Source organism: Boleophthalmus pectinirostris, unplaced genomic scaffold (assembly GCF_026225935.1).
Source record: "Boleophthalmus pectinirostris isolate CB_2022bp ecotype Guang Dong unplaced genomic scaffold, ASM2622593v1 HiC_scaffold_1, whole genome shotgun sequence".
Lineage (NCBI taxonomy): Eukaryota > Metazoa > Chordata > Actinopteri > Gobiiformes > Gobiidae > Boleophthalmus > Boleophthalmus pectinirostris.
The window spans coordinates 39,524,635-39,596,723 of NW_026570970.1; the positions used below are offsets into that span (position 1 = coordinate 39,524,635).

Consider the following 72,089-nt stretch of genomic DNA (forward strand, 5'->3'; position numbering starts at 1 on the left):
ACTGTTTGTGTCTGCTCCTTCTGAGTGCAGAGAGCTACATGTACAGACCTGTTTGGTCATGCTACACACAGCAACCTACATTCGGTTTGTCGCTTAAAATTAACGTAATCGATGAAATTCTTAATGATCAATTATCGATTAATTGATTAATCATGCCCATCCCTATTCCTAACCCTAGCCCTAACCCTAGCCTAATCTTACCCCTAACCTAACCCGAACCCTACTATTTTTCTCAATTTCTGTATGTGTTGATTTTTTTTTTTTTTTTTTATTCCAAGATGGTGGACTTCCGGTTTGGGAGAGAGCGTGGTCACAATATATTTTATTGTTCCTATTCCCATCTGTGTACTAAATTTGGTTTGAGTACATCAAAGTTTTTGTTGGAACGTCCCCTTGGTGAAGACAGATTTTTAACCAGTTGCCATGGCAACACGATGGGAGATGGAGTGTGGGCGTCATTGACTTTTTTCATTAAGACCAGGCCACGAATGTGTGTACCAAATTTTACATGCCTACGACAAAGTAAAATTTTATTGTTTCATACAACCTCCCTAGGGGGCCAGTTTAGATTTTCTTATATAAATCTGTTCAGGGTCGGAGTGTCCACCAACAATTAAAGTTTGAATGAACTTTAATTGGCCAAAGTTTGTGCAAATTATCACGCGTCGAAATTTGATGGCGAGCTGCAAAAACGAACCCGAAATTTGCACCATTGCCACAGCAACACTGTTTTAAAAAGCTTTAAACAACTTTTAATGTCTCACTCATCTAGATGATACAGAATGATTCTAGTGAGTCTGGGTCAAACGCCTTAGGACGAGTTCGTTCAAATATGAGGACAAGAAAATGCGCCTTTGGCGCCGAGTCGCGTGATCAGTCCAGTATGGCCAACTTCCTGTTAATATACTTTTTTAACTTCTTGGGTTCTTTTTAAAGACTAGCTGCAAGCCATCTTCAGAACTGACAGTTCTGAAGATGGCTTGCAGCTAGCAGCCGAAACATGTCAACAAGGTAAACACACTTTACTGCATTGTCTTTAAAAAGAACCCAAGAAGTTAAAGTATATAAGAAGACAAAATGAACATCTTTTGCTTAATATACTTTTTTGTCCCTATTCCCATGGTGCATCTGTGTACCAAATTTGGTTTGGCTACGCCAAAGTTTTTGTTGGGCGTCCTATAGATGCATCAAGAATCTCAGACTTCCGGTCATTGTGCAATTCATGCTGGGAAGGATTTTCCAAAAGAGTGAGCATCAAACCTCCATGTTTGTTTCCTCAGTGGAATTTATTGTCAAAGTCGATCTTTTCAAGTTTTTTGAACCATATCACTTTTGTTTCTGGTTCTGATATTGTCATATTTTAGTTTTGTGATTCAGATATCGTTAATTGTGTGGTTGTTGGATCCTAACAGCGGAAAACGACTCGAGAAATTTGTTTGCGAACTCCATAAATGCAAAAGTGAATCAGATGTGTGTGACTCAAACCTCTGTTCAAACTGTTTCTCTTCACAACGGAATTGAAAAATAGTGAAAGGTGAAGGTGATGGGCAGGATTGATCCACAGGAAGAACCAAAAAGGAAACATTTGACTTCCTAACTCATCCTGAGTTTACAGAGAACATTTTGTATGTGGAGCAACATCAAAGTAAAATCCTGTTTGTTAAGTGAGAGGTACAGAAGACAAACAGACTGAGCTGCACTTTCTTGTTCTTGTGGTTTTACAGCAACATCACGTCTTGGTCTCTTTGCAGTGGAAGGTGTTTCTTGGTGAACAGCTGGTGCCTTTCACTTTGGCGTTGACTTTTTAAATTCGTGAACAAGGTGGAGCGAGGGACCATGATGTTTAATAATGTGGACATTAACAACCATGCTAAATATCCAGTGTGCCTTATGGAATGTTGAGAGGAGCCTCACATTCTATTGAGGTTCTGGGCCTGTTGATGGTAAAGAAATCATGACAGATCCATTGATTTTGGTTGGATTTTTATATTTTTTTCTGTGGAATGACTATACCGTTTGAAGAAAAGAATGGCATATTGGCTGATGTCAAAACTTGGGGGAATAGTTGATTGCCAATGAGGTAAAAAAAAATGCCTTATTTTTTGGCATTAAATTGAGCCAAAATCATGTAGAAATGTGTTTTATGAATATTTTTTTCACTGAATGTTGTCACCACATGTGTTCTTTACATCTGGAATGTATTTGTAGACAGCTTACCCAATCCACTGAGGATTTGAGGAAATTTTTCATTTTTTAAAATTTTCTATCACAAAATGAAGGTTACCGACACTAAAATGGCCACAATTTTTTTTCGCGATATTTCCGGAAGAGCAGACCCTCCAATTATTGGTCCTCAGGGTCACAGTTAACAAAAAAAACACAAATAAAAAGTATGGCAGGCGATGTCAGGTTCAATCCATTTTCTAGAGTTTTTGAGACTTTGGCTCCCCGACTACTAGTGATTAACGTCAGAAGAAAGAAGACACCAGTGGAGTCCGTCACCATCCAGAGTCATGACGACCTCATAAGGGTCAGATGTTGTACAGTTGTAGGGAGTATTATCTGTCCCTCTGGTACAGTGGGGGAGCAGGAGTGTCCATGATGGAGAGCAGTTTGTCCAGTGTCCTCGTGTCCCTCACTGTGACAAATGTGTCCAGCTCACAGTGGATCACGTGAGCAGTTTACACATCAGTTTGTCTTTTCCTGGAGTTGTTCCTCCAGCAGGGCACAGTGACGTTCAGGGCACTGGCCTCCACAGACTGAGAGAAGATCTCCAGGAACTTGCTGCACACACTGAAACACCTGAACTTTCTCAGGAAGTTGAGTCTCTTCGTTCTCTTCTTATACACAGCTTTACTGTTGTCCCTCCTGTCCAGTCTGTTCACATGGACGCCAAAGGTTCTTGTAGCAGTCACTATTTCCAGAGGAGCTCAGGTACTCAGAGATACAGGACTACAGTCATATCATGCTCTCTACACCTGTACAACACCACCCCCTTATGGAACAGATAATACTCCCTACACCTGTACAACACCACCCCCTTATGGAACAGATAACCCTGTGTCCTGTCAATCATCATATCATGTTTTCTCTGTTTTTCCTCACAGCCTCTTGTATAAAGTTGAGATATATTTTTATTACTTATGTTCTATTTTATTTTACCTTTACATTTATATATTTATGTCTTATTTGTAACCAGTCTCTTGTTATTTTTATTGCTACTTATTTATAATTTATTATTAACATTTATATGTTTTACTCTTTGTTATTATAATAATAATAACATAATGTGATATGTGAGCTGCTTTGTCTTTGTAATTTCCTCCTTTGTTTAAACTAGAAATACAATTTGCTAAGAAATTATTTTATTTTTATATCTTTTTTCCATCTTGTTTTCACATGACTCTGCATTCTCTCCTGTCCAGTCATCTCATTTGATCAACCACACCTGGAGCTGTACCAGACTCACCCCAGACCCCCCCGGGAGCTCGTACCCTGCACAGTCAGACCCCCCGGGAGCTCGTACCCTGCACAGTCAGACCCCCCGGGAGCTCGTACCCTGCACAGTCAGACCCCCTCGTACCCTGCACAGTCAGACCCCCCGGGAGCTCGTACCCTGCACAGTCAGACCCCCCGGGAGCTCGTACCCTGCACAGTCAGACCCCCCGGGAGCTCGTACCCTGCACAGTCAGACCCCTCTGTGTTCTGTGGCCTGTCTCTGAGTCGTATGTTAGCGTACTCGTTCAGGCACTAGTGGCTGATCTCACTCATACTGGAATTGAATTTTCTTGCTATGTATCATACTTGGACAACTGAAGGATTCTACAGACAGATATTATTTTGAAGTAATGGTACTACTACTACTACTACTACCTCTGACCACAACATAAATGCTCAAATTTCAGGATATATTTATTTAAAGAACATACAAATAGCTTGTGTGTGTGTCTGTGTGCTGTTACAGGAGCGGCGGGTGTGGACCCCAAGAAAGCCCTGCTCTCCGGCCCCTCTGCTCTGGAGGGGGGCGGGTTTCAGTCGGTCCTGGAGAGCGCAGTGTCCCCAGCCTTCGGAGCCACCATCATCATCATCGTCACCGTGGTGGTCTCAGGCAGCGCATACCTCTGCTTCCTCCGCTACATCTGCTCCGGCTGCTGCAAGCCCACCCAGGTCGCCCCCATGGTCCACCCCGACGGGAGCAAGGCAGAGGAGCAGGTATAGACACCCCCCCATGGTCCACCCTGACAGGAGCAAGGCAGAGGAGCAGGTATAGACACACAGATGGGAGCATGAGGGCAAAACCCTGAAAATTGTGAAAAGTGCTTATAAACTGGTAATAAATGAGGATGCCTGGAATATGTCTGAAATAACTTTGGGCCACTGCAAACTGTTGAAAATGAACTAGTTCTGTTTCTCACACAACTTTACAAATCAGAACAGTGCCTTTAACAAAGACATTTACACACACCACACACAAATTATAATCATTTGGACATTATGTCCAGTTTTTGTCAGTAAGAATAAACTGGTATTACAGTTGTTATCAGTAAAAACTATTTTTGATTTGAACATGTGCCCCTCATATCTGGAGGCACAGATTTGAAGTTTATGAAATTTAAAATTAAACATAAACATAAAATTGTTAAGGTTTGGCAAGAGGGACCCCAAAGCAGAGCCAGGACTCAGTCAAGTTTTAACAGTTTATTTTACAAACAAAAGGCAGGCTGAGGAGGCAGGAAGCTGGCCGGCTTCTCCAGAGGCAACAGCAGATGACCACGGAGACACCTGGGCGAAAATAGGAGCAGGTAAGTCCAAAAACAAACAATAAGCAAAACAGGTAAATATTCAAGAGCCTGATAGATGCTACCGAACAGGACGGAATTATCTGGCAAAGTGGTGGTGAGAAGACCATGGCTAAATACAGAGGCTGATGAAGGAATTGATTGCAGGTGTGTCTCATCTGCTCTGGAAGAAGCCAGCCACGCCCCCTGCCACACTCAAGCTCTGCAACAGAAAGGAGAGAGCGAACAAAAAAAACAAATCCTAACAAAAATCTCCACAATCACAAGCCACACTCTGCACCAACAAAAGGGAGCATGCACTGCTTTGTGTGGTTCCTGAGTTCACTTGAGTGGCAGTGCAGTGCCTGGGGTTATTCCACAACATGAGGCAGCTCATTGTACTACAGTGTGAACAAAAGTAAAAGACAGAAAGCTCTCTGCAGATGAAAAGTGTATCTGACAAAAGGCACACAAATGCACTATGAGGACTGAATGGCTTTGAAAAGTAGCTGTAATACTATTATTTATGGAGCCAAATGGTCTCCGTCATGGTTCAGTTACACAAAAAACACTTTCCAAAGAGCGGGGAGGAAAGACAAAGAGCGCTGACGTTCACATGATGAGTTTAGAGAAGTTAACACAAAAACACTGCTTTAGAACAGTGTGAGTTTCCTGTAGTATGACAGATTTGATTTTTCCCTCACTCATGATCAGTGTCGCCCCTAGCAACAGGCACACTCCTGATCAAATGTGCATAATCAATTTTTCAGAGCTTCAAAAAGTCCTATATTACATAAAATTGACTTGCTTGAGCTTTAAGTCACGTTATATTGCTGTTACCTCTTCAAAAACAGACATGAAGTTGTGTTTTGTTTCATTCACACATTTGAGTAACTCTTTATTATTAGTCAGTCTACATCTCCAAAGCTCCACCTTGTGATGTCATGAAGGTGTAGTTTTCAAGTTAACAGCTTCTTTTACCTTTTGTTCATCAGAGACTGGCAATTCCAGGGCTGAGATTATCCAAATGCCTCTAGTGAAGGTGTATGGAATGTTTTGTGTTTGAGAGAAGAACTCAGCCTAAATGTGTAGAGTTTTTATGTTAAATCTGTGTGAACAAACACAACTCAGGTCTGTTTGTAATGAGGAAACTACATTAGAATCTAGATCAGAAAATAGCATCATATGGGCCCTTGAACCGTGTTATAGTAGTTTCCTTCTCATCGACCCTCTGAAGTTGTATTTAAAATGATTGCTGATGTTTGAATAATCTGTATTCTTCTCTATTCAAGACGCCATTGCTCTGATCTACCCCTGTTTTCATCACCACTGGTACCGCCTCTTCTCCAATTTCATTTTCTTAATCAGTGATACACATATGATTTTGGCCATTTTGGTACAATTTAAATCTAAAACTTGAAATCTTCTGCTCCAGTGTGATGTGCAGCTAGCCATAGGAGGGGCCCACAGCAGCGGTGCTTTCTTGCTCCCACTGGCACCACAGTTTTCTAACATGTCAGCAGACTTGTTTCTTTTATGAAGTCGTTTTAGATTACTATTGTAATTTCAAATGTTCAAATTATAGATGGATAGACTGTATTGATCCTGAAATTCAATTTCAGTAGTAGGTACAATGAAATAAAACATTTGTAGTCAGGAGTTGTACAGACATATGACGTGTGGAACAAAAGACTCTCTTTTCGTCTGTCCTGTGATGGTGCTGTACAGGGGGTGCTGGGGGTTCTCCAGGATGGACAGGAGCTTGTTTAGGACCCTCTTCTCAGCCACACATGTGAGTGAGTCAAGATCTGCACCCACTACACATCCTGCCTTCCTCACCAGCTTATCCAACCACACAGCGTCCTTCTTCTTGAGGCTTCCTCTTCAGCAGAGCACAGCGATGAAGAGATCACTGATGACTGTCTGGTGTTGAAATGTTAAAGGACTTCAGCCTCATGAGAAAGTACAGCCTGCTCTGTCTCTTTCTGTAGAGAAGGTGTGTATTCTCAGACCAGTCCAGTCTGTGGTCGAGCTGTAAACCCAAATACTTATAACAAATACAACCTCCACAGTGCAGGTTGCAGCTGCCTGCAACCTGAAGTCCACCACCATCTCTTTGGTCTTTACAGTGTGTGTCTCAATGTGCTGGCTGTACTCCCCTTCATCACTGTTCCTGATACACCCCACAATGACATCAGAGTACTTCTGCAGGTGCACAGCTCTGAGATGTATCTAAAGTCTGGTGAGTACAGGGTAAACAGAACTGGTGACAGTACAGTCCCCTGTGGAGCTCTGGTGTTGCAGACAACAGTGTCAGAGGTGCTGTCCCTCAGTTGGACACACTGAGGTCACCCAGTGAGGTCATCTGTAATCCAACTAAACAGAAAAGAATCCACTTCCATCTTGATTAGTTTGTTTTCGAGCAGCAGAGGTTGGATGGTGTTAAATGCACTGGAGAAATAAACAAAAAATCATCCTCACTGCACAACTGCCTTTGTCAAGATGAGAGAGGGACTTATGGAGCAGGTAGAGCACAGTGTTGTCCACTGCAGAAGGTCAACGCTGAACTGGACTCTGAGCTGGTGGTGGAGCATAAGTCTCTCCATTGTCTTCATCACATGTGACATCAGAGGGACTGGCCTGGTGTCATTCAGCTCATTGAGATGCAGCTTTTTGAGGATGTCTACCATTGAGTAGGGACCCTCCCCAGTTGCAGACTCATGTGAAATACATACTGCAGAGGCTCCCCCAGCTCAGCAGCACAATCCTTCAGGAGTCTTGGACATGTTCCATCTGGCCCCACCGCTTTACTGGCACAGACTCTTCTAAGCTGACCAGTCACCTGAGCGGCTGTGACGCTCTCTGCGGGGCTGTCTTGTCAGGATACCAGATCAAAACACTGAGCGGTGTCACTGTTGTTGTGGATATCAGTGAAGTGGCGGCGCTAGTGGAGGATGTGATACAATCAAATTTATTGAAGAAGTGGTTTCATTGATTGGCCTGATTCACACCTCCCTCTGCAACACTCCGCCTTTTGAGCTGCAGCTTCATACCATCCCACACCTTCCTGATGGTGGATTCTGCAGGATTTTTGAGCCTCTCTTAGACTGCCCTTAACTTCCTGCTGTACCTGCTTCAGCTTCACCTGGTCATGATCTCTAAATGTCCTTTTCTTGGCATTCAGAACCCCTTTTATATCACTCATGATCCAGGGCTTGTTGTTGGGGAAGCGACGTACTGTTTTGTTGGGTACAGCTACATGTGTGCAGAAGTGACTGGATTCTGTTCTACAATCTGTGAGCCTTTCAGTGTCCCAGTATAACAAGATGCACAGGTGTCATAGGCAAGGAGATAAACTATAACTATAAAGCAGATACAAGCACTACACTTCTGTTTTAATAATACCTGTAAAAGCAAAATATCAAAAATATATCAAAATCATATTTTTTCATCATGGAATTATCAGTATTTTACATATGAAGAAACTGAGAAATAAAAGCTATTCTGATTTGCACATAGACAGTTGAAATTGCTCTTCAGTAGGTCACATGTGGGGCACATTCACTCACACATAAACACCATGTCAAATTTAGGACTAAACTAAACTAGAGCAAGATCAGAACCAAGACTAGACCAGGACTAAACTGAGCTCAAACCAGGACCTAAATAGAATATGACGTTCAGTCATTCGCAATAATGTATAATAATCAGTGGCTGTACTGTTTTGTGTGTATTCATGTTTTCTACAGAACACTTTTAGATCACAACTTGACATGTTTTCAGCAAAAGACTGGATTGTAAAGTGTTGCTGTTATAGTGTATTGCAGTGTTGTGGTACACGAGCTCTAGCGTTTGCTTCATTTAGAGTCAAGCCTTATTTCTTGGTAAAAACTATTGTATCAATAATGTAATGATATTTTAGACCTGGTTTAGCCCCAGAATAGTCCTGTTATTCAGGTTAGACCTGACCCTGTAGTTAGGGCTGAGATCTGGTGGTATGTGTTCTTTGGGGTACTTGTGTGATAAGTTTGAGGAGCACCAGTGTATTGCATTCTTATGTCATGTTATGTAATATTGCTCAGATATGGAAGAGTATCCAAAATTTGTACTCAAATATCTCAAGAGTAACGATACTTCAAATAATATTACTCGAGTAGAAGCACCACGTAGTGATCCAAGAAAGTATTCAAGTTAGAGTAAAAAGTATTTGGGAAAACTACCACTCAAGTAAACATAATATATGATTTATAATTTGAAGTTCATGTAATTAGAAGGACAAACATTAAATGAAGCAGAAAATGTGGTGTATATACAAACATAGTAATGACACAAACTAAATTATATCTGAGGGAGCAGTGTAAGAAACAAGAAGCACAACTTTTACTCAAGTAAGAGTACTGTTACTTCTATTAAAATATTACTCAAATATGCTGCTATAAAAATTCTCTTAAAAGTAAAAATTGTCTTAAAAGTTACTTTAGTAAATGTAACTGAGTACTACCTATCTCTGACAGTAGTAATGATGTAGTCAAATTTAATTTTGGAATAGTTCCATTATAGACCTGGTTGAGATCTGGTGGTACTCAGAAAACCACTTGTGTTCTTAGGTGGTACTTGAGGTGATACACTTGAGAGCCCTGACCTTTTGCTTTCTTATGTCATGTAATATTGTTTGTATTGGCACATTTAGAAAAAGAATGATTTCTGTATATTGTGTCATGTGGTTCTATTTAAAGTGACAATGAACACCTAAACTCCGCCCACAACCACATTTCAAACAGAGCTGCTAAACGGGGCAGTACCTGGAGGACTGAGGGGAGGGGCGGGGTCTGGAGGAGGGGCGGGGTCTGGAGTTATCAGGAATAGTGTGTTTGTTTTAACAGGTTTCCACACTTCAAACTCCGCCTCTGCAGCCAAGTGTCCCCTGATGTATTCAGGGCAGTCTTATGTGATGTCACGCGGTGCTTGAAACTGTACTGGCCACTGAAGGCAGCACATACATTAGATTTAGTAGTCTTTGAGCATAAACCTGCACATGTACCTAGTTTGCACTGAAGTTCAAAAATGATTAGGAATAGAAGACAGTGTTATTCAAACACCATATACAGTTTAGCAGTGAAAAATGTGGATGTAGTGTTTAGTTCTACTTTAAATCCCATTTCCACCACTTTGACAGACATTTGCATCATTAATGGCAGCAAACTGAAGCTGCTGAGCTCTACCTCTACACAAGCCCCGGAGGACAAAGTGCCCAGAAGAACCAGGCTGTCTGCTGGACCTACAGGCATCATAGTAGTAGTAGTGCAGTACTGCGTGGGGTAAGGCAAGGCAAGTTTATTTGTATAGCACAATTCATTTAAAAAGTAATTCAAAGTGCTTTACAGAATAAGAACTACATTAAACCACAATACAAACACATCCAAACATAAATAATCATCATAATACCGAAAAGAGAGAGAGAGACATTAAATGAGAGAGAAGAGTGTGGAATGAAAACCTTTCAGCCATGTGCACTGTAAAACAGAACTGTTTTGAGCCTGGACAGTCAAGGGGTACTGCATGAAGTACTGTGTGAAGTACTGTGTGAAGTACTGTGTGAAGTACTGCGTGAAGTACTGCGTGAAGTACTGCGTGAAGTACTGCGTGGCCTGTGGGAACTGTTGCAAAGTGTAAAACGTGGTTTGTAAATTTTGTAAAAATTGTTTAACATTTATTTAAATGTTTTGGGGGAAAAAATAAATAAAAAGCAGCAATGATTACTGTAATATCTCATGTGCTTCTTGTCTGAGGAATGATGCTTTCTTTTACTGAGGAAACTGAGAAACATGCCCTGAACTCCACATGAGCATGAATCCTAGCACACACTTCAAGAGCAGGCCTGCTGTGTGCTATTTGAATTGATTTGTTTGGAGGATAAACCTCTTGAGATGTCTTGCCATTTCATTTTCGAGGCGGTCCTCAATTGATACTTTGCTGCTGATGTCATCAACATTTCATCTGTATCTGGAGTTGTGAAGCTAACTGAAAGCACTACTCTGCCTATATATATATATATATATATATATATATATATATATATATATATATATATATATATATATATATATTGTAATGTAGGTTGACCGTGAGCGGCTTGGGGTTCAGTGAGCAAGGTAAAAAAACAAATCAAACACAGACCGGTACTTGTGGTCCACAGTTTACTGTTGTTTTTTCAATGATTACAAAAGTGCAAGTGCAAAAAGTGCAGGGTGCAAAACGGAGGCAGGCAGCAGTTTCCTCTCCAGCAGCAGAACACAGACTGATCTTGAAGGCGCCTTTTATGCTGGTCCTACTGATTGGATAAAACCACTATGCTAAAACAGGGATGGTTAAAATTATCATTAGCGTAAAATTAAAACCTAAACCTCCATAAAACAACCCAAAACACAGATAACTATTAAAACCACCAACTATATACATAAAACCCTAAAACCATTACACCAATTAAATGTTAAAACCCATAAACCAGTAAAATACCTAACCTAAAACCCCTGTACAAAATGTTACACGTGGTCCAGCCCGGAACCATAAAAGAGGGAGCTCGTTTCCGGGGGACTCTTTTCACACCTGGACAGAAGATAAAAAGGGGAGGTAAGTAAAAGCAGATCCACCATTCATTAAAACACAATAAAATACACTAAACACATCAACACTTAAAACATTCTAAAACAGATATTGCACCATATTTATTGCACAAAGTCAATTTAAAATGTAATTTATTATTGTCTCCCTTTTCCTCCAGGGACAAGCAACTTCCAATTAAAGTGCTGTGCCTCAGGAATAAAAAATGGTTAAAGGAAAGCCAATAAATATTTTTTTTAAACCAATTGTGTGCAATTTATTTTGTGATGTGCAAATATGTTAAAAGTGCTGTGTGCTAGGAAAGTGCAGTGTTTTAAAGTGCTTTAGTGAAGGGTGAAGGTGCTAAGTGTGGTTCTGGGGAAACAAACCAGCCTGTTTGTATATATATATATATATATATATATATATATATATATATATATAGTTAGTGAGTAAGTATGTTTTAAGAAAAGATTTAAAAAGAGGGACAGAAGAGGCAGCTCATTCACAGTGTGGCCTGGTCTCCTCTGACCCCTCTGAGCTTCAGGCTGCTTTTGCTCAGGAGGAGCTGACCAGCTCAGAGAGCGCGCAGGAGCTCAGAGGGGTACGTGGGGCAGCACTATTCACTTTAAACACTTCAAAACAAATCAAAGCAAAGTGGGGCTACAGTGGCTCAGTGGTTAGAGCAGTGGTTCTCCAAGGTTGTGTATTAAACATTTATGAATGAAACAAAACACAATTTTAGGTCCAGTCTGTTCGTGATGAGGAAAGTACATTAGAACAGAGATCAGAAAAGTATAATATGGGCCCTTTAATAATTCCCCATTGACTGTCGACAGTGTCCAAAACTCCAAAAGGGAACTGATCTGATGAATCAGATCCAAATGCAAATGGAACAAAAAACTGTAATACTGAATGCTGCTATTATAGCACTGACACAAAGACCCTGCAGCAGCATTATCCCCAAAGTATTCAGAAAACATGAGCTGCACTAAACCAGAGCAGTGAAACACTTGAAGATTAGTTTTCATCTACAGTGAGCCATAAAATCATTTCTTCATTTACTGGTTTATTTCAACAGGGACCAGGTGCAAACACATAATCTCATAAAAGAAGATCTGCTTTACACCAGATTGAGCTAAAGCGTTTTTCCCTCCACAGCTCTAGCAGCTCTATTCAAATACATACACTGAAATATATCACAGCACATTTCCACATCACAAATACTAATTAGACATGACCACATAAGCCAACGTTACAAGTGACCACATGTAAATCCAGCAGAGTGTTGACAGAGATGACTTTTCTGACATTAGAAGAGAAGCCCCTGAACTCAGAGGAGTGTCAGTCTCTCTGGAGCTTGTCCTATTTTACACAAAATGTGAGCTTTAAGCCATGATATTATGTGGTTACATCATTAAAAACATACCGAAAAGACCGAAAGAGGCTGTGATTTTAGAAAAGGAGCCACAGTCACAGTCAGAGGTGAGAGTAGAACAGTGACAGTGCAGGACAGTGTGAGGACAGTGTGAGGACAGGGTGAGGACAGGGTGAGGACAGGGTGAGGACAGGGTGAGGACAGTGTGAGGACAGTGTGAGGACAGTGTGAGGACAAGGTGAGGACAGGGTGAGGACAGTGTGAGGGCAGGGTGAGGGCAGGGTGAGGACAGTGTGAGGGCAGGGTGAGGGCAGGGTGAGGACAGTGTGAGGGCAGTGTGAGGGCAGGGTGAGGGCAGGGTGAGGGCAGGATGAGGACAGTGTGAGGGCAGGGTGAGGACAGTGTGAGGGCAGGGTGAGGACAGTGTGAGGACAGGATGAGGACAGGGTGAGGACAGGGTGAGGGCAGGGTGAGCATCAAACCTGTTGCTGTGAACATTATATTTTTTGATTAAGGTCTTTCACAAATGGAGGTGGCGTAAGTTCAGCCTAGAATGAACTAACTTAGCTCCAGTCATCCATGCATGTTTGAGTAATCTAGGAATCTTTGGCGGGCCCTTTTGGAATCCTCTTTACAGTTAGCAGTATGATCCTGTCCAATGCTCCACCCACAAGCCTACATCACTCATGCTCCCACAGCAATCCTCCAAAAGTAAAAAAAACCTTGATACAAAACGATACACTACAACTTGACAAACCCGATACAATGTGCAGCACTTTCATTATCTCGTTGTACGCTGATTGCGCTCTGAAGGGGGAGTGACATTTGACTCAGAGCCCAAAAGTGAAAACATGTCGTTTGTGCCTTGAAGGTGGCAAGGTGCTGTATAAAAATTTGACCATTTACCATGTTAATACCCCCAGTTAATAGCCCCATAGAAGTAAAATACTCCTCTTTAATGATCAATCAGCAGTTGAATTGTTTTCAGTAAGGGCTACATTTGACACCTGAATGACCTGAATGACAGACACAGGACAGATTTGTGGATGAGGACTTTTATTAGTCACATCAGAGCAGCAGAGTAGTTAGCTCAGAGCTGCCTCGCTCCCGTAGGCCTGAAAAGCAGCTCTTCATTTTCTCTGCTGTCTTCCACAAATCAAACGCAGCTCCCTGATCCCTGAGGAGCAGGGATCAGATTACTGTCAGGAGGAGGTCTTCTGCACCACAGTCCGCTCTGAGCTGCCCATCTGAGGGGAGCCTCTAGCTCCCGGGTCAGAGCTCATCATGCACGACTTCTCTCCTGGAACAGACAGAATAGAGGAATAAGTAGAGTCACAGATGTTAAAGATGCACTTTTCTAGTGGGGCTCAGTCGATGACATCTCCATGACCATAATATCTCCATAGGTAAGAGCAGCAAAGTAGTACAGTACTAATATTTCAAACTTGATTTCCTTTTATTTTGTGAAATATAAAAATGTAGTACTTTCTTTTCTATTCCCATGTGTCTGATATGTGTATAATCCTCAGTGGTCAGTTCAGGTAGGTTCATAGTGTCCATGTGTGTAAACTAGTCTGTGTGCTCTTCTACTTCTGATACAGCTCAACATCATTCTAAAGACAATCAGGAAACTTTCATTTCTGTCCTGTCCATGGGATTTTTTAAGTATCTGCTGAAAGTATCTAGCTTCAATACTAGGTTAAGTATTGATTAGCGGATGATTTTCAATACTTTTCTTACATCCCATTTAAAGAAGGTTTAAAGATATATTCACAAATATACCAGTTTGAAGTCATGCTAGTCTTTATAATGTGCTTTGGTTCATTCCAGTAGAAAGAGCTCCTCGCATTAGGTTGCCAGATCTTATGAGTAAAAAGAGTTTGAGGTAAACCCAAAAGGGCTCTGATATGATGTGCCCTCAGTATGTGGCACATCAGGTTTAGTTGTGGAGGAGTTGTGGTCTGTATGGTGGCCTTTAAATTTAAAAATCAGCTCTGATCTGTACACATTGTTTTTGTAGATTTTTACAGATTGATTTCATGCGCTGCCTCGTGTGCACACAGTAGAGTGAAGTGTGCTTTAGAAAAAAGAGCACTTTTTGATCACAAATGTAAGTACAGGACTAATCAGCCACAAAAACAGAGTCACATTTGCTCTGAACAAAAGCTGACAAACCTGAACCAAAAACTACACTGGAATTTAAACTGGAAGTTCTGGATAATCCAGTATCAGAATGAATGTGGAAAAGTTCAGTATTTGACTTAAGTTAAAAAAAATAACAAATTTTGTATTTGTGTGTTGAGTTTTGTTTCATTCCCACATGTTTAAACGCACAAACCCTACATATTTAGACTGTTCTGCTCTCAAAGTCTGAGTCTACACACATCTCCACTAGAACCATCTGAGCTCCTACACCAGACTTTGAAGTTACAGCTATCGTTTTAGCCTCGTTCAAACTTCTCTGTGCAACAGAACATATTGGAAACTTTCTATTCTCAACTGACCAAAAGGTAAGACAGAAAGACTTACATAAAAAGCAACACATGAAGATGATTCTAGGGTATTGTAGAGGAAATCAGTTCAATTGAGGGTAAATATATGTTAACTTTAAAACTACCACACAATGACATCACAATGTGAAACAGAGCAGCTTTGTAGATGTAGACAGAATTACTGAAACACGTGTGAATGAAACGAACCACAACTCTGGGTGTGTTCTGGTACAGGTACAAGAGTCAAGTTTGCATAATATAGCACTTTGAAAAGTTTGTCATTAGCCTTTAAACTTGCTCTTGAGTGCTTCTGCTTTGACATGTCATGTTTTAGAACTTTAGAACTTTAAATAATGGCCAACACTGGGAAGTGGCTTTAGGATGCCATTTTCTGGCAGCAGAGGAAATTACATTTGAAAAATTTCATAACTACTAAAGATAAACACTTTTTTCACGATTTGAGATTTGGAGTTGTGGACTTAAAAACAGCAGCTTAGAAGGAGTGGCCTTGTTAAACAAGAATTCATCAAACAAGCTGAATACAACTGCAGGTATGTTTTTAATGACACAGCAATGTTATAACTAGGGCTGTTAAAAGTATTGAAAATAAGTTACTAGTCAATATGAAAACTAGTATCAAAACTAGATACTCATCTGAGCAGGTATCGATACCAAAAGTGGTCACATTCACAGACAGAAATGAACCTTTCCTGAATGTCTTTAGAATGATCCTGAGCTGTATGAGAACAAGTAGAAGACACATAGACTAGTACACACACATGGACCAACATGAACCTACTGCACCCCTGAGGATTACACACAGATAACACACATGGAATAGAAAAGAATGTGCTGCCATTTAATGTGGAAAATCACATTCTATTGTCCAAAGAGTGTTTTATATTATTGTGGTAACGGAATTGGTATTGAGTATTGAGTCTATTCACAAGTACCTAAAGTAATCCACCCCACAGAGGACTAAACCAGGCCTAGAGCTGAACATGTGTGTCTCACTGTAGATCTGAGACTCCTTCTGGACCTACACATACCTTTGGCCTGTCGTCAGGAAGGGGCGCTCATGTTCTCTGGCTGCTCCCTGAAGGCAGCACGGATCTTCTGCGCCACATACCTGCAGGCTGGAGACACACACACAGAGTCACTCAAAAGCACCATGGCTTTAGAACATCAAATAGAGTTTGATAGTTGGATAATTCTATGCACTGTTAGAATCATGTTTTTATTCATTCAATCATCCTGCATATCTTTGCTTCAGATGATCTGACACAATAACAGATAAGAGAGTGTAAAGATATCCAATGACGTGTCCACTGCACGCGAAGTCGGAGGAAATGTCAGTGCTCTTTTCATATGGGTGCGTCTCAGAATATGATGATGTCATAATCCCAGATGGATGCTTCCTGTTATTCACATTAGACTACAGCATGTAATCTCCAAAAGGTCAATTCACAAATGTTGAATCGGATCATTTCTATTAGTGATTAGACCCAACACAAATCTGCACCCTCAGTGTCCTCCCCCTGCCCTCGCTCACTGTCCCTCACTGTCCCTCACCTGCTTCCTGTTTGTCTGCATTCATCTGCTCACACGCACTTAATAAAACCACCACTCCCTGAAGGTAAGCAAATGATCTTTGGGATTAGACCAAATGTGGGTTTATTAGAAATGTTTAAGAAATGTAAGAGACATTTCTTATTTTAAAAAAAAGTCACGTTCTGAAGGTGGCCATGAGCTGCATGCGTTCCCTGAAAACAGAAAGTTTAAAACCACACTTTGGAACATTATTCATGGAGACAGAAGAGTCATAGGTGTCATACTGTGGAACATTATAGCGAAAAGAACAATATCTCCATAGAAACAAGCAGGAGGAGGCTCTCCTCCAGGACAAAGAAGATGCGAGTCTACTCACATTAAATAAGAATGTTTTCCTCAGTTTTTTCAGTGCAATAAACACAACCAAAATGAAACTACACTAATGACAAAACCAGGAACTTGCAGACTTGATGCCAAAATCAAGAATCATGACTCTGGGTTTTCTTTAAAGAGCATGCTCTGCTTATTGGAACCTGATCTGACCTCTGACGCTTGGAGCTCCCCGCGTGCACCAGGACTCACCGTTAATGATCAGTCACACCATGGTTCCTCCTTCTGGACTCTTCTTGCACTTCGGGACACACAAGCCGCGCTACAGAGACAAGTTTCGAGACACAACTGGACAAAGCGGCAAGAAACTGAGCACTTCCTGATAAACAACTCTGACCCCGCCCAAACCCGCAGACCACACCCACATGTGTAAGACCACGCCCCCACACGGATTTTACTCGCTTCAATTTTGCTCAACATTAACAACTGACTCCATCTTTTTCCCTAGATGTTTGTATTTGTATATTTTGTGGGTTCAAATTTCCAACCTGTTGAAAATAAACTCTTCAAACTTTTCTGTAGGTCACACACAATAATGAAAAGTGATTTCAAGCCAAGAGTTGAGTATTTGCAAAGCCACTTGGTCCGCTGCACCATATTTTTTAAAATCCTCATGTAGCCTACTGTTGGCTGCATAGACATGATCGAAACCAATGTTGGATGATTCACAGTTACTCATGTGCTTAGGTGAGGAGCCCTTTATTGGCATAAAAACATAAGGTCACCCAGGTTCTCCGCCCAAGCGTCACGATAAAACCCCGACGTCCACACCATGTTTATAACCACGTGGATAAGAGATTTGTTTGTCAAAGTCCTTCATTTGCGGGTGTTGGGATTCTATATCATAAGAAATTGCATGATAAAAAAAAAAATCCCACTTTGGTAATTAGGTCACGTCACCCACCATATCAGCAAAGACAAAACAGTGTATGAGACAAAGACAGCTGAGGACAAACATACTAATATTCTTACACTTAATTCTTGGATTTTGGATTGACACTTATCTCGCCTCAGTTTATGGAAATTTGAATTTATTTGAATTTGAATGTATTTATTTGGAGGATAAGCCCCTTGAGATGTCTTGCCATCTCGTTTTCAAGGGGGTCCTCATAAATACAACAACAAAAGACAGATCCAGTAGACAGTAGGATACATAACTTTAAAAAAAAAAAAAAAAAAAAGCATTAAAACCACAAACACACACTCACACACACACACACACACACACTCACACTTGACTGTTTGACATATAATAAAACAGGTTTGGGGGGGGACAACAACAAATATCTGATCAGTGTGACGTAAACTGTAAGAGAATGGAATTAAATACTGTTTGAGATATTCAGGAAAACTGAGATGAAGCATTTAATGATAAATAATAACAGTGAAGTTGACGTCGGGAGGACAGAGTGAGCAGGACAGTTGGAGTTCTGAAAGGATACTGGAGAATGAATCTGCACAGACTCTTATAGAAAACGTTGAGTGGTTGGAGAATAGAAGTTGTAGTATTTTGATAAATAATATCACAGTAATATAAAATGGGAAGAATTAGTTGTGAGATATTCTTTTTCCTAACAGAAAAGCTAAAACAACTGATGAACAGATAAAGTCATTTTAAGTTTATAATAGTTTGTATGTGGGCGCTGAATGAGAGCGACAGGTCAAGCCATAAACCAAGACATTTACATTTATCAACTGCTATAATTGGTGATGAATCGGTAAATGTCAAATTTATATCATTAACAGAAAAAGGATGGATTCGTTTCTGGAACAACATAAAATATGATTTCGATGTATTAAGCAGTATATTTTGTTAGACTGTAGCCATAATTGAACAATATTAAAATCATGCTGAATTGAGTCTTGAATATCAGTAATATTAGATTTGGATGGATAAATAACTGTATCATTAGTGTTGGGGAGTAACAGATTACATGTAATCAGAGTACAAATTATGAGTAACTGTATTCAGTTACACTTACTGTTTCAATGAGTGGTAATTGGATTACAGTTACATTCTTAAAATAAATTTATTTATTTTTTTATTTATTTTTTGGTAATTTCACTCATTGCCGGACACTAAACCAGGACTAAACCAGGACTAAACCAGGTCTAAACCAGGTCTAAACTAGATCTAAACCAAGACTAAACCAGGTCTAAACCAGGACTAAATCAGGACTAAACCAGGTCTAAACCAGGACTAAACCAGGTCTAAATCAGGACTAAACCAGGACTAAACCAGGGCTAAACCAGGGCTAAAACCAGGTCTAAACCAGAACTATACCAGGGCTAAAACCAGGTCTGAACCAGGACTAAACCAGGTCTAAACTAGATCTAAACTAGGGCTAAAACTAGGTCTAAACTAGATCTAAACCAGGTCTAAACCAGATCTAAACCAGGTCTAAAACAGGACTAAAACAGGATTTAACAGGACTAAATCATGCCGCTTTGGGCTTTTTATTTTTTTTTTAGCAGACAAAACTTCTTATGGGAAGATATCCGAGTATTTGCTTCTCTACAGAAAATCAAGTAATCCAAAGTATTCAGATTACATTACTCACTTTAAGTAATTTAATGGATTACGTTACAAACTACATTTTGGGGTATGTAATCTGTAATCTGTAGGGGAATACATTTTAAAAGTCACCTTCCCAACACTGTTTATCATCGGCGTAGAGGGGAAATGCGATTATCTGTGCGTTTATGCGGCGTGCGTCCTGCAGATGGCGCTGTGTCCTCACAAAGAGACGCGCTTAATGGAAACCGAAACAAACCGAGCCAGATCTGGACCGAATCTGAGCCAAGAGTGTGAGCCATAGACGGACCGGAGCGTGTGTGTGAGCCCAGAGCCGGCGTACGTACCGTCCTGTGTCTGATCCGGGTCCGAGCCTCGGGTCCGAGCCTCGGGTCAGAGCCGCAGATCTAAAGCTCATGTGGACAGCGCGTGTTAGCCTGTTAGCCGTTAGCCTGTTAGCTTCTTCCTGGACTCATTGTACCAGACTGAATCAAGAGCTTAAATATTTAGGATGAACACAAAGCAAACCTAAGATGTTAAGATATGAATTGTGAATATGAAAAGCAGTTTTAATAATGTAGTTCTTAGGAAATAACTTGTTCCCGTTTTGGTTTCGATTTAAATGTTAATCTTCTATCAAGGTGAAGATATTATTAAGAGATTAGTTTACTGGCACATCCATTATTGGTAACAACTCAGCCAAGTCCCAGTTCAGTCCTGGTTTAGACCCTGTTTAATCCTGATTTACACCCTGTTCAATCCTGGATTAGACCATTTTTAATCCTGTTTTAGACCATGTTTAGTCCCATTTTAGACCCTGTTCGGTCCTGGTTTAGACATAGTTTAGTCCTGATTTAGACTCTGTTCAGTCCCGGACTAGACCCTGTTTAGTCCCAGTTTAGTCCCAATTTAGATCCTGTTTAGACCCTGTTCAGGCCTGGTTAGTCTTGGTACAGTCCCAGTTTAGACATAGTTTAGTCCTGGTTTAGACCCTGTTTAATCCTGGTTTAGATCCTGTTTAGTTCTAGTTTAGTCCCGGATTAGACCCTGGTTAGTCCCAGTTTAGATCCTGTTTAGTTCCAGTTTAGACCTTTTTAGTCCCGGTTTAGACCCTGTTTAGTCCCGGTTTAGTCCCGGTTTAGACCCTGTTTTAGACCCTGTTTAGCCCTGGTTCAGTCCTGGTTTAGACCCTCTTTAGTCGCGGTTTAGACCCTGTTTCGTCCCGGTTTAGACCCTGTTTATTACCAGTTTAGATCCTGTTCAGATCTGGTATAGACCATTTTTAGTCCTGTTTTAGATCGTGTTTAGTCCCAGTTTAGACATAGTTTAGATCATGTTTAATCCTGGGTTAGATCATGTTTAATCCTGGTTGTTTAGACAGTGTGTGGCTACATACATTTGGGGGGAAAAATCTCTTATTCTGCATAAAAACGTCTAACCGTGTAAGTTTAGTTCTGTACAAACGTGTTCTGAAATGGGATTGTTATTTGTATTGTATTAGTTTGTCAGTTTATATTGAAGTATTTTTGTACATTTTTCTGGACGTGCTTAAAATGTGAACTTTGAAGAGAAGCATTATTAAAACATAAATCTCAAATCTAATCACTATTTAATATTTTTCCCAAATTGTCATAATCGCCCTAAATGCCCTAATTTCAAATATTGACTTTGGTCTAGAAGTCTAGAAAACTAAAGTGTTGGTGAAGAAAAAGAAATTGTATTAAGTGTGGAGTAACTGTGAGGTAAAAAAAAAAAAAAAGAAGAAAAACAACAACTAAATTTAAAGTATTTCAAACAACAAAACTATGTGACTATGTAACTTTGTGAGTGTGTAACCTGGCTGCTGCCCCTTTTTTTTTTTTTTTTTTTTTTTTTTTTAAAGATTGATTTTATTTAAATTATTAGAAAAAAACAAATACAATACATAGATATTCTGCATTTACATTGTGGCAGGTGTAGTGTAGAAATAACACTGAAAACAAAAGAAGCCAAAGGTTCCACATTCTTGTCCCTTGCATCTCACAGTCAGTGTGTCCGTGTGTTCAGGAGACGTGAGGCTGAGCAGAGGTCCCTGCGATGGCAGGCTTCCTGGATCACTTCCGCTGGCCTGAGTGCGAGTGCATGGACTGGGGCGAGAGGAGGAACACTGTGGCCTCCATCGGAGCAGGGGTCTTGGTAAGGGTTTAGACCGGGTTTACACCTTGTTTACGACAGGTTTAATCCTGGTTTAGACCCTGTTAAATCTGGGTTAAGTTCTGGTTTAGACCCAGTGTAGTCCAGGTTTACACCGGATTTAGTCCTGGTTTTGACTCTGTTAAATCCGAGTTAAGTCCTGGTTTATCCCAATTTTAATCTTGGTTTAGACACAGTTAAATCCTGGTTTAGACCAGGTTATTCCTGGTTTAGTCTTGGTTTAGGACTGATTTAGAACACTGATCTGGTCCTGGTCCGGTCTTGGTTAAACCCTGCTCTGTGTCCTCAGTTCTTCAGTGGTTGGTGGATCATGATTGACGCAGCGGTCACGTACCCGAATCAGGAGCAGATGAACCACGCCTTCCACACGTGTGGCGTCTTCTCCACCATCGCCTTCTTCATGTGAGTTCTTTCGAACTATAAAGCAGAATTATTCACAGAAAAAGTTTTCTAAATGTTCAATATTATTAAAAATATGAGCTGTGTGAACTGAGTTCATACTTCTTCAGCTCAAATCATAGATTGCACAAAAAAATAAATGACCACAGATGTTCCACAAGTACAAGAAAACGAACACAAATACTGACCCATGAAAATGATTGTTCCATCTGTCATGTACTGGACAATAACTCACACATGCACACGCACGCATGCACACACTCACACGCATGCACACGCACACACTCGCGCTTGGTCCTGGACCCTGTTTAATACAAACAGATGACAACACTTTGATTTAGTTTGATTAAAGTAAAAGTCCTTTATTGTGTGTAATGGTCTTTACATTTGTTGATGACAAAGGCAGAGGGATTCTGTTTTACAACTCAGTGCTACTTCCTGTATTTTTGTACTTTTCTTTCAACTTTTCCCATCACTTAATTGCTGTAAAACTATGATAAATATTGACAGGCTGTATCCCACCAAACCCAGTCAGAATTAGAAAAACAATGAAACACAAAATCTCTGGGATGCACTTTAAACTCTTGTGTGTTAGATGAGGGTGGGTCTAACCGTGAGCTCTGTGCTGTGGCAGGATCAACGCTGTGTCCAACGGGCAGGTGCGAGGGGACACTTATGGAGAGGGCTGCCTGGGACGCACCGGTCAGTACCTCCTCACTCATCTTTACTGGACCCTCACAGCTCTGTACATCAGACAGAGACTGTATATAGGTGGACATACAGTATCTTACGTGCTAGCCACTGCGTTCCAAACAGGAGTGAGCGTGGACATGCTTCAGCTCCACTGACTTTGGCTCCAACTCACTCTGAATTTAAAAGTGTGGCCCCTCTCTCTGTACCTGCTGCTGTCAGGCTCCTCATTTTCACCTTAAACTGTTGGTCTGAACCTGCCCTACATGATCCTGGAGTTTTTATTTCACTATTTTGGCCCTAAATCAGGATATAAACATTAATAACAGACTAATGAGCTACCCTCTTTCCTGAGGTCACTCCTGCTAGCCTTAGCAACAGGTTTGATTGACAATGTTGCTAAGCGTCCTCTCCCTGTTAACGCAGTGGTGCAGGCGTTACCTTTAATGGACTTGCACCTGATTGGCTCTTTGGTTGCTATGATACACAAGCTTGGATTTCCAAATATGCAATGCTAGCGCTTACAGGAATGGATTTGAAGCCAGGCTCCATATAATTTTTTTTAATTTTTTTTATTTTAAGACCAAAATGATGAGGCTGTTACAGAGGGAGGGATGACTATATTCCAATGTAAGTCACTGGGAGTCAGGGTCAGTAGGAGCCGGAATCCGGGCTTCCTGTTTGGAACGTGATGGATAGTGGGTTATGTCCTTTTATCCATAAAGACAGAACCATGTTAACAGACAGGTGCTGACCCTGCTCCTCCCTCTGACAGGGGCGCGCCTGTGGCTGTTCCTGGGCTTCATGATGATGTTCGGCTCCCTCATCGCCTCCATCTGGATCCTGTTTGGGGCTTATGTTGTTCCAAGTAAGCTCCTTAAAGTGAAGCTATGAAGCCATGTGTATGTCGCCCTCACATCTGTGCTCTGTTCTCAGAGAAGGAGGTGGCTCCAGGACTGGCTGTGTTTTTTCAGAACGCCTTCATCTTCTTCAGGTGAGAAGAGCTAGAGGTATCAGGGAAAAAGAAGACTTCTATCAGATACAAAGTGCAAAGTGACTAAGAGAAATCTACTTGAAACAAGTCTTTAAAGTCTCTGTTCCTGATTTTGACTGTCTTAAAACATGAAATACTCAAATAGTTCATTTGAAACAGTTTGCAGTAGTCCAGAGTTCTTCCTCACTTACCTCATGCATTCAGAGCATCCTAATTATTCACCAGGATGAGTTTATACACAAGTGCAGATTTTTGCCATCATGGTAAAACTAATGACAGCTGTCATGCGAACCATGTACTTTTACAGTAAATCTGTACTATGCATGTGTGTTTAAAGCACAGGCAGTGCCCAGTTTTACAGATTGTGTGAAGCACAATTTGATTTCCATCAAATACAGAGAACATGTAACTATATCCTGCTCCTGTTCCAGCATAAAATATGTCAGCAAGTGTTGTCATGATACTAACTCGATACTAAGGATACTGAGTACAGATTACAATATTTAGACAATAGCATGTGATTTTCCACATTAAATGGTGGCACTTTCTTTTCTGTTCCCATGTGTGTAATCCTCAGAGGTCCAGTAGGTTCATAGTGTCCATGGGTGTATTCTAGTCTATGTGCTCTTCTGCTTGTTCTGATACAGCTTCAGAGTCCAGATCATTCTAAAGACATAAAAAAAAATGGACACTGCTTAAAAAATTAAAGGAACACGTTGAAAACGCATCACATCTCAATGTGAAGAAAACAAGTTTGATATCTATACAAATATGGACAGGGCAATGTGTTAGGAACAAAAGGATGCCACCTCTTTTTTTGGAAATAAAATGTTCAGCCTACAGAGGGCTTTGTAGACATTTTATAGACACCCTGAAAATCAAAGTGAAATAGTGATGTGGCAGGCAACAGTGTTGAGTCTGACATTGGGTTCAGGGATTTCAGCACAATACCTAATGGCAGTCAGTCCCCCCATGGATCTGCCTCCTCAGAACATCACTGACTCACCACCAAACCACTCATGCTGAACCATGGTGCAGGCAGCAGAGTGTTCTTCTTATCTTCTCTAGACTCTTTCACGCTCTCATCTGTGAAAAACACAGGGCACCAGTGGAGGACTTGCCAATTCTTGTGTGGTCAGCAAATGCCAAAGGAGCTCCTCGGTGTTTGGCAGTGAGCACAGGGTCCACTACAGGATGTGGGCCCCTAAAACCACTCTCATGAATTGTGTTTGTGATTGTTTGGGCAGAGACATTCACAGCAGTGTCCTGTTGGAGGTCATTCTGTAGGACATGGGCAGTGCTCAGACTGTTGCTCCTGCACAAAGGAGCAGATGTGGATCCTGCTGATGAGTTGAGGACCTTCTACAGCTCTGTCCAGCTCTTCTAGAGGAACTGTCTGTCTCCTGAAATCTCCTCCATGTTCTGGAGATTGTGCTGGAGACACATTCAATCTTCTTGCAACAGCACGTCCAGATGTACCATCCTGGAGAAGTTGGACAATCTGTGCATCTGTAGGGTTCAGGAATGACCTCATACTCCCAGTAGTGATGATCACTGTAGCCAAAGCAGCACTCGAGGAAAAGCCAAAAAAGACCAAGAGGGAGAAACTTGAAATGACCTCCACATGTAAAACCAGTCCTGTTTTAGGGTTTGTCTCATGTTGCTGCTCTAGTGTCACCTGTTCTTCATTTCCATGTCAAGGCGTGGCATCCTCTTGTTCCTAAGCACCTGGCAATATTTGTATAGATATCCAACAGATTTTTTTCACATTGAGATGTGATGTGTTTTCAAAGTTCATTTCATTTTTGAGCAGTATAGTTTTAAAACTATGTTTTATTATTGATTAATATTTGATTTTAATACTCCACACTAGTTTGGACTGATTGCTCTTCACCTGTCGTGTCTCACCTGCCTCTCACCTGTCTCCGCAGTACACTGATCTACAAGTTCGGCCGCACAGAAGACCTTTGGGGCTGAGCTGTCTGCAGGCACCTCCATTTTCTCCACGTTTTTATATTTCTGTACACACTGTTCTGTACGTCACTGCGAAACATCTGCATATATTAGCTGCATTCATTTGATTTTAGTTTTCAAAAGCTTAGAGTGGGGGTATTCCGCAAAAGCAAGTTGTTCCCTCATCAAAAACATGCCTGTCGTCCATGCATGTCTGAGTAATTTAGTGATCTCTCCTGGACCCTATTCGAACCCTCCTTACAGTTTCCTTTAAGATTCTGTTTAATTCTCAATAGATATACAAAAAGATGATACAAAACTATGAAAACAGAAAATCTAAACATGTGCGTTAGCAGTTAATACCCTATAGATGTAAAATACCCCCTCTTTAAGACGGCAGGATTCTTAGATGCCATTTTGTATATTACTGCAAATATCTGTATATATTTGCGTTTGCTTTCATTTCATTTAGTTTAAGATTGAGGCGCAACATTTTAAGGTAGAATTTTATGTTTTGACCTGATTTTATTTATTTTTTTTATATCTCTGCAGTCATCTGAATTTAGGCCAGATTATTTTTTACCAAATCAGTTAAATGTGTTTATCGTTCACTTTTGCAGATTTAACAGCTCACGTGGTGGATTTGTGTCTTATCAAAAATGATGAGGCTCTACTTGAATCCTGTCCTCTATTGTAAATTAGAAAGTCTAGGTTTCAGATTGAAGAGTTGAGTCTGTATGGTGAAACAGCAGGTAACAAAAAGAGCACATCCTCACACAGAAGCAGGCTCACAACATTAGCTGGATTACACTGGACTGTATATAGCCCTCTTGGACTGGTTGTGTATTGTTTGTTGTCTCTTTTAAAGGACCTATATTATGCTCATTTTGTACCTATGTTATAATGCTGTTTCCTCGTCACAAACAGACCTGGAGTTGTGTTTTGCTTCTTTCACACATGTTTGACTCACAAACCCTGCACATTTAGGCCGAGTTGTTTTCACAGACTGAAAACATTTGAAGCATTTGCATCCTGGAATGACTAAACTGTGAATCTACAGCTGTTGTTCTAGCCTCTCTAAACCGTCTTCCATTAATCAAAAGTTCAGTGTGTAAGGACATACTGGAGGCTTTTGTGGCAATCTCTCCATTTATAACAGCTCAATTAAGGCTACAAATAGCTGTTAACTTGAAAACTACCACTACATGACATCACAAGGTGGAACAGAGTGTTTTGAGCTTTGGAGATGCAGACTGACTAATAATAAAGGGTTATTCAAACGTGTGAATGAAACAAAACACAATAGTAAAAGAAACAAAGCAATAGCGATAGTCAATTTTGCATAATATAGGACCTTGAAACTGTGTCAAAAATTTGAAAATAAGCTGTTTTTAGAATAGAAGAAGTGAAAATTGTGTAAATAATATTGAGTGGCACCACAGTGTTATCCGCAGCCAAAAAGAGAATGATCTACTCTTTGTATAAAAGTGGAACTAAACACTCCATGTTTTTCACTGCTGAACTGTGTATCTGGTGTTTGAATAGTATTATCTACTGTTCCTAATCATTTTTTGGGAACTTTAGTGCAAACTAGGGACATTTGTAGCTTTCTTGTTAAAACTCCTAAATTTGCATTGCCTTTAACTGCGTCTGACTGAAAGGTTTTCATTTTTCATTCTGCACTCTTCTCTCTCATTTAATGTTTTTTCTCTTTTTAATTTTATGATGATTATTTATGTTTTGATTTGTTTGTATTGTGATTTTAATGTATTTCTTATTTTGTAAAGTACTTTGAATTACTGTGTGTACGAATGATGCTGTACAAATAAACTTGCCTTGCCTAATTAATCACAATTAACACGTTAATGTCCCACTCCTATAAATAATAATTAGTAACAGGAATTAACTTCAGTCTGGCTTTGTTCACAGCTACAAGATCTTTGATGCAAGTGTTCAGTTAGGGGATGGAAAGTTAATATTTTTCTAAAGTCTGTTTTATAACTGCTACAAATGCTGCTTTACTGTTCAAATGTGAGTTTATTTATTTTACCAAGTAAGTAAACTGAAAACAGCTTTATTTGTAATCAGAAAAAGTGTTGGTGTTGGAGAATTAATCAAAATAATAACTGGCAGAATTTTTTACTCTAGAATAATAGTGTTTTTTTTATTATTATTTGTCACATTGACTTCTGATTTACCTGATTTCTGAGAATCTGTCAGGTTTAAATTCATAAAGCTGCTTATATACACCACTCATTCAGATGTGCTTTAGGTTTTCTCATTTCTGTGTCTGTCCTTTGAAAATATCACATCATGTTCTTCATCTTATGTTTTGTATTCCAAATTCAGTTCAATTCAAATGATAAATCAGATATTATGTGCTATTGTTCAGATTTGTTCTGTACTCTTAGTCCAGTAGTGCTTGTCAAAAATACTTTTTCACTCTTACTTTAATTCCTACAACTACTTTGTACTTCTACTTGAGTAACATTATTTTTAAAAAGCATTACTATTACATTACAATATTTGGCTCCTCTATTCTGTCAATCATCAAATCATCTTTGCACTGTTTTCCTCACAGCCTCTTGTATATAAAGTTGATTTCTGGATTTATATTACTATATGTCTGTTTTGTAATATAGTTATACATATATCGGTATCGGCCAATACCAGTACTGGAACTGATATATCACCCAACCCTAATTTTCATCTTTTTTTGTCAGTTCTCTTGTTTAAAATGTGAACTCTGAACAGAACCCTTTTATTAAAACATAAATCACAAATCTAGTCACAACTGTAAATGTGGTCAAAAAATAAAAATAAGATAAAAAATTCTTCCCAAATTGTTCAGCTCATCAGAGGAAAAATTACCTAAATACTAACCAAAACACATATCGCAATCTTTCCCAGGAATTTTTAATTCTAATGGACAATAAAGGCCTAAATTATGGAAGCCCATTTCCACCAGTAAGGGGGTTTAGATCTGGTTTAGACCTGGTTTAGACCTGGTTTAGACTTGGTTCAGACCTGGTTTAGTCCTGGTTTAGGTTTAGTCCTGGTTTAGACCTGGTTTAGTCCTGGTTTAGACTTGGTTCAGACCTGGTTTAGTCCTGGTTTAGACTTGGTTCAGACCTGGTTTAGTCCTGGTTTAGTCCTGATTTAGTCCTGGTTTAGACTTGGTTCAGTCCTGGTTTAGTCCTGGTTTAGTCCTGATTTAGTCCTGGTTTAGACTTGGTTCAGACCTGGTTTAGTCCTGGTTTAGACTTGGTTCAGACCTGGTTTAGTCCTGGTTTAGTCCTGGTTTAGACCTGATTTAGTCCTGGTTAAGTCCTGGTTTAGTCCTGGTTTAGACCTGGTTTAGTCCTGGTTTAGTCCTGGTTTAGACCTGATTTAGTCCTGGTTTAGACTTGGTTCAGACCTGGTTTAGTCCTGGTTTAGTCCTGGTTTAGACCTGATTTAGTCCTGGTTTAGACTTGGTTCAGACCTGGTTTAGTCCTGGTTTAGTCCTGGTTTAGTCCTGGTTTAGACCTGGTTTAGTCCTGGTTTAGTCCTGGTTTAGACCTGGTTTAGTCCTGGTTTAATCCTGGTTTAGACCTGGTTTAGACCTGGTTTAGTCCTGGTTTAATCCTGGTTTAGACCTGGTTTAGTCCTGGTTTAGTCCTGGTTTAGACCTGGTTTAGTCCTGGTTTAATCCTGGTTTAGTCCTGGTTTAGACCTGGTTTAGTCCTGTTTAAAGTTGTGTAAACCAGTCCACAGTATTTAACCCTGTGTATAAAATTCTATTCCAGTGGACTTGATGTAAACACACTGATAGAACTGGATGAAAGAATGGAAGTGCTGATATCAGATTTGTGTCGTGTTCAGCTGAATTTCACCTGTGCTCTTTTCTCCCCTAGACACTTCAAATTCAACATAATGAACACAATCCCACTTCTAAAACATACAGCGAGGAGGAGGAGGAGGAGCGACTTTGATGGAATATCCCCCTAGTATTGAATCAAGAGAAAGAGGTAGAGAGAGAGGGTTAGAGAGAGAGAGAGGGTTAGCGAGAGGGAGAGAGAGAGGGTTAGAGAGAGAGAGAGAGAGAGAGAGGGTTAGAGAGAGAGAGGGTTAGAGAGAGAGAGAGGGTTAGCGAGAGGGAGAGAGAGAGAGGGTTAGAGAGAGAGAGAGGGTTAGAGAGAGAGAGAGAGAGAGAGGGTTAGAGAGAGAGAGAGGGTTAGAGAGAGAGAGAGGGTTAGCGAGAGGGAGGGAGAGTCAGGTCCTGGACTGAAGATCTTCAGAAAGAGCTGAATGATCTACGGATTAGACTTAAAGGAATAGAGGAAGCTACGCAGCAGATGATAACTAAAAAAATGACCCTACAACCCAGGCCAAATAGGTGAACCCGGACAAAGAGACAAGTTCATATTTTCTAGTTTGGTCAGGCAGATTGAAAGTGGACTCATTAAAAGCTACCAAGAAGATGAGATCATTGGTGCAGTGATTCGTGCCATCACACCAGGATTGCAGTTGAGGAGCTACCTTGAAGGTAAAGGTGATCTCACACTCCCTGCTCTGCGAAGGATCTTGAGGTGTCACTATCGAGAGAGAGGGGCCACTGAACTGTACAAGCAGCTCTCCTCTGAAGTGCAAAGCAGTAAGGAGACGCCACAAAACTTCCTTTTGAGAGCCATGGACCTTAGGCAGAAGATTCTCTTTGCATCCCAGGAAGCTGCGTTGAGTCTGAAATATGATCCAAGCCTTGGTTCAAAGTTTATTCATGTACACTATCCTGACTGGGTTGCAGAATGATAATATCAAGAGTGACATGCAGCCCTATCTCCTCCAGGCAACCACATCTGATCAAGTGTTGTCAGAGAAAGTGAAAATAGCATGTGCACATGAAAAAGAACGGCAAGACGAGAAGAAACGTGCTGTTCCTCAGCGAGCAACTACAGTTAACACAATTCAGCCCAGTGACACACCAGCCCCTGCCGAGAAGAAGATGGTCCAAAAACAAAGCACTGCTGTTATGCCACCAGAGCTCCTGTCTGAGATTAAGGAGATGCGCTCTGAGATGGTGCTTTTAAAGGACTTGAGAGCTGAGGTGATCAGATCATAGAGACCATGCACAAGTCTACAGCTGCAGCACCCATCCGAGGGGGGCCTGAGAACCATTACCCAGCGCAGACCTTCACGCCACGCCCACCGTACCAGGAGCAGCCCTTGCTGTACCGGTGTGAGATAGTATTTTGATCCAAGGGTCAAAATACTATATGGTATGTTGACCCCAGGGTCACTTCACCACGGTGTCAAAACCTTATACCACACCGGGAGCAACACCCACCGTGCCAAGTGGAGCCATCTGCCAGGACCTTCTACTCCCAGCGCCCCCAAGCAGCTCTTCAGATGTATCACCCTTCCCCAGGCCCGGGAACAGCGAGGGGGGGGCGCCAAATTCCAGCAGAGCTTTGCCCCTCAGCGGTACCATATGTCACGCCCACCACCCAGGTGTTACTCTTGCTTTCACACAGGGGAAGAGTTCTGTCAGCACTGTTTTACATGTGGAAGTGGTGAGCATTTTAGGGCAGGCTGTAAAGCACAGAGGCCAGCAAGACAAGCCAGGGGTAGTACTTTAAACTAGCAGGGGTCACTCCAACGGGACATGGTGTGACCATAGAGACAGTCAGGTCCCAGTGTTACGGTTGTACTACTGAAAGTGAGATTCACACCCAGTCAGTGTTAGAGCTCCTGATTGACTGTTTAGTACAGCCTCCTGTTTTAGGTTTTCCTGTCTTCTCACAACCATTTATCCTACATACAGATGCCTCTAGCCAGGGATTAGGCGCTGTCTTGTATCAAAGGCAAAATGGCAAAATCCGTGTGGTAGCTTATGGATCAAGAACACTCACCACAGCCGAGAAAATCTAGAACTTACACTCAGGCAAGTTAGAATTCTTAGTGCTTAAATGTGCAATCACATGCAAGTTTGGTGATTACTTGTACTATGCGCCCTTCTTTACAGTGTATAGTGACAATAACCCGCTTACTTATTTACTGTCAACTGATAAATGGAATGCAACAGGGTGCAGATGTGTTGCAGAACTTGCCGATTTCCGTTTTACTGTAAAGTACCGCCCGTGTAGACAGAACATAGATGCAGACAGTTTATCCAGAATGCCCTTAGACATGGAGACTTACATGGAGGAATGCTCAAAAGAGATGTCATATGATGCTGTAAGCGCAGCCATGCAGGTAGTGGACCATCAGAGTGAGTCTAATGCAGCTTGGTCTATGGGTATCTCAGCCAAGTGTGCCACTGTGTCAATAAGCACCCATAGCTCCACTCACTGTTGGACAGATCAAACAAGACCAAGAGACTGATACTATTATTGGACAGATCGTTAGATATAAACTGACTGAGACAAAACCTTCAGGTTCAGAGCTGAAACAGCTTAGACCACAGGTTGTGTGTCTCTTGAGCGATTGGGACAAGTTACAGTTTAATGACAGAGGTGTTTTGTACAGGAAAACCACAAACAGAACACAACTGGTACTCCCTGAAAAGCACAGGCCAATGGTGTTAAAGGAACTGCACGATGAGATGGGCCACCATGGCGCAGAAAGGACTGTTTCTGTTTGCCCTTCATGCAAAATGAAATCGAGGACTATGTCATGAGAAAATGTTTGTGCCTTAAAAGCAAAAGACCGAGCCGTGAGACGAGAGCCCTGCTCACTAACATAGTCATGACTCAGCCTTTGGAACTGGTCTCAGTTGAGGGGGTTACACATACATTCTTGTTATTGTTGACCATTTTACACGCTTGGCCCAGGCTTATGCCACCACATCCAAGTCTGGTAAAACCGCTGCAGACAAAATCTTGACTATGCTTTAAAGTTTGGGTTCCCACTGAGGTTGCACCATGATCAAGGTGGTGAATTTGAGAATCAGCTCTTTGCCCAACTGAAGGAGTATTGTGGAGTTGCCGGTTCTCGGACAACTCCATATCACCCCCAGGGTAATGGACAGGTTGAGCGATTCAATGGGACTTTGATTCAGATGTTAAAAACACTTCCTGAGAAACAAAAGAGTAACTGGAAGGACTCACTAAACAAACAGATTTATGCCTCAAACTGTACTAAAAGTGAGGTGACAGGGTTTTCTCCTTTCTACTTACTTTATGGATGGTTACCACGGTTACCAGTGGACATGTTATTCAGTTTAACCCCAGACCAAGACCAAGGTGACACTAAAACCACCAGAGCTACATACAGAGGTGGAAACAGAGTATGAAAGACGCTTATGAGGTCACACGAGAAAATGCTAACAAAGCTGCTGTTAAGAGCAAGAGACTGTATGATAGTAAACTGAGGTATTCTACTCTGTTACCTGGTGATCGTGTCTTAGTAAGGAATTTGACTCCACGTGGGGGGCCGGGCAAATTGAGAAATCACTGGGAGGATGCTGTGCACACAGTGGTTCGTCAAGTGAGCAAGGACATTCCTGTTTATGAACTGGAAGCTGAACGAGGCAAAGGCAGATCCAGAACATGTGACCACCTGCCTCTAGACATGACATTACATTCACAACTCATCGAACCATTTTTGTCCCAATTTCACTTCACTCCTCTTGTTTTTATGTCTAATATATTCTTGTTGAAGCTGCTACACTTCATTAATATTGTCCTCTATATTTTTAGCCCCATTAACACTGAACAAAAACGACACTTTGGTCAACATGAAAGGTTCTCGGGCCTCAGTATCTTTGGACATTTTCTTCTGGTAGCATAGATTTCTCCTGAACACTCTATTTGAATGTGCACTATGTAACTTTTCTCACGGAGTGTCCGCCACCTACTTTTCCCCATGGAGATGTTATTGCTTTGCTTAACTTGGCCTAATGGCATCAGCTGCTTGTTTCTGTTATGGGTACGTTTTAAGCCATACTTTGTAACATTCCAGGCTGAGCAATACCATCTCCACGGAGACGAGCAGGTGACAACCCCTACATAGGGAAAGTTACATAGCGCACCTTTAATTACAGCATCGGTTCTTTCTATCAGACACTGACTTACCAGTTGCTGCATTCAAATATTTAACAGTTTTATGTGTGTGACTGAGTTGGGTTTTATACATGCAAAGATAAGCAAGGATTTTTCTACATTTGTCTTGTGTTGAAAATGTTGAAAATGTCATGGAATTTCCCCTTTAAATGCAGTATGTACCTTCTATTTGAATGATTTGTTATGGCAAATATATGCGTTTGTTTTTAGCTTATATGAGTCTACTATGAATGTTTAAGATGCAGTTGTAAAAATGCTACGGTTATATGAAGAGTGGGTGGTGACATGTTGCTTGCTATTTGAATTGTACAGTTTTTTGTTTGTTTATTTGTTTTTTTTGTAAATTGGGGTCTATTAAATACCAAGATATGTTTGTTATTCTATATGATTGGATACAAGTGTGTGGAGTTGCAGAAAGGGCCGTTATAGCAGGTTTAGTGTTCCAAGTTGAATAGTTCAAGGGCCCATATTAATTTATTTTCTTAAACACTTCCAACTTGTGATGTCATGCGGTTAGGAAGTGCTCCAGTGTGTTTTTAAACTCCACACATCTTCATTAGAATCATTTGGAGCTACCAAACAAACAAATAGTAGTTCAGTATTCTTAACTATATTTCAATCATTTATTTGAAATCTGCGATGTTCAGCTGGTGGGATTTGCCCCAATAAGTGGATATTAATGATGATATTTGAATATGTATGAAATGTAAAAAATATCCAAATTTACATTGCCCATAATTCATTTGTCATTTAAGTTATGTATAGAAATATTCAATAGGGACCATATGTGCACATTACTTTAATTTAGGCTCTTTGGAATTGCTCCTGTCTGCTTCTCCAAATGATATCATACCAAGCAAGGGCTGGTATGAATATCTATAACATCTTATATATATATATTTGAATTTGAATGATTCAAATTCATATTTTAAATACATATAATATTTAGTACTTGACAAAATAGTGAAATATGAACTGGTAAACTAATAGGAGAATTGCATGCATTTCAGAACATGTTTGTAGACGTCTAAACCGCTCGGACCCAATGGAGGATGCAAAAGACAATGTATTACCTTAAGAAATGCTGCCTATATGCTTATCTTATTGTCTCCATTCTAATTTGGACTGGATTGTCTTGCAGCAGTCTTACCAAAAATCACATGTAATTGTATAACTTGGTATCTTTTTGACCCAGTTTACAAAGTGCTAAACTATTGCTACTTTTTCCCCACTGTTTATGTCTTATCCCCATCTGTCAGTCCATTCTATGTAACTTCATGACATTTTGCACCTTAGCTTTGTGAACTTATCTACCACTGGATGCCTCTTCTTGTTCTTCTGTAGAAATGGAACTTTACTTTGGAGAGATGCTTCGGTCAGAAAGGTATAAATGTGTATATTTAAAGTATGCTAGAAAAAACAAGTGGGATTTACAAACCTTATGCTTTTGCAATGGCATAGAATAATCATTTGAAATAAAAAATGCACAAAAGTGCATGTTGTCTTGTGTATCTTAATGCAAATTCAAAAGTAGCCACTTTTCTGGTGGCAGCCTGCTTGTCTCTATGAAGATGTTAGTTCTTTGCATGGAATAGTCCACAGTATGGTATTGCATGTATTATTCTTGCATCAGTTTAAATGGCAAATACTTTTATGGCTCAAAATATCTGGAAAAACATGCATTTCTACTGTAAGCAGGTTCCAATCTCCTCTGATCTGATTGGGAAATTGACTTGTTTTCTCATCTCCATGGAGATAGATAAGTTCAGTGTAGTGTTATGGAATGTTCTATGGTCACAGCAATTACATCGCCATGGAGACAAGCAGCTTGTCAGAAAAGTGACATAGTGCACCTTTAATTTTTCACTATACTGTAAGCCTCATATCATCTCTCTCTTTTTTACTCCACATCCAAAAAAGTCCATCTAGTCTTGGTTTAGTTTTGGTTTAGACTGTTGACTGTAGAAATAAATGGACATAGCTAACGCACTAATTACAGCCTTCCAAATAGGACGGGGTTTGGCTCCAATTTATTTGACATTTAAAACTGTCACCCCTTTCCCTAGAAATGCTGCAGTAAGCCTTGGCATTTTGGTTTTTAAATGTTTGTATCAATGTGCTCTACAGAATCCTGTGGTGTTTTTACTTTGCAGTTTTGTCTGTTAATACTTTTATATTTCTGTTATGGATCTGGGCTCCAAATTTGCCCCTATAAACACTAGCCTTGTGAGCTTCATTTGTCACACTCCCTTTGTCCATTTCTTAATCCACCCACTATGTTTAAAGTATCCTGGTTACACCCCCTACTTGTTTTCATGGGGATAGAAAAGTTGAATGCGTAACTGTGAGACATTATACATAACATCTTTATGGAGACAAGCAGCTGACAAACCATCTACCAGAAAAGTTGCATAGTGCACCTTTATTTCTCCAACGGATTGCAAGTCTCATATCGAATTGGTGTGAAAGAAGGACAATTTTTGGGTTACGTTTCTCCCCATGCAAATCTATCAAGTCTTGTTTTAGACCTGGTTTAATCCTAGTTTAGACCTTGAGTAGTCCTGGTTTAGTTGCATAGACCCATTCTAGTTTAGCCCACACAAACCCTTGCAGTATTTTTAATGCACTTTTAAAGACTTGGAAAATCACTTCTTAATGAATGAAGTGCTCTTCTTGTCTTCAGTTCAGTGACTACATTTTCACAATTAACATGTTCTGAAAATAGACCCAGGATCTAAGTAACTCTCCCTGAGCTCCTTGTGTCAGCCGCTGTGATGGGCTTGGACATTGTGGTGACCGAGATTCATGTTTTACACAACAAAAATGTTATATAAATGGAAGAATGACTTTATTTCTTCAAAAAGAATAGGCAAATATACTGTATACATGTGGACTAAATCAAACTGATGGTTTAATGTATGATTTTGGAAAGGAAAATGAATTGGATGATATCATAGTTGAATTTTCTTTAGTTCTACTTATTGCTTTTCATTTTTTATATTTTTGATTTGTCTAGTCCAGGTTTCCAATTGTGGAACAAAAATGTGTGTGCTATTGTCTGGAACCGTGCAGCTGGTGACAAAGAACAGCATCATCTGTTTTTTAAAGGAATTTCTTAAAACTGAAAGAATTCAACTCAACAGATTAAAAAAAAAAGACCTAATGCGTGTGTTGGTGCTTTATTTTGCTATTTGGTCTGCAAATCAATTCCTATTCTTAATTCCAAATGGGCTCCAAATTTGTCCCTATAACTTCTAACCTCTGTGAGCTTCCACCTGTTTTGTTTTGACAGTGTACTGCACAGACAGTGTGTAAATATCTCATTTTGACCAACAAAAGTGACTTCTGTGACTTTTGAACATCATTGTAAAGTGATGTTTAAGGATGTAATGTGTACAGTTTGTGAACATCAATAAAAGTGACAGAAAGCTCACATTTTCTCCCTCCTTGTTCTTTTCCCTTCATTTATACTAAAAAAAGTTGTGATTATTCTTTGCTCTTAAACTTCCACTGTTCTGGTAGAAGGGCATAAATGTGTGCTGTGTGACTTGGATCTGGTAATAATGAAGGCTCCTCAAATTTCAGTACAGCCATTATCTGATATGATATAATATAATATAATTGTAACGTAGGTTGACCGTGAGCGTCTTGGGGTTCAGTGAGCAAGGTAAAAAAACAAACAAATCCAGACACAGACAGGTAGTTGTGGTCCACAGTTTACTTTTGTTTTTTCAATGATTACAAAAGTGCAAGTGCAAAAAGTGCAGGGTGCAAAATGGAGGCAGGCAGCAGTTTCCTCTCCAGCAGCAGAGCACAGACTGATCTTGAAGGCGCCTTTTATGCCGGTCCTACTGATTGGATAAAACCACTATGCTAAAACAGGGATGGTTAAAATTATCATTAGCGTAAAATTAAAACCTAAACCTCCATAAAACAACCCAAAACCCAGATAACTATTAAAACCACCAAATATATACATAAAACCCTAAAACCATTACACCAATTAAATGTTAAAACCCATAAACCAATAAAACACCTAACCTAAAACCCCTGTACAAAATGTTACACGTGGTCCAGCCCGGAACCATAAAAGAGGGAGCTCGTTTCCGGGGGACTCTTTTCACACCTGGACAGAAGATAAAAAGGGGAGGTAAGTAAAAGCAGATACACCATTCATTAAAACACAATAAAATACACTAAACACATCAACACTTAAAACATTCTAAAACAGATATTGCACCATATTTATTGCACAAAGTCAATTTAAAATGTAATTTGTTATTGTCTCCCTTTTCCTCCAGGGACAAGCAACTTCCAATTAAAGTGCTGTGCCTCAGGAATAAAAAATGGTTAAAGGAAAGCCAATAAATATTTTTTAAATTCAATTGTGTGCAATTTATTTTGTGATGTGCAAATATGTTAAAAGTGCTGTGTGCTAGGAAAGTGCAGTGTTTTAAAGTGCTCTAGTGAAGGGTGAAGGTGCTAAGTGTGGTTCTAGGGAAACAAACCAGCCTGTTTGTTACAATAATGTAATATAATATAATATAATATTATACAATATAAATATTATATAATATTATATAATAAAAATATAATATAATATAATATAATATAATATAGATTCAGTCAAACTCTTACATTTCTGCTGTTAAACAGTAAAACTATTATCTGAAGCCACTTCATATTGGAACTCATTGCACGGGGAGATGGACTGGAGCAGGGCTTGGCTGGTTGGCGAGAGGCTCTGCATTTATAACACAATTAAAGAAGTTAATTTCAAAATTCTCCATAATATTTACCCAGCCAAAAAAACGTTAGATTCAAATTAAAGATTGATTACAACTGTGACTTCTGTAGCACCGAAACAGAAACAATCACTCACCTGTTTTACCACTGTACATACAGTAAGAACATCTGGAACCATATACAACAGTAGTCTGGTCAGAGTGTCAGTAGTCCAAATCAGGAACAAGTCCAAACACTCGATCAGTCCAGTAGTCTGGTCAGGAAAGTGACATCCTGTTCTTTTTCACCAGTAGCCCCTGGTCCAGTAGTCTGGTCCAGTAGTCTGGTCAACAGATCTGGTAAACTCTGTAGTCTCATTCAGACTCTGTGTCATTAGTGCTGGTCAAAATAGTGGTCACATAGACAAACCAAATGGGTCTCAAAATAAACCAAATATTTATCAATATAATATCGAAATCCAACAATACTTTCAAACGATAAAACAGGTCCAAAACAAAAAAGTTAAAACTGTTAAAACTTCTATAAAAAATATAGTATAGCTTTATTTAATTTATGACATTACTTTGATTGGATTATATTTCTTTCTTTGTTGTTGTTGTTTAGTTTTGGTCAGTGTGACAGTAGTCTGGTCAGAGTGTGACAGTAGTTTGGTCAGAGTGTGGCAGTAGTCTGGTCAGTGTAACAGTCAGTGGTAGTGTGTACAGTAGTCTGGTCAGGTCAGTAGTGTGACAGTAGTCTGGTCAGTCTGGAGTGTGACAGTAGTAGTAGTGGTGGTCAGTAGTCTGGTCAGAGTGTGACAGTAGTCTGGTCAGTGTGACAGTAGTCTGGTCAGTGTGACAGTAGTCTGGTCAGAGTGTGACAGTAGTCTGGTCAGAGTGTGACAGTAGTCTGGTCAGAGTGTGGCAGTAGTCTGGTCAGAGTGTGACAGTAGTCTGGTCAGAGTGTGACAGTAGTCTGACAGTAGTGTGACAGAGTGTGACAGTAGTCTGGTCAGGTGACAGTAGTCTGGTGTGACAGTAGTCTCAGGTGACAGTAGTGTGACAGTAGTCTGGTGGTCAGTAGTCAGTGTGACAGTAGTCTAGTCAGAGTGTGACAGTAGTCTGGTCAATGTGACAGTAGTCTAGTCAGTGTGACAGTAGTCTGGTCAGAGTTAGACAGTAGTCTGGTCAGAGTCAGACAGTAGTCTGGTCAGTGTGACAGTAGTCTGGTCAGAGTGACAGTAGTCTGGTCAGTGTGACAGTAGTCTGGTCAGTGTGACAGTAGTCTAGTCAGAGTGCACAGACAGTTGGGAGTGAGATGAGTATGAGCCATCTTGATGATGACTGATTATTTTAAATGATATCAAAAGGAGATCTGGTCTATGTGAAAGTTCTACAGTGTACCCTTACAGAGGTGCAGCACATTACAACAGCAGCAGCTGTGCTTCTCATGTAGGCTACAACACATGGTAAAAACAACACACCACAACAGTGCAGAACATACTTTAAGATAAATACATATATACAAATGTACATCTTAGATTGTGTTAAAAGTAAAAGCTCAGAGTGCTAAATGCAAACATTTGAACAGTGCTTACAGGGGACTGCCTTACCACACCTAAAGAGGCTGCTCATCACACAAAACACAGCGGCAACAATGTGTAACGCTCTTTGACTTCCCCCATCCCTCCACATATAGATCTGTGTCCTCACACAGTGACACACATGCATATGATCAGGAATAAATAAATATGTAAATAATACATAATTACATGTGTACATGTTTATCCAGAATATTCACATGTGTACATGTTTATCCAGAGTATTCACATGTGTACATGTTTATCCAGAGTATTCACATGTGTACATGTTTATCCAGAGTATTCACATGTGTACATGTTTATGTATTCACATGTGTAATGTTTATCCAGAGTATTCACATGTGTACATGTTTATCCAGAGTATTCACATGTGTACATGTTTATCCAGAGTATTCACATGTGTACATGTTTATCCAGAGTATTCACATGTGTACATGTTTATCCAGAGTATTCACATGTGTACATGTTTATCCAGAGTATTCACATGTGTACATGTTTATCCAGAGTATTCACATGTGTACATGTTTATCCAGAGTATTCACATGTGTAAACCACAGAGGCAGGACCAGGACCAGGACTAGAACAGGACAAACCAGGACAGGCTGCATAAAGCAGAGACAGGGAGGTTTCTGAGGCTTCTTCATCACAGAGAAAGCTTTGGAATGACTTGAACAGCATCCAGATGGGCTGGGCCTGGTTCAGCCTGGTTCAGCCTGGTTCAGTCTGGTTCAGTCTGGTTCAGTCTGGTTCAGTCTGGTTCAGTCTGGTTCAGTCTGGTTCATCCTGGTTCTGCAGGTGGTTGGATTGGATGTTATCGCCTGTGACAGAAGACAAGAGCATGTGAGTGTTCAGTTCATGACTTTGAAAAGCTCTGACTGATTTTCTTTATCAGTCCAAAGACTGGACACACTTTTTCATTTATGTTTCATTATATTTATTAGTATTATTTATATTCTATGATTATTTCCATCAGAGATTATCAAAGAAAGGCATCCAGAGTTGTTTTAAATTTTAAAAAATAGCCACTCTTTGCTTTGAACCCTGGTTTACACTTTTGTCATTTCTTGCCCCTGTCGCAGCACAACTGTGAAGTGGAAACCATTTCAGGAGACTTCATCATGAAGATCACTGAGAGAAGGGCAAGGGCACTGTTGATAAAGCAAAGGGCAGGTACTCAGAGGATTTGAATATAAAATATAAACAATATTTACTTATTTCAGATTTTTTCTTTGCTACACAGTTTCATACTTGCAGCATATGTTGGATGTCTCCTGTGTGTTTATAAAATGGAAGTGGTAAAATGGAATTAAAAATGCAGTGAAAAAGACAGTGTGTCCAAAGTGTGGACTGTTGGTGTATATACAGAGATCTCCTCACAGCACACTCTCCAGGGGGCACTGGGGGCTCCGGACGAGCTGGTAGAGTGGCTGCAGGTCCGAGTCATTCAGGAGGTTGTACCACAAGTTGATTTCTTTCAGATGGGAGTTGGAGCAAAGAGCTGAGGCCAGAGACGAGCAGCCAGATCGCGACACACCACAGCTGTTCAGTCTGAGCAAACAACAAATGTGTTTTTGTCATCTTAGGTAACACAAGCATGGTCACTCCCCTGACTTGTGGGATAATAAACAGAACACCATAAACACCTGAGTTTAAGGACAGGGGGCGCTCTGGGCTTGTTTCTTGTGAATGTTGAAGCCACATGTCTGTTATTGAGCAATCATAGATTTTCTAACATTCTGTTGGTTGATCATTATCTGGTTAAGCCCTGAGAGGAGACAGCTGCTGATATTTTGGGCTTTACAAAACACACTGAACAGAATAAAGAAGAAACTGATCTGATATTTATCTCTGTGTCCAGCCCCTGACCAGTGACCACAAACATGTTAACATCTAAAGAAAGCAGAGTGTGTCTTCACACATCTACACACTTTAACACTTTCTGGTCATGTGACAGTTCACTGCAAACAAGTCTGAGCCTAGTATAGAGTCATACAGCTGATCATAAGGAGGGTTTGAAGAGGGCCCAGAAAGATCGCTAAAATATAATTAAAGAAAAGACACATAGATGACATCTAAAACCTCTTCAGGCATGTTTTGGTGAGGGAACAGTGTTATAAAGTGGAGTTATGACTGACAGATTCAGGAGCATGACCATGCCTCCACCTCCCCCTGCTCCTCTCCAGCCAACCACAGCTCAGCGCCACCACACCTTCAATTACCCAAAAGCCCTGTTTATACAGGCCAATCCCCACAACACCAACCCAGTGTCTCTGGTTCATCTTTTAGTCTGAAGACATCATCTACAGAGAGAGGGGGGGGTCCTGAATCGGCTGGGCTGACCACGTGAGACTGAGCCCCCACCTTGAGTCTCCCGACAGGCATCACATCTGTCCATCCTCAGTAAATATCTATACTGTATTCCTTTGTTGTGGCGTGGTCCTTGCCCCTCTCCTTAAAGAAGCAGCCCTCAGAATTGTGCGTGTGTGTACAGAGCTTTGGTCAAATGATTTCTCATGTAGATTTTCACAAATGTTGAGAGGATTTACACAAAATGTGGAGAGGAGCAGTTAAGGAGGCACGGGCATCTGTTCTGATGCCTCTTGGACACCTCCCTCTGGAGGTGTTCATGTCCCACCGGGAGGAGGAAGACCCAGGACACACTGGAGGGATTATGTCTCTCCATGGCCTGGGAACACCTCGGAGTCCTCCTGGAGGAGCTGGAGGAAGTGTCTAAGGTGAAGGAAGTCTGGAAGTCCCTGCTTAGACTGATGTCCCCAACCCTAACCCCCTCTCTCTCTGTCTCTCAATCTCTCTCTCTGTCTCGCTATCTCTGTTTCTCTGTCCCCCCTCTCTCTCTTTCTATCCCTATCCCTCTCTCTTTCTCTCTCTCTCTATCCCTCTCTTTCTCTCTGTCTCTCTACGTCCCTCTCTCTCTCTCTGTCTCGCTATCTCTGTTTCTCTGTCCCCCCTCTCTCTCTTTCTATCCCTATCCCTCCCTCTTTCTCTCTCTCTCTATCCCTCTCTTTCTCTCTGTCTCTCTACGTCCCTCTCTCTCTCTCTGTCTCTCTCTCTCTCTGTCTCGCTATCTCTGTTTCTCTGTCCCCCCTCTCTCTCTTTCTATCCCTATCCCTCTCTCTTTCCCTCTCTCTTCTCTCTTTCTCTCCTTCTCGTGTTTGTTTCGTTCAGTTTCGTGTTGTTTTGAGGTGAGCTGCAGGGAGCTCTTTTGTGTACAGGACCTTTAGGTGTACTGACCGCAGAGTCTCCAGGCGACAGAGTGGACTCCGCAGGAATCCGCACAGATGCTCCACTGCCCGGTCGTCCAGCTGATCGTTTCCTCCCAGATCCAGGTGTGTGAGAGATGAAGGTTTGGCCAGAGCCAGAGAGGAGCAGCCGGGGCCGGACACGCCACACCAGTTCAGCCTGAGGGAGGAGACAACGGGATGCTCAAAGGTGGGGCCTCTGTGGGAGTGTCAGTGTAAGGTTGTCCAAACACACTCACATAGTACTAAAACAGTGTCACATATTTGAACAATAGATATATTTCTAATAAACACAACAAAATTAAACTTTTCATTAAAGAAGGATATTGCAAATATTATATGCAAATAGTTTTGTGTGAGAGTTAATACGCTATAGAAACGTACTCTGTCTTGAATAGTTTTAGAATGGTCTTCATGTATATCTGAACTGATGTAAGACCAGACGGCAATTTTAAAGAAGTTACAATGACTTTGTGTTGAAAATTACATTCTGTAGCTTAACAAAATGTATCTGATTTCAAATCTGATTTTTTTTTTTTTTTTTGTGAAATCCGATGTTTTTGCGAGGTCATTCACATTTCCAATTAAATACGACTTGTATGTGATCTCCAGTGTGAACAGTAAACAGGCCAAAAGTGTCCCACATGTGCACTGGAGACACGACAACGTCAACCGCAGCGAGCGTGCTCTGTGTTTACGGAAGTTGTCCAAACATGGACGCAGCATTGAGCACCTGGAGATTTTAAAGTTTCTCTCGTACCGGAGCCAGAACATGAACAACTTTTAAGGAGGAGATTGAGAAGGAAAAGGACGAGGTTTTTGGCCGTGGTGTTTTGTGGGGCAGTGGCAGCGACGTCCGTTGAAAGGAACGTGTGGATGTGGAGACGTAGCCAAGAGTGGTGAGTGGTGATGTGCTTCACTTCAGTGACACGGAGTTCATTAACAATTTTCGTATGACGAGAAGAACGTTTGTGTACATTTGTGTCTTGTTGATAACGTGTAGGTCGGATGAATGCGCTTTGGCCGTTCAGACTGAAGCCGCATGTGAAAATGTATTGGTTTCAGGAACACATATCCAAGTGTCCTGGGTCACATTTGAAAAAATCTGATCTGTGTCGTTCAGACTGTCATTTAAAGATCAGATACAGGAGCACAGGGGCCAAAAAAAAAAAATCAGATTTGGGTCACTTGAGGCTGTAGTCTGAACGTAGCCATAGACACACACAAATCACATTCTGTTGTCTAAAGAAAGAGGTTTTTTTTATTATCATCATGGTTTTGGAATCGGTATTGAGTCTATTCCTTAGTATTGAAATTGATTTTGAAAAGTTAATATCATGTCAACACTAGCAGCCACAGATCCTAACAGACACAGCAGTCCTTACTATTGTCATTAAATTAGTGGATATTTGAAATGTCACACACTTGTTGTTTCAGTACCATAAGGGTGGATCACAAACACGTCTTGCCCATCTAAACCCAAAAACATGTTACACAGGTCTCCAGAACAGTTGATAGCTCAGGTCAGTTAAATACAATCAACCAATGAACCTGCCCAGGGACGACAGGTGGAAATGAACACTGGTGCTACACCCTGGTACAAGCGTCTCTTGTACCAGGTTGTAGAAATTGTGCGCTGTCTCTCTCTCATAAATAAATAAATAAATAAATAAACCTATTAGTCAACTAAAAAGTCAACGAAAACTATAACTGTGTATCTACGCAGTTAAAGTTATAGGCTACACCTGCAGGGGGAGTTCATCAAACCTGTTCTGCAAAATGGACTTTTCAGAGCTTTTCAACATGTTATAATAGTTTCAGTGATGTGCAGATATCCACAGGAGGGGTCCACTGCATGCAGGGATTGGTTGTGATGGTGAGGTTTACAGCCACGTCTGTTCCCAATGGGCATGACAGTTTTGTAATGTGGCAGTCAGTGGACTTTTATTAAGTCATTTTAGATTAATATTGCAATATTAAATGTGAAAATGATAATAATTATCCACGGGTGTCACAGATTAGAGCTATAGCACACACAAGCACAATATGTGTTTCTTTCTTCAGTGAATTCACTCACTCCTCCTTTCTGCTCTTGTCCCATCCAAATCTTAAAAATTTCCTGGGCTAAAGGCCTACAGCCCTACTGACCTGAGAATCTCCAGGCCGCAGTCCTGGCTCTGCAGATACACACAGAGGCGCTGCACCCCGGGGTCCCCCAGGTGTCTGTTCCAGCCCACATCCAACAGTCGCAGGTGGGAAGGGCGCAAACTCAAAGCCGAGGCCAAGGACGCACAACTCCGCTCAGACAAGCTGCAGCTGCTCAGCCTGAAGAAGACACACAACAGAAGAGGACTGACTATAATATGATTCTCTTAGTATGTGAGTGTGTACTCTAATCTAAAATCAGCCCAGAGAAACAATATCAATCTGATGGATTTACCCAGCACATGTCCCACATTATTATGCAAAATGGAACGTTTTGGAGCTTTGTGCCATGATATAATGTTCTAATAATATATCTCTCATCAGAAACATGCCTCAAGAGGTTTTAGATGAAAACTGATGTGAAGTGCAATAGTGGAAAGGACTGAAAGACTCATACATTGTTTCTACTCTACTATACTGTACTATACTTTATTACACTATACTCTACAATACTACAGTACAGTATAAAAGATAACATGGTGATCTAAATAGGTTAGCAGAGCCCCATAGAAGTAAAATAATAATAAGCCCCAAAGGGGGAATTTTAGGGTGAAGCTGCCCTGTACTTTTTATATGTTAGCCTCATTATGGGTCCTTATACTGCTAATGTCATTTGGCTGGCTCAGCTTTGGCTGGCTCAGATCTTGACTAGGGATGCACTGATACTGATACTGGTATCGATTATTGGCTCGGTTCCATAATATCAGTTCAGCTGATATCCTGGTTGGGCCTTTAAGTGGATGTAATAAAGGCTATTTATAGTCTGATTTTGACCTAAAAATCTCATAATGTCAACTTTTCTTCATACAGATGTGTTCAGTTGTGATGTGGAGGACATGTAACAGTTACAGAACACCATCGACTCTCTGTGTAATAAGTGAACTGTATTTTAAGGAAATAAGAGCCATTTTCCATCCACTGGTATCAGCTGATATCGGGTACTGGCTTAAAGTTAAAGTTTCAATATTGTTATCAGAACTAAAAAAGTTGGATGAGTGCATTTTTGTTTAAAGAGGGAGTGTCTTCACAAAAACACTTCCTTCACTTCTCTTCCAAAGCAGCCTTTCACTTTGTTTCAGATCTGCACCTGCCTGTCATCACATGAGACGAGACATAAACCACGTCATAAAAGAGGAAAGGAAATGGCTTCAGGGAAATTCAAGCTAAAGGGAAATTGAACTATGAAAACAGCATCAGCGTTTGAGGATGGTTTCAGATGTGGTTTCTAGAAGATAAAAGTCTCTATGGAATGCCTTCTTAGTCCAAATGAAATGAAATGTTTTAAGCAGGCTAGCATCAGGCCATGTTCTGACCTGAGCGTGTCCAGCCGACAGTCCGGGCTCCTCAGATACCCACACAGATGATCTACTCCAGAGTCCTTCATGTCCCAGTTATTCCTCAGGTCTAGTTCTTTTAGATAAGATGGATTCAGCTTCAGAGCTGATCCTAGAGAAAAACAGCTAGACTCGGACAAGTTGCAGTCTTTCAATCTGAAATGAACAAAAGAATAATCAAATACAATGCAGTTAATGTGTAAATCCAACATCAGCTCTATACTACATCACGCTGGGGGTGTTCTGTGTGTATGTGTATGGTGGAATGTGTCACCAGTTTCAATGAAAACATAATAAATACATTAAAACAAAAGTAACATTAAGATTAACACATTAAGATAGAGAAATACAAAATTGATTTAAACAGCACATTGTCAGGAGCCTGTGATTAATTTGAGCGTTCATGGTCGGATCATGACAGTGACTTTAAAATCACAGATCAGCTCACCTGTTGTAGTTTCAGCTAAGTCAGTTCTTTATGGTCAGATTGGGTTCAAACAAAGCTCAAATTAAAGTTTAACAAACCTCAGACAGAGCAGTTGTGAGGGTTTCATCCGGCCCCTCCTACCCCTCCCTTCCCTGCTCCTTCTCTTCTTACCCTATTTGGTTTTTCCTGGGCGGACCCCAATCACTCACCTGCTGAGCTGCACTCCTGATCCTCGTCAAGTAATCATCTCCAGCAATAAAAGACCTGCTGACCTGCTCTCCAGTGCCAGATCGTTCCGTCAACCAAGTGGTGAATAACTCAGGCTTTTTGTGTTTTTGAGCATTTTTGAAGATTTTGACTCTTACCTGTTTTCTTTCATCTGTTCCCCAGTTCTTCTGTTTTGGAGCCAGCCTCATCCCGTTACCACCAGTTTCTGTAAGCCTCCGGTCAGCCTATCTCCACAGACCTCCCATCTGCAGCCAACCTGGACCCGTCCTGCCTCCGCTGGAATCTATCCCCCCGCCAAGACTATTTTTGTAAATAAATACTTTTTTTCCCTCTGCATATTTGGGTCCGACCAGTGATTCTATAACAGCAGTGTCTCAAGTTAGCATCTCACCCCCAGGGAATAGTAATGATATCTGCTGCCACATCTGAATACCATGGGGCGGCTGTGTAATGTGCAGAAACACACACTGACCTCAGGGTCTCCAGGCGGCAGTTGGCACTGGCGAGTCCTTTACACAAACTGTTCATCACAGAGCTGATGTTTGTGTTTTTGCTCAGGTCTAACTCTCGGAGCAGAGATGGGTCTGCCTTCAGAGCGGACACCACGATGTCACAGTGAGGCTTTGACAGCTCCAGCTGAGAGAGCCTGCAAAACAGGAGTAGAACCCTTACTCCAACAAACCGCCACTCCGACAGAGCCCCACTGTGACAATCCATCATTCTGACAACTTAATCATAATTTGGAGCATCAACTTTTTTACCTCATACATGCTGCACGGACCGCGCCACTAAAGCAGGACTAAAGCAGGACTAAAGCAGGACTAAAGCAGGACTAAAGCAGGACTAAAGCAGGACTAAAGCAGGACTAAAGCAGGACTAAAGCAGGACTAAATCACCAGTCCATGAAAATATTGTCCCAAAAAGAGTGCCCCACAACTTAACAATTACCTTGTGTGTCGGAATAGCAGAATGTTAAAAAAAAAAAGTCTGATTGGAGGGATGTAACCCTGCAAACATACACGTCCTCACTGAGGCTTATGTTGGGATGAATCATCTCTACTTCACTTTTTACTCCAGCCTATCCACAAAACATGTCAAAAATAAAAAACAGCTATGGGGCTCTGGTCAATATGGAAATAAGACACACTGGTATATCTACTAGTCCACTGTTAAATAGAAAAATGGGGTTGGTCCAGAGAGTGCAGCAATAAGTGTGAAAACAACCTTAATCTCATGTTTAAATGCTTACACAGCTCTTGTGCAGTTTCTCACGGCTGGGAGCAGTCTCAGACGTCCCTCAGCAGATGTTTTATACTTGTGTAGGTTTAGCTCTTCCAAGACCTCCGCAGACACTTGCAGCATGTAGGCCAGGGCTGAGCACTGGACCACGGAGAGCTTCTCTGACCGGTCTTCTGACCTCAGGAGGTCCTGGATCTGCTGATGCACTGAGTGGTCCTTTAGCTCTGTCAGACAGTGGAAGATGTTCAGACTCCTGTCAGGAGAGCTTTTGGTGCTCATCTCCTTCAGATTATGGATGAGACTGTTCCTGCTGTCTGAGTGTGTGAGTGCAGGGCCCAGCAGAGCTCCCAGGCGCCTCTGGTTTGAGTCCAGAGTCAGGCCGTGCAGGAAGCGCACATACAGGTCCAGGTGGCCGCTGGGACTCTGGAAAGACTTTAGTAATGCCTTTTTAAGGAAGTCCTCTAGTCTAGAGTTGAGTCTGAATAATGTGAGAATCCTCTGCAGTGTACTTGTGTGGGTTCTAAACCTGTGAAATGTGTAAACAGCAGCCAGAAACTCCTGAACACTCAGATGGATGAAGCAGTAGACTGCTCTGTCAAAAACACTCTCTTGTTTAAAGATTTCTGTGCAGAGTCCTGAGTGCACCAGTGTGTCCACCTCCTCCAGTCCAACCTTCTGGAGGTCTTCTTGGTAGAACATGATGTTTCCTCGCTGTAGATGCTTAAAGGCCAGTCGGCCCAGCTTCAGGAGCAGCTCGCAGTCTTCTGTAGTGAGCTCAGGTCCACAGCTTGTGTCTCTGTACTTCCTCTTCCTTTGAGTCTGCACTAGGAGGAAGCTGGAGTACATGTCAGTGAGTGTCTGTGGAAGTGCTCCACACTGCTCGCTCCTCAGCAGATGCTCCAGGACGGTGGCTGTGATCCAACAGAAGACTGGGATCTGACACATGACATGGAGGCTGCGCGAGCTTTTGATATGGGACAGCACGCTCTTACACTGCTCTTCATCACAGAACCTCCTCATGAAGTACTCCTTCTTCTGGTCATCAGTGAAGCCTCTCACTTCTGTCACCCTGTGGACATACTGCGCCCGGATCTGATTGGCTGCTGCTGGGCGGGACGTAATCCATATAAGGGCATTAGGAAGTAGAGTGCCTCGGATGAGATTGACCAGCAGCACACTGACCTCTGATCTTTGTGTGACCTCTGTGATGACCCCTGAACTGAAGTCCAGAGCCAGTCTGCTCTCATCAAGGCCATCACAGATGAAGAGTACTTTACTGTGTGTCAGAGTGTGAGCAGAGAGCTGCTGGAGAGATGGATGGAACATATGTATGAGCTGGAGCAGACTGCGGCACTCCTCCCTCACCAGGTTCAGTGCTCTGAAGGACAGAAGCACCAGTAGTGCCAGCTCCTGGTTCTCCATGCCCTGGGCCCAGTCCAGAGTGAACTTCAGAACTGAAAAGGTCTTCCCCACTCCAGCCACCCCATATGTCAGCACCACTCGGATGTTGTTGTCAGCCAAGTGTAGGGGTTTAAAGATGTCCTGGCACCTGATGGCAGTGTGGTGGACAGTTCTCTTGGACAGCGTCTCCAGCTGCATCTCCTCATGTTGAGTTGGCACCTCCTCAGCGTGGCCCTCAGTGATGTACAGCTCTGTGTAGATTCTGCTCAGAGAAGTTCTTTCTTTTTGAGCTCCTTCAGACACACTCTCACAGCTCTGCTCCAGGTGCCTCTTGTGCTCACCTGAGAGAAGGAACATGTCAGCTCTAAAGCATCAGGGACACAGATCATCTGATCACAATCCAGAACGAGACTATGGCCCACAGACCAAATGTGATCCTCAGCAACATTTACCATCCTTCGTTTGTGAAAAAGCTTAATATTTATAAAGAGATGGACAGAATGAGTTAGAAATCAGCGTTATATGTCAGCACTGACACAGCACACAGGTAAAGCTCTGCTCCTGTTTATTCTTATCTTGGCAGATAGAAGGCCAAGGTCAAGGTTAGCTATGCTTACTTGTCTCCTCGGAGATTTCCTTGCCTCTAATGTTCCACAGCATGACATTAAACTTATTTATCTTGCAATTTCCTACTTCTATGGGCAATTATTGCTAAAACATATTTAGATAATCATGTTATTTTTTAGTTTTTAAAATGCCAAAAACAAAGTATTAAAATGTTTCACTTTCATTTTTTTGATGCTCTGAGCCCCCCCTCCAGGTGCTCTCATCCCACCCCTAATATTTTTGTATATTTATGGAGAATGGCCGTGTGGGAGCATTGGTGATGTAGGCTTGTGGGCAGAGCATTGGACAGAGTCTTGGACAAAGCTCGCCATAAGGAAGGCCCATGAGCAATCACTAAAATACTGAAACATGCATGGATGACTTGTAAAACTTCTTCAGGAATGTTTTTGTGGAGGGAACGTTATAACATGGTAGAAAACTCCAAAAAGTCCAGTTTGCATAATACCCCCACTTTAATATATGTACTGTCAACAGGGTTGTCTTTCCACAGATCTGACCTGTAATGACTTACTTTGTAAAGTGTCCCAGCCTGAAGTGGCACAACTGCACCAGGATTCATGACTGGTAGAGTCTGAACCTCTCAGAACACCTCCACACAAAGGACATGAAGACGGGCCTGGAGCAGCGGTTTCCCTGTGGACAGAACATACTGAAGACTGGACTTCTGACAGTGCTTTAACTGCATATAGAATAGTGCTGCATAATACCCCCTCTGGAATTTAATCTGGCAGTAGTCTGTCTAATGTCTAATTTAGGCTTCATTTGAGAAACTAAGTGTGTTGAGAAACTAATAGTTCCCTCCCTCCATTTTCTAAAATAACATCGTGCACACAACATTTTTTTCAGAAAAAGTTTTTGTTTACATCAACCCGCATAAACCCACCATTGAGTGCCGTCATAACTACACCAAGCCTCACTTTACATGCAAACGCCAAACTGGAGTTTTCCACATTCTCCACTTTAGCCAGAGTTTTTAGAAAGATTCATTTTCAGAGGCAAATTCACCATTTGCGTGTAAAAGGTGAGAACAAACGAAGGGAAATGTCTCAGTTTTTAAAAATACCAGTGTATGTGTAAACGGGGCCTAAGTTGGGGCTTTTAGAGTATTTGTCCATCAACAACACAAAACAGACTTTGGTATGAAATGCAAAGCTGCAACATCACAACATTTGAGAAGGAGTGTAGTTTAAACAGAGCTGGAAACAGGTCAGAACTCTCGGGTGGAATGTCAGGCAGCAGATTTGTTGACCTGGTTTGTGTAGAATATCTCTGTAGTTTAAGGGCTTACCCACACTGAAAACAGTTCAGTGTCTGTTCTGTTGGTGTCAGTTGAAAAAAAACAAGAGCCATATGTTTAAAATTGTTCAACTTTAGTGAATTTTAAGTTTGGATATTTCTTTCAAAAACAGTGAAATTCAGTGGATGGGCCCCTCCTCTCTGTCTGATATTATATCATCAAATTGTAGGAGATGAACAAAACCTATCCATGGGTTTCAAAATGACATGAATATTTTGGACCACTGCCACAACAGTTAATAATTAAAAACCAAAGTGTCATATCTGAGGTGAGGATGATGTGTTATATGTGCCTAGAACAAGGAAGCTTAAAGCAGATCTTGTGCTTGTGTCTGTTATATAGTTATAATCTACCCATGGATCATTATGTTATCATTTGCAGATTTTAAATGTCATCACAACAAAGCACCACATGCTGTCAGCACCTCCAATGGGCAGCTGCACATTACACAAGCGAGCAGCTGATTATTTTTTTCATTTGTACGAAAAATGCCTGTGCAACCCTGCCAAATCCTAACTGAAACTGGAGAGAAAGAAGTGCGTACAGTGGAGGTGAAAACAAGTAGAGGAGGATAAAGATTACTCAAATATGCATCAATTTTGCAAAATATGTTGATTTTAAACTCATGAGTTATTATTTGAAAATATGTGTTATGAAAAACAAGAGACGGCAGCACTTACTGCAGTGTTTGTTCTGTCCCAGGCTCCAAGGGGAAGGCTGGATGGTGAGGCATGGAACGCTCACTCTTCAGAGACACACAGCTGGACACTTCTGTCTGGCTCACACTCTCTACACTGAAGATAACAGCATTTAATTATGTAAGTTTAATCTGCAAAGGATACAATACAAAATTTGTGAAATTGTATTCATTATTTAAAACCCTTAAAGGGTTCATATTCTGTTATTTTCTGACCTATAATATAAAGTTATTTCCTCATCATAAACACACCTGGAGTTGTGTTTCGTTGCATTCACACACAAATTCTGCACATTTAAGCTTAGATCTTCTACCTTGTGATGTCATGTGTTAATATACAAGAAATGCTCCACTGTGTTTTTAAACTCTGTAAACTCTGTCAAAAAAAAGTTTAAGTATAACACAACATTGATTTAAAGAGCACATTTTCAGAAGACAGTGATCAGTCTGAGCGTTCATGGTCCTGTTTAGGAGTTTGATTTTCAACAAAAAGGTGAGATTGACTAACTGAAAAATTGTAATTTTATTATTGAGGTACTTATTTAGCATCATAAATGAACTCACCTTAGTTACAGTCAGTTTTTTATGGTCAGACTTTGTCAAATAAAGCTCAGATTAAAGTTTAACTGAACCATAGACAGAAAGATGCCTAAAATTAACATTACACCTCCAGGGAATGTTGATGTCATCAGCTGTAAAGTATCAATGAGCTGGAGCACAGGGCACAGTATTCACATCCAAAGAACCTGCCATCACGAGTCAACACTGAATACTTTGTTTGATTTTATGAACAGATTTGGGTTCATAACAGAAGAACATCATACCACCATGCCAAGTGAACCCCCCCCACCATGTCACCCACTCGCCCCCTCCCTCTTCATCTTCCACAGACATGTACGTCCTCTGTCCAGTCCCTCCATCCAAACACATGTAAATATCACCAGTGTTGTTTCTCTGCACATCATGCTGACATGTTCATATTACATCTGATACATCACTTTCTATTTATTTATTTATTTACAGTCCATCTGTTCATATTTCTCTTTTGTTCATTTATATATGCCATACATATTTATATTTTCTATAACACACCCTCTATATTTGTTCATAGTATATATAGTTTACGATACATCTGCTTATATTCCCCCATGTATATTATACCTAATCATATTCTACCTGCTGTCACATTTATTAGTATGAATTCACTACAGTCTACATTGTAATATACTGTATATGCTCTACATTGTATATACTCCACACTCTGTATATATCACACTTGCTGCTCCTGCACTTCTGATTAGATGCTAAACCACATTTGTATTTATACATGTTTAATGACAGTAAAGTTGAATTTAATCTAATATGAAAATATGTGAATACAATTACTGTGTTTATGTTGGAGTGTCAATAAAGGTGCACTGTGTTAACTGTTTTGGTGGAGGGTCTGCCACCTGCTTGTTTCTGTGAAAATGATATTACTTTGCCTTCAGTATTTCCCAGTATGGAAATAATAATGTTATCACAATGGAGACAAGTTAATGGTCAGATCTATGGTGAGGCGAGCCTGCACATATTAAGAATTCTTGTTTTTCAATGTATTTTTGAGCAATAAAACACCTGCAAATGCAAATAAATGGCAGATATGTTTAATGTCATACCATGGAATATTTCATGCAAAGAAATAACAAAGAAAAGGAGGGTAATGTATTTGTAGGCACTGTGATTACATCATTAAAAACGTCATGTAAACATCCTGGGACATTATTTTAGTCTCAACTTACAGTTGTGTGTGTGCAGGTCTAGGCTCCAAGGGGAAGGCTGGATGGTGAGGCATGGAGCGCTCACTCTTCAGAGACACACAGCTGGACACTTCTCTCTGGCTCACACTCTCTACACTGAAGATAAGATTTGAATGTGTTTAGAGAAGTGTGTGGAGGTGACAGAAACAATGCTGCAAACAGGTGCGTTTAAGCTAACAAAGTTCTCTGGTCCCTTCCCTGCCTTACCCTTCTCATGTGTGGATCTCCTCAAGGATCTATTCTAGGGCCTCTTCTTTTCGTTTCCTTAATAATCTTCCTCTCAAATTAATCTTCCAGAAACATGGCATTTTTATGCACTTGAGAAAGAAATGATTTATTTAATTATTTAGAATGATGGAATGACAACGGGATGTGGAAATGAGTGGTACCGCCCAGAATAGTTGGAGCTTTTAGAGATGAGTCAAAAGGGGATCTGTGCTCAGAGACACTTGGAGAAGTAAACCACTTTGAAGAACTGGAAGTTTGTGAATTCTTTGTAACACTTTCTAAAGTCTTTATAATAGTTTAACTTTAGACATAACCAGGACAAATGAGCGCCAATTAACAGTGTGACACTATGAGTGTGAGACTGGAGTACTCTGAGTGTGAGACTGAGACTGGAGTACTCTGAGTGTGAGACTGAGACTGGAGTACTCTGAGTGTGAGACTGGAGTACTCTGAGTGTGAGACTGGAGTACGCTGAGTGTGAGACTGGGGTACTCACTGAGTGTAAGAGGAACATGGCTTCTTGAGTTTGGATGAAGCTGGTGCCTCCTCCTCCTCCTCCTTCTCCTGCACATGGGCAGCCTCCATGCTGTGACATGGATGACAGCAGCTTAGCCCAAAGTAGAATTATAATGAGACGACAATGACAGTCTCAACTTTGTCTTTGATGCTTAAAAAAAGACATATTTGAGCAGCAAATGTTTCCTGTGGGTAAGTGCAGTCCTCCTGGGTCTGCTCTGATAGTCCACTCTGCTTCAGCTGAGTTTGGTGGTAACTTCATTATAAATATAAAGTAAAACATCAAAAAGTCAAAAGAATTACATTTTAAGCTACATCCATCCAAACACACAGAGGTGAAAGGTCAAAATGGTTACTTTTACAGTGCTTTTGAAGACATTCAGAGCACGCCTGTTCACTCACACATGTTCATAGTCGCATACAACGTGTACATGATGTACAGCCGTTCATTTCCTCTTTTACAAGTTTGTTATTGGATAAACTTTCTAGAAGTGAGAGAACCACCATGATGAGACATCAGCCACCCTCACCACAGGAAGTTAGTACACACTCTGCACTGCTGTGTGGCTCTGCGGGTACATAAAGAAACCCTTTAGCCTTTGTCTGTGCCAATCATTTTGGAAACAGCATCTGTATGTAAAGAATAACTTTGTAGTTAATGTTTGTTTATTATTAGTCCCCATAGGTTTAGGTTACTTTATTTGCCATTTGTGTCATGTAGAAACAGAGGGAGGACCCAAAATGCAGGACTGCTTCAAAGTATTTAATGACAAAACAAAAAAATCCAAAACTCAAGACTAAAATGCCATGACACGAGACAAGAAGGAACTCTGCCAGTGACAATGGACCAACAAAGGGCAGAGGAGAACACAGGGTATAAATACACACACACAGGTGAAACACATTAGGGCGGGGCAAACAATAAAGACAGGAAGTAAAACTCAAAACTACAACTTGACAGGGCAAATGTCAAAATAAAACACTAAAGGCACACTACACTACAGGAAAAAGATCAAAATAAGCAAAAACAATAACTACAAAACATGAACCATGACAATTTGTAGTTGATTTAAATGTACAGTATGCATTGAAACTCAATTGAAAACAATATTTACCGTGTTCGCCTGTACATCACCAGCAGTAGTTAAGTAGCGTTTCTTTAATTTTGACGTCTTTTTCTTTACAGCTTTTTCTATGCTTCTCTCTAACGGCTTTTTTCTCTTTTTTCTGTATCTTGTGGGAAGAAGCAAAGAAAAACTCAATTCTGTCAACTGGAAAAAAGTTTTAGAGAGAAGACGTTTCTCAGTTCATCCAAGCTGCTTCTTCAGTTCTGATCAGATGCTGGTGGACACTGCCTTATAGTTAGCTAGGATCTAACTACACTGAAGCTACTCTGAAACTAACACACCACACCAACAATTCCTGCAATTCAATTTTATTTAGCACCAAGAACAATGAACTTGTCTCTTAGTCCTGATGGATAAGGACAGAAAAAGGGATGACAGAAGAAACATTATAACAAACATTTATTTCAAAAATATATACACACGATCCAGGGAGGGAAATTTAGCCATCTGTGCGTCAGGACTCAAATCGACAGCATTTAAACTGTAACAACACTTGGGGTAATGCACATGTGCAGTAGTAGCCTGATTCATCATTTCACTTTGTGGAAACCATGTGACCTCGCCGCATTAGGATTCGTTCGCTCGATAGTAGGCGGGTACATTTTTAATGCACCAAATCCCGTAGGAAGAAGGGCAATAACGACTTTCCCCTTGATAAAATTCACCAAACATTCTCTTTGTTCCGGCTTTAAATCCTTGATCTCGGGAATCATTGCCACAGAATGTCTGTCTTCGTCTACGTCAAGCCCCCAGGTTCCAAAATGGCCGCCCATTCAAGTCAATGGGCCGAGCTCAATGGTGCATGATCCCAGATTAGCCTAGCATGGCTAGGTACTTCCGGTGGCTTTGGGCCAACCGAGCATGTGCAGTAGTGTCTTTTCTCCCATGGGCACACGCGAATGCACGCGACCACACGCACGGAGCGCGGGCTCGGTTATCACGTGATTGCTTTGACCAATCAGAGCTGGAGCGGAGCTGGAGCGGAGTCGGAGCTAACGAATATAAAGCGTTTTTTTTAAGACAACTGAAGGTTTTTGAGAGAAAAAAGTTTATGATTTAAAAATAGGTAAAAATCGCCAACAAATCTGATATTTTTGAAAGCTGTAGGTGACCTGTCAGACCAACACAAGCAGTTTGTGATTACATTGCGCTCTATGAAAAAAATCTTGTCTCGGCTCATGGGACTTTTTCTGATGAAGTTCCAGTGAGTGACCACTACATCAACTGGAGGCAGCTACAAGCTAGAAATACTGTATCCAGTTATTTTAATAGATCCATGGTCTACGTCCATCTCAACGCATTGTTTACTGTTGTGCTGTTCCACAAAAGGGACCCAGACAGACCTGACCTAGTCACTTGAGCGGAGGCACTAGGTGGCACCAGCCTAGTGCAGTTGCACTCGGTAGCACAAATTGATGGGTAGCTCAAATCGACAGGACACCGGTCTTCTGTCCAGAGGGGTGGGTCTTATCTGAGGGGCTTGGTTTAAAAGTGTACATTTGTAAAGAGCCTAGAGCACAGGCAGGGCACAGTTTTTTGTTTTTTTTTCTTTTTTTTGTCTGTTTTAAACTCTCCTCTCTTTGGCTGTAATGTGCAATGTTCCACTCTAATGTAAATGTGTAACAGTTTATGGAGTAACTCTATGGAATGGACTGAGTGATGAAATTCAATGTGGCAATATAAAACTATTTTTAAAAATGAAATACACAAGAATTATTTGAGAATCATATAAAAAAAAAACAACAACCTAGAGTTACAACCCAGCATGGCTAGGGTCAGGAAGGTAAAAGAAACCAAGATATAAAAATGGTATAAACACTGTTGGGCAAGTTACTTTAAAACTGTAATGTGTTATTTATTACTTATTACTGTCATTTCAAAGTAATTCGTTACATTACAATATTACTGCATTTAAAATGTAAGGCATTATATTACTATTGCATTACTTTAAGTTACTCTCACCAAAATAACTGCGAAAAAGCTGAACTTTTGAGCTGTATATGGACTGAACCAGGACTAAACAAGGTCTAAACCAGGACTAAACAAGAGCTGAACCAGGACTAAACCAGGACTATAACAGGACTAACCTCAGACTGATTCCAGGACTGAAGAGGAGGACTAAACCAGAACTGAACTTGGACTAAAACAGGACTCCCTGTCAGGATGGGCTCGAAGGAGACCGCAGGAGAAAGGATCGGCTTTGCTCCGCACCTCATGGAGGTAAGAGCGGCTGTCGCCCGATCGCGCTTTATGGACACCCTGCTGCTCGGGCTCACGGTCCTGATTTCAGCAACTATTTGCGGGTACAAGACCCGGTGCAAGATTCTGCTACATCGCATAACTTCTACCTTCCTTCAACGTGTCCAGAAGTCCAACTTTTTGTGTGATGGTTTGCATCGTCCTCTGTCTTTTGGGTGCGAGCGCAGGAGCCTTTGTCAGTGCAGAATGTTTCGTCGACGTTGTGGATTTTGTCGGAGAGAAAAATTGCAGACATACAGCACTTCAGAATCACACTGCTACAGATTGAACATTTATTTAAATTTGGCAGCTGAACACATTCTGTACTGTACTGTACAGTAGACAGGAGTCCCTCAGCCGATCAGGACGCATCGGGCGGAACGCAATACGTGTTCATACACTAAAAACAAAAGGCAGGCAAAATTGCACAAAACAAAACAAAAAACAAACAAACAAAAAACAAACAAACAGCGAAACAGCAAAAAGTGAACCGCGTTAGAGCGAGGGACGACTGTAAACCAGGTCTAAACCAGAAGTGACTCAGGTCTAAACCAGGTCTAAACAGCAGGTTGGTCCTTTCGCCCGCGGTTAACTGAAGGTCTATCCGGCCGCGTCTCTGGCATTTCACCGCTGCTGATTTCATGGTGATTTTAGCGAATTTCTATGAAGAAAAGCCCACCACTTCAATCCAGGTTAAAAAAGCATTGTAACGCGCGTTACTCACATTTGTACCGAGTAAAATATTACAATTTTTTCCCCTGTAATGCCTTACATTACTGCGTTACAGCAAAAATCAACGCATTACTGTAATACATTACTTTTATAATGCGTTACTCCCAACACTGAGTATAAATAACAGGAATGTAAAGGTAATTAAACAAAAAGGGATCTAAAATATTTACAGAAGGGGTAATTTATTTAAACAAAAGAGTAACAAAGGGTAACTAAGAAAACTAAGTAGACAACAAAGGATTTAACAAACAAACACGAAGTGAGTAGTGACAACGAGTGTCTCAGAACACAGGGTCACCACAGTGACAGAAAACAAGAGACACATGAAATTAACACATCAAATCTGAAACTAGGGCCTCTTTTACTGAATCAAGTGCAAAGACTTGACAAAGACACTAACACACTAAATGGTAGACTGGCCACAAAAACCAGCAGCCCCAAACAGGAAGAAACTGTCTCCTTAAACACCTGACCAGTCCTGCCTTCAGGTGAGGCAGGACTGGTTAGGAGTAGAAATGAGAGGTAGAAAGGCAGTTTCCAAGCTTTACAAAATGTTATGTTCTATATTTTTGACTGCAGCAGACTGACTCTAGACCATTGGGAGAGAGATCTGGATATAAAACAAACAACAGAGCAGTGGGCTGTTGTACTTAAAGCTCTCATATCCCTGTGTGCCCCCGCTATATAAATGGAAGATATTATTACTATTATTATTTGACACTGCTGATATGCTGAGGGAACAAAGTAGAATAAGTGAAAACAAAACAAAAAACTCCAGTACAAAGGTTTCTCTTAGTGAAGTGTATCATTTGAATAGACCTGAAAGTCAGGAAGTCCAAGTGTCTAAGTGACTGTAGAAGTGACAAAGTCTCTGATACATGTTTAGTACAAAGAGCCACAGCCACATTTACAATGTTCATCATGTTTATCAATCCCATTAATATAATTACATATTTATAATGAATATCTGAAAATAAAGACTTCTCCATTGCCAACAGTTTATTTCTACACACCTTCCCTGAATAATATGAATAAATGGAGAACGTACATGGCTTCTTAAAACAGGTTAAAATGTCAGATTTTTTTTCCAGGGAATGACGTCTTCATTTGATGTATAAAATGGTACACAACTTTGCTACTGTCGAGTCATTTTAAATTCAAAATAGGCTATAGGCTATGATCTCATTATTAAGACGCATATGAAAAGCAAAAAAATAAATAACTTGCAGTATGGAATATCCACCCGCCCGCCGGCGGGCGATTTTCCAATAAAAAAATGTTCACTCTGTATTTTCACCTTCATTATTGTAGCGACCTACAAACTGTCGCAATGCTTTATGGGATTGTTTTTATTTGGGGCTAGTTATTGACAGGCAGTCATTTTCGGGGGGGAGCGTTCAGACCATGAGTTAGGCAGGAGTGTTTGAAATTTAACCCTGCACTGTTGCTATTTTGCCGGTTCTATTAAAGCTGAAATACAAGCCAACCTGTTCTCACGTTTTCATTTCGTAACCGCCGTTACACTGGTGTCAGAAGTGGGATTTTTACGGCACGATGACAACTTTTCAAGAAGAAATAAACTCCTTGATTGCCCGCTTAGAAGCCGTAATGGAGGGAGAGGCCGGGGCGCCCCGGAGAAGAGAGCCAGAGCATGCTGTGGTCGGCCGCCCCGATGGAGCCAGCGAACCCCGGCGAGCACAACGTCAGAGGCAAGGGGAACGACCTGCAAATACGCCCAGACCGGCTTCCCAGGAGCGGGAAGAAGAGAGCCTATTTGCGGTGGATTTGGCGCGCGGGCAACAAGCTAATCGCCGGAGTGCGCAGCAAGCAGAGTGGCGGGGCGAGGCTGGCGGGTTGGCGGGATCTAGAGGACTAGACGGGGCAGCGGAACTGCTCCAACATCACCGCCAGTCCGCGATAAAACTCCACCGCTACAACGGGGAAGAGCCGGCTCATACCTACCTGCTACAGGTCCAGCTAGCTGGGCAGATTAACGGATGGTCTGCCGAGGAGACAGCGGGGCATGTCGCTCTTTCCCTGGAGGGACGAGCCTTACAAATTCTTACAGATCTGCGGCCAGAGGAGCTCCGGGATTGGCCAAAGCTGAGTGCAGCTATTCAGCGCCGCTTTGACCGTCACCTTTTTGTCGAGGACACTAGAGATCGGCTAGCAAAGCGTCGGAGAGAGATGGGAGAAAGCCTGGGTACCTACGCAGCAGACCTTCGTAGCTATACTCGCCGTGGGCACCCTGATTTTAGCGAGAGGGTGCAGGAGGAGCTAACAGTCCAGGCTTTTCTGAGGGGACTACAGCCAGGACGACTACGTGAACACATGCGCTTGCTCTCCCCCACCACTCTAGAAGCAGCACTCGCTGAGGCCGAGCGGGTGGAGCATGTCCTGTGTCCAGACGGCTATCGCCGCCACGAAGCCGTTCGTGTTAATCAGGTTAGGAGCGAGGACCATGATGTGGAGGAGGAACCATCGCGACGGGCCATGTCAACGCCACAACGCCGCCGATCCAGGAGACAAGAGGGTGAGTGCTACAGGTGTGGGGCCCCTGGCCACATCGCTCGTTATTGCCCAGCACCTGCGCCACTAAGCTTGCATGCAGATTTAAACTAGCACGGGATGGCAACGAGGGGGAGCTACCATCCAGGACAGACACAACTACCCCCAATACATCCATGATGCGTCTCGGACGTCTGGGGCAAGCTCATGGTCTTTATTTGGACTGTATGGTTGAAGGGACTCTGTGTCGTGCCCTAGTGGACACCGGGTCTACCATCTCCCTAATCAAGCCTGGTACCCTGCCAAGCTCGGGTGACAAGATACATGAAGGTTGGACCACCACCAAACAAAACATCACAACAGTCACTGGTGAGCGAGCCAAGATGCTGGGTACTAGGACATTACAGGTCTCTGTGGGCCACCTACAGGTATGGCATCAGTTCTGGTTAGCTAATGTTCAAGATCCCTGTATTATTGGACTGGACCTGCTGTGTGAGTGGGGGGCTATGGTGGATGTGTCTGGAGCCACTCTTCATCTTGGCGCCGAAACCATAGCGCTTCACAAGTCCTGTGAACCTGAGGCCTGTAGAGTTATGAGGCCAGCGCCACGGAGGGAGCCGCCAGCACCGCAGAGGGAGCCGCCATCGTGGGTGCAGCCGTCAGCGCCGCAGAGGGAGCCGCCAGCGCCGCAGAGGGAGCCGCCAGCGCCGCAGAGGGAGCCGCCAGCCGCAGAGGGAGCCGCCGTCGTGGGTGCAGCCGTCAGCGCCGCAGAGGGAGCCGCCAGCGCCGCAGAGGGAGCCGCCGTCGTGGGTGCAGCCGTCAGCGCCGCAGAGGGAGCCGCCAGCGCCGCAGAGGGAGCCGCCGCCGTGGGTGCAGCCACCAGCGCCGCAGAGGGGGCTGCCAGCACCGCAGAGGGAGCCACCAGCACCGCAGAGGGAGCCGCCGTCGTGGGTGCAGCAGCCAGTGCCGCAAAGGGAGCCGCCAGCGTCGCAGAGGGAGCCGCCAGTGCCGCAGAGGGAGCCGTCAGTGCCGCAGAGGGAGCCGTCAGTGCCGCAGAGGGAGCCGCCAGAGCCGCAGAGAGAACCACCTGCAGGGGAGCAGCAACCAACGCCGCAGCCGCTATCCCCGGAGACAAGCCAAGCCATTGCTGATCTCTTTACAAGAAGCTGTGAAGGGCTAGATGCTGAACAACAACAACAATTAAAGACTCTGCTTGAGGTGTTTGCTGATGTGTTCGCTGCCAGAGATGAAGATTGCACCCAAACTAATCTGGTCCTTCACGATATTGACACTGGAGAGGCCCGCCCTGTTCGCCTCCGGCCACGCCGGCTGCCCCTCGCTAAACGACGTGCAGCACAAGAAAAGATTGAAGAGATGCTACAGGCAGGCATCATTGAACCATCAAAAAGTCCCTGGGCAGCACCTGTAGTTCTAGTCCGGAAGAAAGATGGGACTTGTCGTTTCTGTGTGGACTACCGCCGCCTTAATGACATCACACGTAAAGACTCGTACCCCCTGCCACGCATCGACGATGCGTTGGACTATATCTCTGGCTCTTCCTGGTTCAGCTCTTTAGACCTTCGCAGCGGGTACTGGCAGGTGGAGCTGGCACCTGAGGCCCGCCCCAAGACCGCTTTTTCGATCGGCCAAGGTCTGTGGCAGTTCAAGGTTATGCCGTTCGGCCTCTGCAATGCTCCAGCTACTTTTGAGCGCCTGATGGAACGGGTGCTTGCAGACATCCCCAGGAGCTGCTGCGTTGTTTACCTGGATGACCTATTGGCCCACGCAGCAGACTTCCAAGGTGCCCTAGACAACTTGCGGGACGTTCTCCAAGCCATCCGCCAAGCAGGCCTGCGCCTGAACCCTAAGAAGTGCCAGTTGTTCAGGAAACAGACTTCTTTTCTGGGCCATGTTGTCAGTGGCAAAGGAGTCTCCACTGACCCAGCTAAAGTAACTGCGGTGCGAGAGTGGCCTACCCCCAATGACATTACAGAGCTGCGCAGTTTCTTGGGCTTGGCTTCCTATTACCGAAGGTTCATAAAAGACTTTGCCACCATTGCCAGCCCCCTCCACAAGTTGACCCAGAAAAACCACGTCTTCCAGTGGACAGATGACTGTGCTGCAGCCTTCAACCACCTGCGCTGTGCCTTGGTTGAAGCCCCAGTGTTGGCCTATCCAGACCCAAAAAAGATCTTTATCGTGGATACCGATGCCAGCAACGTGGGTCTGGGTGCCGTGCTTTCTCAGGAGGGAGAGCATGGTGAACAGGTCATTTCCTATTACAGTCGCTCCCTAAGCAAACCAGAGAGGAACTATTGTGTTACCCGCCGGGAGCTGCTAGCAGTGGTCTTAGGTCTTCGCCATTTCCGACCGTACTTGTATGGTCAGCGGTTTGTTCTGAGGACTGACCATGCTTCACTCACCTGGCTGTTGAACTTTAAGGAACCCGAAGGGCAGCTAGCCAGGTGGATAGAGATCCTACAGGACTATGATTTTGACATCCAGTATAGGGCAGGTCGAATTCACAGTAATGCTGATGCCCTGTCACGGAGGCCATGTGATGAGATGTGCCGCTTCTGTCAACGGGCAGAGGAGCATAGTCCTGGTGCCAAAGTAGCAGCACTGCAATGTGTGGTGGTGTCAGACCCCCAAGAGGCCATCGATCCTCAGCAGCTCCAGCAAGACCAACAACAGGACCCGGTTCTAGCTCGAGTACTTTCCTGGGTGGAAGATGGCCAACGCCCAGAGTGGTCAAATGTGTCAGCATTGGACTCTGAGACAAAAGCTCTGCACTCCCAGTGGCCCAACCTCAGTGTCCGGAATGGGGTCCTCTGCCGCTGTTGGAGTTCCCCAAATGGACAGAGAGAGATACTGCAGCTCCTGGTCCCTCATAAACTGCGAGCTAGAGTCCTTCAGTGGGTTCATGGGGCAGTGGGTGCTGGACATTTTGGCGTTACCAAAACCTTACAGCGACTTAGACAAAGATTCTACTGGCCAGGTTGCAGACGCGATGTAGAGATGTTTGTTCACAGGTGTGATACCTGCACTGCTTGCACCCACAAAGTGATGGCTTGGTTGAACGTTTTAACCGAACACTAACCACGCAGCTTGCCATCCTCACCAGCCACCGACAGCGAGACTGGGATCGTCACCTCCCCTTGGTCTTGTGGGCGTACAGAACTGCTGTGCAGGAGTCGACAAGGTGTACTCCCGCTGCACTAATGTTTGGCCATGAGCTACGCACCCCAGTGGACCTAGTCTTTGGGTCCCCCCCGGAGCCAGAAGTGCGAGGGGAGCCTGGACTGGACTACTTCTTCAACTTGGTGGAGCAGCTTCAATTAGTCCATGAGCTCTGCCGGGAACATCTGGCCAGTGCAGGAATCCAACAGAAGAGGGCTTATGATCTCCGCTGCAAGGGGCAGGATTTCAGCATGGGTAATAAAGTGTGGGTCTATAGCCCAGTTAGGAAGAAAGGACACTCGCCTAAGCTTTGTAGCCATTGGGTGGGGCCATGTGTTGTCCTTGCAAGACTGTCAGATGTTGTGTATCGGGTGAAACTATCTCAGAGGGGTAGGGTTGTAGTTCTTCACCGAGATCGGCTTGCCCCCTACCAGCCCTTGGTTCCAACAGTGGGAGCTTCAGGAGACCAAATCCAGTCGTCATCAAGTAGCCCTGCGGCAGCCACCAATGGCGAGTCGCCGCATCGCCCTCGGAGGCAACGGAGACTCCCCTCACATCTGAGTGACTTTGTTGTTGACAGCTAACTGGGGACAGTTAATCGTGCTAGTGGGGGGCTGTGTAGCGACCTACAAACTGTCGCAATGCTTTATGGGATTGTTTTTATTTGGGGCTAGGTATTGACAGGCAGCCATTTTCGGGGGGGAGCGTTCAGACCATGAGTTAGGCAGGAGTGTTTGAAATTTAACCCTGCACTGTTGCTATTTTGCCGGTTCTATTAAAGCTGAAATACAAGCCAACCTGTCTCACGTTTTCATTTCGTAACCGCCGTTACATTATTGTTTTCACTACTGGCATGCCATACATCGTTTGAAAGCTTAATTTATCAATAAAACAACCATATCATTCATTTTATGCCGTACAACGAGCCCAAAACGCTATAACTTAAAAATTCACATCATAAACAAAGAATAAGATACGCGTTTCTTACCTTTGAGCCGGTTCTGTCGGTCCAAAACGCGTTCAATCCATGAAAAGTTGTACTCAATAAATCCGTAATAATCCACAGAAAAAGAATATCAAGTTGTTTTTCCAAAAAATAATTCCATGTGGGGGAATAATCCAGAAAATCGTCGTCCGTATGAGTGGATGAATCCGTGAATGAAAATATTATGTCTCTCCTCCGCCTCTTCTTCCGCTCTGTGACTTCCCTTTCTCTCCCGCTCTTGGGTGCGCTTGTTTTCCTCACACTCTTAGCTTCAAAATGAGACCCTCCCCGCTGTTGTCGGTGGCGGGGTTTAGGCGGGGCAAGCCGCTGAAGAAGCTAACGCACTCACGTACTTCCTACCTTTACGCACGCGTCATCAGTTTGTTTACGGGAAATCTCTTCAGTTGGATCTTCCAGAAAGTGATTGACATATTGTTTTAGCCTATCACCAGAGCTTTCAAACGGTGGGTGGGACATTCAGATTGTATTGGAAACGGAGCCTGTGTTTATAAGCGTAAAGGCGAGGGAGACAGGGAGCAGTGCAGGCGGTGCCATATTGGGCAGATCTTTCACTTGGAGGACAATTTTGGCTACTTTTAGTTTTTTTTCATGAGAAGACATGCCTAAAGCTCAGAAGAATTAGTATTATAATAATAACTATTATTATTATTATTATTATTATATTATTATTATTTTGGCACAAATTTGGCAATCTTGTGCCGAATTGTCATTTTGTATACACAAAGGCTCACAGCATCAAAACCCTTTGTCCTAGAGGTCTGAAATTCTACACAGTTGTTGCCAACAACTTGAACAACGAGTGTAGTGAGTCACAAATGTCTAGCATGAAGTATGACCAAGCTAAGGCCTTTAATTTTTTTCATTTTTTTTTCGAAGCAAAAAAATACAATTTTTTTCAATTTTAATTGACTGTACTGTAGGTTAGGCAGCACTCACAGTCTTCATGTACATATCTACAGAAACTAGAAGGCCTAAGCTTTAAAATGGTGCCTCACACAAGCATGTGGGTTCTAAGGTTTTCTTTTTAATAAGCTATGACATTTGGGTATGTCTTACCATTGTGCACACACCAAAATGAGGCGGGTGGTAACAGGTTAAAGGATTATTGTTCTGATGACGTATGTCACACATTCATTTCAACAATCATTATTGAAAAATGCATTCCACACTGAAAGATGTAGTTATTCTTTTTAAGAATACTGAAATGCAGTGTTGGGTAGTAACAGATTACATGTACCGGAGTTACGTAATCAGAGTACAAATTATGAGTAACTGTATTCGGTTACAGTTACTGTTTCAATGAGTGGTAATTAGATTACAGTTACTTTGTTGAAATAAATGGATTACGGGGCGGTATTTTTCTGTTTTCACATTTTGGGCTAAACCAGGACTAAAAGCAGGACTAAAAGCAGGACTAAAGCAGGATTAAACTAAGACTAAACTAGGACTATTCTGTCCTCACGATGGCGTCTCTACCAGGGCTAGACAGATAGCGAACATACAAAAAAAGAGAGTCCACACGACCATATGGAAAAGACTTGTCTTTACGGACGTTTATTTCCACATTTGTCTCTTTGTCTTTTTCTTTTTTCCGTTTTTCCTTTTTTGTAAAACTGCAACAAACACACAAAAGATGTGTATTAACAAATCGTGCATGTTACGACAAAAATAAAAGCCCCACTACCCAGCCCAAACACAGGACGGAGCTAGCAAAGAAACTAGCAATAAGCAACACCGCGAATGCGCCAAAACCACCGTTCCAACCTTCAGATATTTATAACAATACAAGAAAACGATATTATAACACAAAACAAGCCAAACTTACGGACAAAGATGCCCCAAGGCCGAAAACAGAGACGTATTCTGTCAGACTGCGAACCGATCACGCTTGTAAGTGAGCACGTGCGGTAGAAAAAACAAAACTTAAAACCAAAGGCGTCCACTAGAGGGCGGCAATCAACTTTATAACAAATAAAGTATTAAATGGGTCAACAGTACACTCCCCGCCTGGTATATTAATGAATATACCACTATTTAACCTTTATCCCCATTTTCAGACAAAAGTACAATTACATCAGTAACAGGTCTCATATACGTCTTAACAGAACCTTGTTTTACAATCTTGACTTCAAGTTTTCTTACCCTTTTGTCATCACTGGGAATAGCCTTAACTACAATACCAACAGGCCATTCATTACGTTTGATTTGAGTGTCTTTTAACAAAACAAAACAACATCACCCTCTTTTATGTTAGGTTTTTCTGCTTTCCATTTTCGTCTTGCTTGCAGAGTGGTGAGGTATTCCTGCCTCCACCTTTTCCAGAAACAATCGGCAAGCCCCTGAACTTGACGCCACTGGGCTTTGTAAAGGTCTTTGAGTTCAAAATTCCCCGGAGGTGATAACACTGGACTGGCCTTCTGAGTGAGAAGCATTGCAGGTGAGAGGATTTCCAGTGTTTCAGGATCTGTAGTCACAGGGACCAAAGGCCTGGCGTTCATTATGGCCATGACCTCAGCCATAAGAGTGACCAATACCTCATGTGTGAGACGACTGTTAGAGTTTTTCAAAAGTAAACTGTCGAGAATGTTTCGAACTAGTCCGATCATCCTCTCCCACACCCCTCCCATGTGAGAGGAATGCGGGGTGTTGAATGCCCAAGTGCAGCTTTGGTCCTGTAAGAAATTCTTGATTTCTGGATCTTCAGAGTTGATTCGCAACTCCTTACAGGCACCGATAAAGTTTGTACCTTGGTCTGACCTAAGGCGTTTGACTGGTCCCCTGATTGACAAGAATCGTCGGAGAGCGTTTATGAAGCTGGAGGTGGACATTGACTCGACAACTTCTATATGCACTGCCCTAGTACAAAGACATGTAAACATCACTGCCCACCTTTTGCTCTCAGCACTGTTTGACCTTGTGCGGCGGGATGTGACATTCCAAGGTCCAAAAACATCTAAACCTACGTAAGTAAATGGCGGGTCAATGGTAAGCCTATCAGCAGGTAAAATTGCCATTTTTTGTTCCTCTAGACGACCCCTTAGTTTCCTACATGTGACACATTGGTGAATTATGCGAGAAACCAGTCTTTTAGCCCCTAGAACCCAAAGTCCTGCGGTGCGCAGAGCACCCTCCGTAAACTGACGTCCCTGATGAGCTACTTGGTTGTGATAGTGTCTGACTAAGAGAACTGCTAAATGATGAGAACCTGGGATAATCAAGGGGTGTTTTTCTAGTTCAGAAAGATCTGCTGTTTGCAAACGTCCCCCAACCCTTAACAAACCTTCACTATCAATAAAGGGATCAAGTTTTTCAAGGGGACTGTGCGAGGATATCTCTTTTCCCTCAGAAAGTCTTTTGATTTCCTCTCTAAAGATCTCCTGTTGAACACATTTGATAACAACTGTCTTTGCTTGAGAGAGATCTGTGGAGTGTTTATCACAGTGGTCCGTAGGTATGACCTTTGAAAACGACCTTGCCATGTGAATGAGAGCTTGCATTCCCCTAACCAAGGATTTCCAGGTTGAGAAACGCTCAAATCTGTGTGAGCCAAGCTTGTTCTCCTTGACGTTTGTTGCTAAAGTGGTCACTTGAGGACGGATTTCCATGTCCACTGATGGATCCACAAGATCAAAACTTTCAGGCTTATCACGTTGCTCAGTATTGACCTTTAAGAACAGAGGACCAGAGAGCCAGGTTGTGTATTGCAGTTGTGATGCGAGAACGAGCCTGGTACCATGGTCTGCTGGATTTTGGTCTGTGGCCACATGATGCCACTGGTCGGGTGTGGTTGATCTGCGGATCTGGGCAACCCTATTAGCTACATACACATAGAATCGGACGAGTGCTGTTGTGAATGTACCCAAGAACTATCTTACTGTCAGTATAAAAGTCGACAGCTTGAAACTCAATGTCACTTTCCTCGATGATTATCTGAGCGAGTTCGACTGCTAAAACAGCTGCGCACAGTTCTAGGCGTGGGACTGTGTGGGCAGAAGATGGCGCTAGTTTAGATTTACCCATCATATACCCCACATGGCACTGACCATTTGTGTCAACAACCCTGAGGTAAGCTACAGCTGCTATTGCCATTGTTGAAGCATCTGAAAAAATGCATAGTTCCCTTGTTTGAGTATGTGACAGTGAAATTGGTACAAAGGGTCTGGGGATTTGGAGACCTTCAAGAGCAGTAAGTGATTCAGTCCATCTGGTCCACTCTATCTCCCTGTTTGTTGGTAGAGGTTCATCCCAGTCCTGTTGTTCTAGAGTTAGCTCCCTGTACAGTGCTTTGCCCTGAATTGTCACTGGGGCAGCGAACCCTAGGGGGTCATATAGGCTGTTTACAACAGAAAGTATGCCTCTGCGGGTAAATGGCTTAGTATCTTTTCCCACTTGGAATGTAAAAGAGTCATTTTCTAAGTTCCACCCAAGCCCAAGACTTCGTTGAAGAGGCAGAGGGTCCACATCCAGATCTAAATCCTTAAGATCTGCTGCTCGCTCCTCTAGTGGAAATGCATTAGTGACCTGACTGACGTTTGAGGCGATTTTGTGAAGCCGTATGTTTGATTCAGCCAGCATTTTTCTTGCTCGAGACAAAAGTTCAATAGCTTGGCTCTCATTGGACACAGAAACCAGTCCATCATCAACATAGAAATTGCGAAAGACAAACTGTTTTGTGTTTGAGCCGTATTCTTCCTGCCCTAGCTCAGCTGCTCGTCTCAGTCCATAGATAGCAATAGCTGGGGATGGACTGTTCCCAAATACTGGAACTTTCATGCGGAACTCTATTATTTCTTTGTTCAGGTCATTGTCTTTGAACCATAGGAACCTGAGATAGTTTCTGTGACTTTCCTTTACTCTGAAGCAGTAAAACATCTGCTCTACATCAACAGTAACTGCTACCTGCTCTCTTCTAAAGCGCAAAAGAACACCAAGCAGTGTATTGTTTAAGTCTGGTCCCCTAAGAAGAGTGTCATTAAGAGAGATGCCATTAAACTGGGCGCTTGAATCGAACACGGCTCGGATTTTGCCTGGTTTCTGGGGGTGGTACACTCCAAATATCGGTAGGTACCAACATTCTTCACCTGGTTCTAGTTCTGGGGCAATTTCTGCTTGGTCATTTGCAAAGATTTTTTCCATAAAATCTATGAACTGTTCTTTCATGTCTGGCCTTTTATCTAATGTCCGTTTCAAAACAGTGAGGCGTTTCAGAGCCTGTTCTCTGTTGTTGGGAAGGAGAGGGCGTGGATTACGAAAGGGTAAGGGCGCCACCCAGTGGTTGTCACTGTCCATGTACACCTCCCTGTCCATGATCTCAAGGAAGATTTTGTCCTCAAGAGACAAGGCTGGTTTATCGTCATCAGGCGTTCTTTGGAACACGTTGAGCCCTAGAGTGTCTGGCTGTTTGAGTAGAGCTGCCTCCATGTCACCGAAAACAACAGTTTGCAGTTTAGGGAGAGTGAATGTCTCTTTTACATGAATGGCGCTAGTGCAAGGCTCGAGGAAGGAAGTGCGGCCGTTTTGTAGAATGCTAGTTTTGTAAACATTCACTTTAGTCTGCTTGTGAGCTCTCCCCAGACAGATCTCACCCACAATAACCCACCCCAAATCTAGCCGCTGAGCATAAGGTGTGTTGTGCGGGCCATTGTACTGCTCGCGCGCACTTTGTGTACACTGAGAATGTCTCGTCCCAATAACAGAAGGATGGGCGTGTCTTGCTCTAGTGGTGGTATTTTACCTGCTA

General features: G+C 42.1%; 2 protein-coding genes and 1 long non-coding RNA gene across 9 annotated transcripts in view; 1 reads left to right on the forward strand and 2 right to left on the reverse strand.

Annotated features, from left to right (window-relative positions):
* Positions 1 to 13,795: 13,795 nt before the first annotated feature.
* On the reverse strand, positions 13,796 to 17,520 carry LOC110164056 (uncharacterized). The gene is made up of 3 exons (XR_002318886.2): positions 17,382 to 17,520; positions 16,298 to 16,384; positions 13,796 to 14,056 (listed from the first exon to the last, which is right to left on the reverse strand). It is a non-coding gene; the product is annotated as an uncharacterized LOC110164056 (long non-coding RNA).
* A 2,385-nt stretch (positions 17,521 to 19,905) lies between these two features.
* Positions 19,906 to 27,781, forward strand: LOC110164052 (transmembrane protein 50B). Its single transcript, XM_020929066.2, has 7 exons — positions 19,906 to 20,043; positions 21,751 to 21,879; positions 22,187 to 22,299; positions 22,931 to 22,998; positions 23,762 to 23,854; positions 23,923 to 23,980; positions 25,912 to 27,781. The coding sequence occupies exons 2-7, from the start codon at positions 21,781 to 21,783 to the stop codon at positions 25,955 to 25,957; spliced, it is 477 nt and encodes a 158-aa protein (XP_020784725.1). The 5' UTR covers positions 19,906 to 20,043; positions 21,751 to 21,780; the 3' UTR covers positions 25,958 to 27,781.
* Positions 27,782 to 40,625: 12,844 nt separating this feature from the next.
* The window catches only part of LOC110162058 (NACHT, LRR and PYD domains-containing protein 12-like), a 75,173-nt gene continuing 43,709 nt past the window's right edge, over positions 40,626 to 72,089 (reverse strand). For 2 of the 7 annotated variants that reach the window (XM_020926927.2, XM_055156790.1), the window contains 11 exons: positions 55,539 to 55,628; positions 54,797 to 54,910; positions 52,999 to 53,112; positions 51,533 to 51,654; positions 49,004 to 50,735; positions 48,227 to 48,400; positions 47,079 to 47,255; positions 45,709 to 45,885; positions 43,553 to 43,720; positions 41,678 to 41,848; positions 40,626 to 41,118 (listed from right to left, as the gene is read on the reverse strand). In XM_020926927.2, the coding sequence (XP_020782586.2) occupies positions 41,112 to 41,118; positions 41,678 to 41,848; positions 43,553 to 43,720; positions 45,709 to 45,885; positions 47,079 to 47,255; positions 48,227 to 48,400; positions 49,004 to 50,735; positions 51,533 to 51,654; positions 52,999 to 53,112; positions 54,797 to 54,910; positions 55,539 to 55,628 (3,046 nt within the window). In that variant the 3' untranslated portion in view covers positions 40,626 to 41,111. Of the gene's footprint in view, positions 41,119 to 41,677; positions 41,849 to 43,552; positions 43,721 to 45,708; positions 45,886 to 47,078; positions 47,256 to 48,226; positions 48,401 to 49,003; positions 50,736 to 51,532; positions 51,655 to 52,998; positions 53,148 to 53,267; positions 53,392 to 54,796; positions 54,911 to 55,021; positions 55,132 to 55,538; positions 55,629 to 66,331; positions 68,271 to 72,089 lie in introns of those variants that run through there. The other 5 variants (XM_055156887.1, XM_055156940.1, XM_055156841.1 and 2 more) reach the window with 5 other exon arrangements.

What these genes read in the sequence shown, in the direction of transcription:
- LOC110164052 (XM_020929066.2), top strand. Translation starts at nt 21,781, where the DNA reads ATGGCAGGCTTCCTGGATCACTTCCGCTGGCCTGAGTGCGAGTGCATG. An exon ending in GGGCTGCCTGGGACGCACCG is followed by an intron (nt 22,999 to 23,761) that starts GTCAGTACCTCC and finishes TCCCTCTGACAG; the next exon opens with GGGCGCGCCTGTGGCTGTTC. An exon ending in AACGCCTTCATCTTCTTCAG is followed by an intron (nt 23,981 to 25,911) that starts GTGAGAAGAGCT and finishes CTGTCTCCGCAG; the next exon opens with TACACTGATCTACAAGTTCG.